The following is a 68,872-nucleotide window of genomic DNA, read 5'->3' on the forward strand; positions in this document are numbered from 1 at the left end:
GGCCCCTCTCCCCCAGCGGTCCCGGGTATCCCGGCATTCCTTGGAAACCCTGTACGATAAAGAGATGACTGGTGATGGAGGTCACAGACACTGATACCTAACAGTGTCATCTCATTTGATTAATAATAAAGACCTCTCACCGAGGCCATGATGTAAAAATTCATGTCTTTTTATGACTTTCCATAATTAGGTCAAAACACATTAAAGTGAGTGAATCTACAGAAACTACATTTCTGCATCTTACTTCAGAAATCCAAACGTGGCGCTGTGGCCAGCAGGTGGTGCTAGAGGGACGTTCATGAAAGGGTTCATCCTCCATCAATTTAAAATGCATCATTCAATTAGATTCGGTTTTTAAAAAAATAAAAAATTTATAATTCTTCTTTTTTTCAGTAGGACTCAAATCAACAGCTAAAACTTTTATTTTCGGAGCGACTGTCTGATTTTAATTTTTTTTATTTTATTTCAATTTTTTATTTGGAACAGAATTTAAACACTATCTTTTAAAACCTTGAACGACGTTCCCATTTTAACAAGGGTGAAAAGGGAAAATAAAAAAGCAAAACAACGTGAAAGTGCACACTGTAAATAATACATATGACATTTTTTTTTCAAATAAATAGATGAGAAAATAGATACATAGATGATGGACAGATAGATATATACTTTATTAATCCCTCATAGGAAAATTTGTATGTTAAAAAGATGTTAAAATTTTTTAAAATGTTAAAAAAATTGAAATATGAACATTGAACAGAGGAGCAGCTAAAAGAACCATCAAGTCTTCAAACAAAAGTGAGTTTCTCCATCACAAAAATATCGTTCATCACAATGAGGGAATTTCTGTCTCATCCCTTTTTTTTTTATTCTGTGTCTGGGACCAAACTGCTGTTTGAGGGTAACTTCTGACCCAAAGAAGGCACCAATGTAAAACATGTTTCCAGACGGATAAAGAGGAGGTTCAGTCTTACTCTGGGTCCGGTGAGGCCCGGTGGACCGATGTTCCCCTCGAGGCCCCTGATGCCCTGTGAAGCACATCACAGAGAGATGAGGACAGATCCAGAACCTCAGCCGGATGAAGAGCTGTTAACGTTCACTGTCGTGGGTCGAACAGCTCACCTTGGGTCCTGGGATCCCCTCCCCCCCCTTCGGACCTGGAGGTCCCGGTGAACCCTGCAGGTGAACAGAAGAAGATGATTGGACGGAGCAGTTAGAGGCAGATGGATCAGTGTGTGACTCCACTTTTTCACTTTAAGCGGACCTGAACTCCGGGTCGTCCGGGCTCTCCCTTTTCTCCTCTCGCTCCTGGAGGACCCTAACGGGTAAAATATCAAAAAAGAGAACAATTAGATTCCTAAATTATAGACATCGGTCCAGTTGCTGCCCGACAGGTACGAGTTAAAGGCGACGAAGGTCACCCACCACTTTGCCCTGCATCGTGATGCCTCGGGGTCCCGCGCTGCCCACAGAGCCGAGGCCTCCCTCAAATCCAGCCTTTCCTGGAGGACCCACCTCCCCCTGAAAACATCCACAGAAGGGTATCAGCTCCTTCAAAATAAAACACGCACTGTGACGTGTAAATTAAAAAGACCTGGTGGATGATGATCCTGCACAACTTTAAAAAACTGCATTCTGCTCATTTCAGAGCAGCAGATTTCAACACCTACACTTCTATAAGAAAAAAAAAGATGAGGTCAACATAAAATAATCTCTTGTCTCGCACATTTCAGGAACTTCCCAACACATCCTAATTCTTCTGATATCAAACATGACATAAAACCCCGACAGACAGACAACAAGATCGAAATCCTTTTCACCTTGTGACCTTGCTCTCCCTTCTCTCCTTTCTCACCACGAGGACCCGGCTTCCCCTGAGAAAGAAGAAAGAGAAATGAATCTTCATGTGTTATCAACCAACCGAATCACATAAAACATGACTCGTCAAGTTCTCCGGGCCCGTGTGAAGTGACGTACGTTCGGTCCGGGGGAACCGGGAGCCCCGGGGATGTCGGAGGAACAGGTGCAGGTGTAGGCGGGGGCGGGGCAGCTTTCCTCGTCTCTCTGAGGACGACACACACGTTAACAATAAAGACAGGAAGTCAGCCTTTAAAAAATTAAACTTCTTTTAAGAAAATTTGTAAAAAACTAACGGCAGCAATATGACTTTGTGAAATGCAAGAAATGTAATGTAATGTTTCAGATATTAGTCATTCTCACATCGTTTGACCATACCATAATAACCTGTCGTTCCAGGATTTCAATGAGGTTTTTTGTGATTGTTTTGATCAAAACTGTTTGATTTTGCAGCAGATTTTCAAAAAAAATTGCAAAGAAATTTGTGGATTTTTAAGTGAGTTTTTTGTGTAAAGTTGCGGCAATCAGAAAAAAAATTGCAAGTTGAGAATCTTTTTTTTTTTTTTTTTAGCAAGACCTGATAAACAATGATATGTCATCACTTCCTTTGATAATCATCATGCTGCACATCAAATAAATATTTAATTTCTAATCTTTTTTTATTTATGTATTGAACCCCTAAAAGTTCCTAAAAGCTTCTAAAATATCCTAAAAGGTCCTAGAAGCTGCGTATGTTTCCAGAACAGAGCGTCTGTGACTGGAATATAGAAACAAGGACGACATCAGCTGTCAAAATAAGAGCTTTAGATGCTGTTTAATTCATGTTCATTCAACACATAGACCTGCTGGATGAAACAAACAAAGAGACGTCTCTGACAACTGGACGTGTGGAGAAAACTCATTTAACATCCAGTAATATGGAATCACTTCCTCTGATCACAAACATTTAATCACATCATTTTAATGTGAAGAACACATTTCCCACAAACCCTGTCACTTCCTGTTCTTTCTGACTGTGAATGAGGAGTTACTTGTGTTAATAAAGTGAGTTTTGTTTGAAAAGATGAACTTTATGTCGTTAATACTTTCAGCACAGATTCTGATGATGACTTTGTTTGGCGGTAAAATTGCAGGAATAAAAAAAATAAATTGCAAGCTCCCGGAAATGTCGCGTAAATCACTTGAATTTGCATTAATTATTGCGATCCCGACTTCCTGGACGAACTGAATAATGAAGGTCGAATAAAGGTTAACTGACCACTCCAGGCAGGTCACAGCAGGTGTCCTCTGAAGCCCACGTGGTGTTACAGACGATCTCAAAGGACTGCAGCTGGAACTGGAAACAGTGAAGAACATATAAACGGGTTCAGGAAGTGACCCACAGTTTTTTTAATTTTCTTTTTCTGGTAATGAAATCCAAGAAGAACAAAAAGTACCGGGGCCGATCCACTGTTGGGTCCACGGGTCTTCACCAGCTTCCCCAGCATCTCGAACCCATCGGTCGGCAGGTTGCCTAGGGGACGGGCCGGCCTCTCGCCCACACGCTGGCAGTCCACAGACAGGGACACGCCCACCTGGCTGACAGACAGGTGAACCTGCCAATAGGAGACAAGAGGATAGAAGAATGACATGAAATCCCAGTTTATCATATTTTATTCTATTAAATTAATCCAAGAATAATCAGACGGAGGCTTTCAAAGTCAGACAGTTTGAGCCTCAGTGGGTTCTTTTTTTCTGTGATTTCTTTGCAGATTTATTCATGATGCACGTCGGGAATAATGATATCCTCAGAAAAAGGAAACTATGATGATCATGGCTGTAACTCATCGAAGAAGAAGTCGGAATTGATGCAGATGACATCTCAGCAGTAAGAGTCTTTAAAAGTTTTCATCAGGTTTTCATCTCATATCCATAAAAAAAAACAAAGGCAGTATGATTGTCAGTGTTTGTGACCTTTAACTGACAGAATGTTTGTCAAAGGCTTTCATCTTCTCCCATCTTTTAAATGTGTATTAAGAAAGAGGAGTTCGTATTTCATCATTTTTAAAAACAAGCAGAATCAGCGTCGTGTTTTTTTCTATACTTCATAATTTTTACACTGATTCATCCAACAAAATGCTCAGCCTGTCTGTGAGCTGTAAGGGTTGTATCCATAGACTGTATATAAAAGTGGACGTAGAAAAATGAGGCCGATCCAGAAGTGTCTTAAGCTGCAATACCAGCGAGTGCCACTAGAGGTCGGCTCCAAAAAGCTTCCGGCTCCATAGACTCCCATTCAACTTCTCTCATCAAATAGACAGGCCTGCGGTGCAGTCAGGTTACAGCTATCGGTGGGCGGGACGTAGTATCGTCAGGTTTCCGATCAGATCGGTCAGATCCACCTCTGGCTCCTCCCCCAGCTCGTCCAAATATGGTCACTTCCTGCTCCGAACTACCAAGATGGTGACGGACAGAATCTGAACTGGAGGATTCATAACGTTCACAAACCAACGATGACATCACTGCTGGTTGCTGATTGGTTACAACGTGTGAACGAGGTTGTGGATACCACAAGAGGGCAGCGTTCATATGGACGTGCTGAATACAACCAGCCTGGTGTTGCATCCTACTGGGCATAAAACCTCGGGTTCATTTTGAAGCTATTGGAGCAGCTGTGACACCATATAATGTATGTTGTGTGCCGAAATTCGACCACCGCCGCTCCGAACTAGCAAAGATGGTGACGGACAGAATCTGAACTGGAGGCTTCATAATGTTCACAAACCAACGATGACATCACTGATGGTTGATGACATCACTGATAGACGTTGACGTCAACGTGATACAAACAAGCGGCAACCCTCGTAACACTCGTGTTACTGTGTCATGATCAGAATCTGCATTTATCCTCAGCGACACCGACTGCTTCACTCCCTCATTAATACGTCTCATAGAACATAAAAAACAGCACATGGAGATGTTAACATGGTTAAAAACCTGATTTTCATTGAAAGCGTGTTTTGGTCTCACCTTGTGAAAGCTGCCGTAGAAGAGCCGGCGGACCTCCGGCTGGTCGAAGGTGAGCTCCTGCACCTCTCCTCTGTAGTCCAGACTGAAGTAAAGCAGGTGTTTGGTGGCGGCTGCGGAAAAAAACAAACCCACAAAAAACAAGATCAGATGAGATAAAAAATGAGTGACGATGAAGTTGCTGAAAGAGATGCAGAAATCCTGCTCACGGTCAATCACCACTCCCATCTTGGGCTGGAAGTCGTTGTCGGTGAGCTGCCACAGAGCGAAGGGCTCCTTCGGCGAGTCCTGCAGCAGGCGGAAGGCCACGCTGATGGTGTGCTCTGGAGAGAAACCTGCAGGGTGGATAAACCTGCAAAAGGACAAGAGTCTGTTGTCAGAGTGTTTATTCAAATATGTACAAAAATGTATTTACGTATAGATACAAGTGGTGAAGAGGAGGCTCATTAAACATCAGTAAAAGTCTCACTTGGTGCTCTGTGTCAGCTGGACGTCCCGGTACAGCGTGTAGGTGGGGACGGTGTTGAAGACGAACGGCTCGGCCGCTACGCCCTCCACCGAGGAGTGAGCTCTCCGGGTCAGACCGAACGCCTCCATCATGTCAAAGCCTGAGACAGCACACGCATGACGGATGAACACAGCACACGCATGACGGATGAACACAGCACACGCATGACGGATGAACACAGCACACGCATGACGGATGAACACAGCACACGCATGACGGAAGAAGACGGCACGAGGGGCAGCTTCTTTTATGAACTCCTAAAGTAAAGTGTTGCTCGTCTCACCTTTAACGATGCTGTTTCTGATGGTGACTTCAGGACAGACTGCAACACAAGAGGGCAGCGGTGACTCGTTAAAGTCACGGCAGACAAACCAGGAGTTAAAGGCATTTTTCTTTTATTTAGACAAAATAATATCACAAGTGTCTCTATGGGCTCCAGAAACATTAACACAAATCTGAACAATTGGCAAAGTATGATTCACAAAACTGTAGCCTGGGCAAAAGGACACAAAAACACATTATTACTTATTTTTCCCCTTTCATTGGGATTTTACTGCAAAACTAAGAGAGTATTCTGATTGCCTGATTCACATTCATGTGGGTTGAATCTATAAAACAAGCAGCTTCCATTTAGAGGAAAAAGAAATATCAAAATTGATCTGTTGGGAGTTGTTTTCTTTAAAACAAACAAACAAAAGAAGACAAAAAAATAAAAAGAGGGAAACTACAGATCAGGGAGAGGAGTTGTGTGTATGCGTGTATAGTCCATCTTTTACGAAATATCTCTTTTTGGAGTCTTAGTCGGATAAATTTCTCTTGACATTCAATACAATGTGGTTTATGAATCCACAGGACTGTTTAGCAGCTGATGATATTTCAGAGTCGTGGTCGGGGCCACAGATTGTAACCTGCACAAACCTCAGTCAGGTAAAGAGTCAAGCATCCTCCCTCATGCCCATCAAACTGCCTACCGTATTTAACATTTCTGCTCAACCTGTGATAAAACGACATCATAAGAAAAATTATAGTAATTTCTGTCTACACGTGTGCCAAATGAAAAGTCACCTTCGTTGTGGATGGGGTAGAGCCGGGGATGGATGGGAATCCTGGCTGGAGCTGTGGCTGTAGAAGAAACAATCAGGACAAACTAACCGCCAGAAAAAAAATATTTTAAAGTTTTATTGTTCAAACATAATGAACTGTCTGCATTTTTCTTCAGAAACTATTACTGCTACAGTTATTGAAAGATTTGAAGACATTTATTTCCCTGACTAAATGTGTGAATTATTTATTTAATGAGGAAATTAATAAAAATCAGGTCAAAATCAGCTTCTGTTGTCTAACATACAGTGTGTGTTACTGAGATGACATCACACCTGTAGGATGGAGGATAGACACGGCGGCGCCCTCTGCTGACCCCAGGAGGGAGTGCACGCTGATGCGATACAGAGTCTCTGCTTCCAGGTGGAGGAAACAATGACTGCTGCTGGACTCATCCACAACTTCCTGCTGGGTTTGCTTGTCTGTGCACAAACACACAGGACGCACATACGTGCAGAGATGACGGGTACATCAGCGCGGCTTCTGATTCAACTGAAAACTGTCGGTTTGTACACACGTGACCACAGATTACCTTCAACGGACTGGACGATGATACGATACCCGTCGACGGCGGACACGGGTCTCCACGACACGCAGATGCTGGAGTGGTCGGACCGGACCACGCTCACGCTGCTCACCCTCAGACTGGCTGGAGAGGCGACACACAGGTCAAACACAGGGCCAGGAAAGGCAAAGAGGCACATCTAAATGGAGGTGAACAGAAAACGCCAGGTAAGCACGTTTACATCAAAGCAAATGCAGAGAAGTACTCACTGGTTTTGCCCTGAGCTGATCCGCTGCCTCCTTCTCTGTTGCGGTACTCGGCGGTGACCAGGATGCTGTAACGTGTATCTGGCTGTAACGACTCGAGCTCCACCTGCCTCTCACCACCGGGCACCAACACCTGGAGACGACAAACGGACCGTTCAGAGTCACGTCCACCTGGATGGAGGGGAAGCTGACGAGGTGATGACTGCGGCCCACTCACGGTGCTGTCCTGGGTCTCAGCTCCGGTCAGTGCGGTGTAGGACACGCGGTACTGGAGGACGTGAGCGTTAGGAGGAACCCAGCTGACCACCAGGCCGACCGCGGTCTCTTCAGAAACCGTCACACTGGACGGGCCTCCACCTGCCACTGAAACAGCACAACACAAAACATACAGGGAATATTTCCTTTATGTTAAATCTTTATTGTCCCACAAGAGGTAATCATGTTTCCAGCAAGGACGAATAAAAAACATGAACACAATAAAAACACAATTATACAAAACGAGACATAATGCAACAAAAGGAATATGGATACAACACGAAGGAGGATCAATAAGTACCGCGACTGCTCCTGCTGCGGTCAAACTATGTGCAGCACCGTAACGTGCACGGAGCAGAAAGGAGGTAAAACCCTAAAGAGGAAGTGGTACAAATTTCATCGCTTGATGCAAATCAGCACCTGAGTTATGCACGTTTCTGTGAGCGCTGGTTTCTCAACGACCAGAGGACGACCATCAAATTCTGGGTCAAACTCTGCATATCGGCAACGGAGAAACTTAAAAGTGCTTCAGAAAGTCTACGGCGATGAAGCGACGAGCCGGGCGAGGTGTTTGGAGTGACGTCACGTTTCAAGAGGGGGCGGAGCTTCACTGTCAGAGACCGAAGAAGGATCGCCAGGTCAGGAGACACCAGCTGGGTTTCCTTTGTGTCACCGTGAATTCGTCCCCCAGAGTCAGACTGTCAACACGAGTTCCACCGGGACCTTCGAAGGTAAACATTCACTGCAAATGACCTAAACTGTGGCGCCATGACAACAGGGTTCTCCACCACTCACAGCGCATCTAAAATCACAAGTTTCTCACCCACAATAAAACAATCGTCTCTCCACACCAGTTGTACTCACCAGATTTGTCTCCCTGCTGCTTCTTTCTGTTAATTTGTCACAAACTTTTTTTTTCTCTGCTCAAGTTTCAGATGCGTAATAAAATGGCGGCTGCTCCCGGACCGGCTGCTGATTTTGATCTTTCATGGTTAAACCTTCCTGCGGTTCTGTGCACGTCACGCTGCTGCACACAGCTCGCGACCAACAGGAGCCGTGTTGGAAATGACTGTGCAGGGAACCCCAGGGAATATGTTTATGGTACATTAAATACGGCATCATTTAAAACCATGAGACCTCTAAAGAATGTGAGATTTTGTGCGTCTTTCTTCTGCATTGCCATCAAAGCTGCTTTCCAGTTTCCACTTCTTCCTCTTAAATACTGATCTGTGACGTCTGTAAATTTAGGAACGTCCCAATCCTTGTTCTGACTCCTGGTTATTGTAGAAAATGACAAGTGCCGGGAGTAAATGTGGACAGTTGCAATGAGCAGCACACTGCAGTGTCCCGGACAGGACCGGGACAGAAATGACTCCAATGGTGCCGAGAGCATTTTATTTCTAAGTGTGTGTGTGACTCACAGGTGCTGTATCGTATGGCCACAGCTTCACTCTGAGCTCCATCTCCATAAAGAGCAGACAGAGAGATCTGGTACTCCTTATCGTCCTGCACCCCCTCCAGGATCGCCCCTTCGCTGTCACCGCTCACCCTCAGCTGAAACACAAGGATCAATCAAACTCAATTCATTGTTACACATCATGCACTCAAACTATCCAACAAATCCTTCCCCACCTGACTCAGGTCTCCTCCGCTCAGAGAGATCCACTTGATGAGGTAAGAGACGACATCATCCGCCGCAGCCTCCCAGCGCACGGTGATGTCACTGCCCGAGAAGTTGGTCACCCTCAGGTCCGACGGAGACGGCACCTTCACTGGGAAACAAGGTACGCGTGTGAGGACAGAAATAAAGACACTTATACACTCTTTTTACGTTTATTGATGAGGTCTAATTGAACGGCTTCCACTGATGCATCAAAGGCAGGTAAAGAAGTCTTAGCGTGTGCGTGTGTCTTACGTGTGGTGATGTTACTGGTGAGTGCTGCAGAAAGGCCTTGTGGGTAATGGGACTGGACTGAAACCAGGTATCTGGATAGAGAGGACAGGTTCTGCACCAGCACCGAGTTCAGCCCGGTTACCTCCACCTGCAACGATTTTTAAGATGAATGACTGTCAAACTGTCAAAGACAATCAGCGTTTCCATGAGGTTTCATTAGTGACATTATTCTAAAAGTACAAACGTCAGTTTAAAAACATGGACGAGCACTTTTGTCTCTACAAAATCAATATGATCATCAGAAAGTAGTTCGCCTCAGATAACTGCAGAGGAGAGAAGCTTTCAGTTTATAGGCTCATTTTGATGCGTCACAATGGAAAAAGCAAAGGTTGAAATAATAAAATCAATAATCGCAAATTCCATTTAGCTGCTTTAGTTTCATGGTCTGGATGTTTTCCCTGCTGGCTAATAGCTATTCACTACTTACAGCAACGATATTGTTTCAATTATATTTTCATCTCTTTATACAGCTTTTAAGAGTCATACTCCATTTGACTATTCATAATAAACATTTTAAAGAATAAAAAGTTCAATCTGAAACTGGACACGCTTCATAAGAAGGTATGTCACATCCATTTGAAATGTTCAGTGGATCTTTGTACAGCTTTATTTCGAAGTAAGGCTTTTATTTTGTGATTAAAAAAACTCTTTTCTTGGTTGAAATTGTCTGAAATATTTCAACCCAAAGCATTTTGTGAAAATGCTTTGAAAAAGGATAAAACATAACTGTAAGAGTCAGTGAAATAAATGATAAATTATTATTGAGGCCGGTGTGTTCGGGACGTCACCTGCTTGACGTCGCTGCCGTGGTTGGTGCTGTAAGTGATCCTGTGGCCGGTGACGTCCACGGCGCCGGGCACCCAGCTCACCCTCAGCACACTGTGGGTGACCATCGGGAACTGAACGCTCACCGGTGGTGGGAGATCGACTGTAGGGAGGCACGGTGAAATAAGATGAAGGACAAGTCAAGAGAAATGATGATGAGTCCAAATTTGAAGGAAATATCAAGGAGTTGTGAGAAGGTTTGAGGAAGATCTTACATGTGGTGGCCACAGCAGTGACAGGGTCGCTGGGATCTTCATCATAGAGGGCGTACAGAGTGACGGAGTAGTCCGTGGCCGGCAGTAAACCGGCCAGCTCCACCACCGTCTGCTCCGCACCGAACTTCTCCTGCACAGACGCACAAACAAACGGCAAACGTGGAGTTGGAGGCTCGTTGACGTGATCATGGAAATAAACAGCCTTCCAAAATGTTATTGATGACAGTTATAAAGTTCAGAAATGTACTATTTGTTTACAGTGCATCCGGAAAGTATTCACAGCGCTTCATTTTTTACACATTTTGTTATGTTACAGCCTTATTCCAAAATGGATTAAATTCATTTTTTCCACTCAAAATTCTACACACAATACCCCATAATCACAATGTGAAATAAAAAAAATTGAAATTTTTGCAAATCTATTAAAAATAAAAAATGAAAAAAAAAAAAAAAAAATCACATGTACGTAAGTATTCACAGCCTTTGCCATTACACTCAACATTGAGCTCAGGTGCATCCTGTTTCCACTGATCATCCTTGAGATGTTTCTACAACTTGATTGGAGTCCACCTGGTAAATTCAGTTGATTGGACATGATTTGGAAAGACACACACCGTCTATATAAGGTCCCACAGTTGACAGTGCATGTCAGAGCACAAACCAAGTCATGAAGTCCAAAGAATTGTCTGTAGACCTCTGAGACAGGATTTTATCGAGGCACAGATCTGGGGAAGGGTACAGAAACATTTCTGCAGCATTGAAGGTCCCAATGAGCACAGTGGCCTCCATCATCCGTAAAGGGAAGAAGTTTGAACCACCAGGACTCTTCCTAGAGTCGGCCGCCCGGCCAAACTGAGCGATCGGGGGAGAAGGGCCTTAGTCAGGGAGGTGACCAAGAACCCGATGGTCACTCTGACAGAGCTTCAATGTTGCTCTGTGAAGAGAGGAGAACCTTCCAGAAGGACAACCATCTCTGCAGCACTCCACCAAGCAGGCCTGTATGGTAGAGTGACCAGACGGAAGACACTCCTCAGTAAAAGGCTCATGACAGCCCACCTGGAGTTTACCAAAAGGCACCTGAAGGACTGTCAGACCATGAGAAACTAAATTCTCTGGTCTGATGAAACAAAGATTGAACTCTTTGGCCTGAATGCCAAGCGTCATGTCTGGAGGAAACCAGGCACCGCTCATCACCTGGCCAACACCATCTCTACAGTGAAGCACGGTGGTGGCAGCATCATGCTGTGGGGATGTTTTTCAGCAGCAGGAACTGGGAGACTCGTCAGGATGGAGGGAAAGATGAATGCAGCAATGTACAGAGACATCCTTGATGAAAACCTTCTCCAGAGCGCTCTGGACCTCAGACTGGGGCGAAGGTTCATCTTCCAACAGGACAACGACCCGAAGCACACAGCCAAGATAACAAAGGAGTGTCTTCGGGACAACTCTGTGAATGTCTTTGAGAGGCCCAGGCAGAGCCCAGACTTGAACCCGATTGAACATCTCTGGAGAGATCTGAAGATGTCTGTGCACCGACGCTCCCCATCCAACCTGATGGAGCTTGAGAGGTCCTGAAAAGAAGAATGGGAGAAACTGCCCAAGAATAGGAGCCAAGCTTATAGCATCATACTCAAAAAGACTTGAGGCTGTAATTTCTGCCAAAGGAGCTTCAACAAAGTATTGAGCAAAGGCTGTGAATACTTATGTACGCGTTATATTTTCGTTCTTTATTTTTAATAGATTTGCAAAAATTTTAAACAAACTATTTTCACTTTGTTATTATGGGATATTGTGTGTAGAATTTTGAGGGAAAAAATGAATTTAATCCATTTTGGTATAAAGCTGTAACAAAATAAAATGTGTAAAAAGTGAAGTGCTGTGAATACTTTCCGGATGCACTGTATGTATTTATTAAAAATAGACACACACACACACACACACACAAAGGTTGATTGAAAAGTTCAGAGGCTGCTTGAGTGTGCAGCACCGTGACGTGCTGAAAACACAAGGAGGCTATAACTTCCATAAATAAGCATGAGTAGGTTTCATTGCATTACAGGTGTGAGCCACTCATCCCAAGTATTTCATCATTTGATTTGATAATCCTTACAGATGTTTTTATATTAGCCTCTATATCAAGGGGAAAAAAAGTTTCATCATTTGAAATCTTTATGTTTTAACTGTTTGTTAAATATGCGATACGTTGTGAAGCGATCACGACTTTGGGAATTATTCAATCGAGAGAATCGGGTGTTGAGATGGACGCAGAGCTTCATAACGACGGTTAAATTCGATGTAAATTTAAAGTTGATTTTCTCCACAGCGCTTTGTCACACAGACGAGGCCCTGACATTGTTGGAAAGCTCAAATTGTGCCGTCTCATTCATCTCTGTGTGATGAATACTTGCTTCACAGTTAGATAAAGAAGAAGGGGGTGGACAGATGGACCCAGCTCTCACCTCCTTGGCGTCGTCAGGCTCCCCGTGGCTGAGTGCCGAGTACAGGATCATGTACTGTGTTGCACCGGTCGCTGCATCCCAACTCACTCGCAGCGAGCTGTAAGAGGAAGGAGTCACCTCCAGGTCTGCAGGCATGGCCAGGGGCACTGAGGGAGGAAGGAAAGGAGATGACAGAATCAGGATGGAAAAGAAACACAAGGAGTGGTTTCAAGTATAGAAAACATGGTTTTACAAACAAGCCTGTAAAGTGGGGACAGTTAATGTTGATGTATGTTACACTCCTTGTGTCCTCTGTTTGCTGCAGTGATAAGAACAGTGACTGCAGCCCACTATTTTTTGACAACTTATACAATCATATTCACAAATTTTCCAGACGTTTTCTTTTTTTTTCTCTATTTTTTACAGCCGTATCTAAAGGGTTTATATACAGTTGTATAATTTAACAAAATGAAAAGAAAAGAAAATTTAAAAAAAACTCCCTCCACCTTAAAATATTAATACTTGGAATAAAACAAAGGTAAAACTTCGTAAAAGTTGAAAAATAAAAATCCAAAAGTGAAAAAGCTTGGGAAAGAAAGGGTCAGGGCAAAAAAAAAAAAAAAAATCTCATACAACTACAAATTTGGTCAAAAGTTTTGTGAAAAGCTGCTGCAAAATTCAGTATTTTTGATCGCAAAAATCTCCTGCAGAGACTGATTTACTATCGGCCCTTTTATTTGAGAGGCTGAATTCACAATGTAAAACGGACGCTCAGGTCAACACCCTCAAAAGGAGAATGAAAGAAGTTAGAGAATGTAGCAAGTAGACTTATGTGAAACAGCTTCTCACTAATTTACATATTTTACCCACAAGCCCTTCTTTGTGATACACTTTTTACCCAACAGGACGATTGTATTGTTTATCATATCAGTGGATATTTTGATCAACATGTGCCGATATGAAAACTTTTTCTGAAAGAGTAAAATGCAAAAAAGATGCTTTTTCATAATTATTTATAATCATCCAAATCCCAGTGAAGTTTATTGTTTTAGTGCACTAATGTTAGTGTGGACAATAAGCTGGAAAATATCCTGCCTCCATAACATGTTTATCACAAGGGTCATAAGTGTTTGATAAGCACATTTGAGGAATCACTGCAAAAAAAACATCTGTTAAAATACTCTACATGCAGTAAATATACAAGACTGAATATCAGCAGACTTTTTTTTTTTTTTTTTTTTTAAAGCAGCATATCATCCAAACGGGTAAAAAGTGCTGAGATGCATCATTTCAAGTTTAATTACAGTATTGACTGAGTTACAAGTGACACATTGACAAACAAACACAGTTGACACACGTAACGTGTGTGTTTTTAATATGTAATCAAATATAATATGTCGGATGTTTGGCATGACAATAAAACCTTGAACTAAAATGAGCACTCGCAGGTGACGGCATGTTGACTACGCAGCGGTGATGTCGCTCTTACGTGTGGTGACGGTTCCTCTGAGTGCGAGGCCGACGGAGTGTTCATACACGGGGAAGATGGACACGTGGTACAGCGTCTGAGAGGACAGGCCGTCCAGCAGCACTGTGGACTCTGAGCCGGGCAGCACCGCCTGCAGACCGAGCATCGCACAGACAGACAAGAACGGCAGCACATGTACAATATGTTCAAACTCTAATATCCTGCAAACACGTAATTACTCCTAATATATTCTCCCGTTTGATAATTACAAAGAAAGGATCAAGTTTTTGCATAAAAAGCCGGGTCTCTGACTGATGGAAACTGATGGAAAAGTGGAAAAACATCAGCAGCTAATTAAATTAAATTATTGGTGCCAACAATTAATATTTAAACTCAACACGTGTTTGTAAAACTCTGGTCTGAGAGTTGTGAAGCTGTCGGGTGAATTCAAGACGGACGTTGCTTGGCATGTTGTTTTCAGAAAAATACCCCAAATAGATTATATCAGTGCCGAAGTTCAAAGTCACTGTGACTCAATTCGACACAAGCACATCAACATGATATCACAGGAACACCTGGATGGAGTTTTTTTAATAAATGTGTCACAATCGTTTACTTTGACCTCTAGGATGACACTAATGAGAGTTTGAAGGTCAAAGGTCAAAGTTCAAAGTGACTATGACCTCACGCTCTCCTCATCTGTCCGTCCCGTTTTCTAATTCTAATGGCTAAAGGTCAAACGTCAAGGTCACTGTCACCTCACATTAACCCATGTCTGTGAACGCAATTTTTCAGGAATTTCTTCAAATTTCTCGCAAATGTTCACTACGGATCAGCAATGAACTGTTTCGATTTTGGAGGTCAGAGGTCAACGCCACTGTGAGTTCAATATCGATATGGATTAGGACAGATATACCTGTAAACCACAACTTGAGTGGTTAGCGGAGGCGTACGACCTCTGGGTATCAATTCTCGTTGAATTCGGGCTCATGTCTCATCCCGGTGTTGTAATAAACTACGAGAACACGTGTCGAGAACCTGAAACAAATGCTAAAAGAGGCCGTGTGTCTGACCTCCTGTGGACTCTGACCCTCTGCGCTGTGGTAAACCACTCTGTACTGTTGGACCGGCACGGCAGGATTGGTCCAGTGAAGCTTCACCTCTCTGGAACCGAGTTCAGAAAACCGGAGATCAGTCGGACTGGGGTAGGACAGGGCCGGGTCAGCTGTGGGCCCGGGCTCCATCCCTGGGGACGCAGCAACACAGACAATTAGACCTTAACAACACAGCCATGATTTGAAACTGGCAAGAAAAGAAGGACCAATAGACAGCGAGAAAGACAAGACGGGTCACGTTTTGTGATGCCCCGGTCCTTGATCCTCCCACACAGGATGTGGACCAGTCGGGCCACCAGCTTGCTGAGCAGAGGGAAGTCATTGACATTGTACACGTTCAGATCCACCGGCTCCGACGCCACTTGTCTCAACTCGGCTTCGTCGGCATTCTTCACACCTGAACGACACAAAGTCGGTCAAAAGTAGTAAAACATTCAACCTGCTTGACAGTTAAACTATTAATGACAAAATGCTTCTGAGCACACAATGAAGAGAGCTTCACAGGAAGTGGTTTGCATACCAACAATAAGATCTGACTCCAACCTTGAACCTCTAGTTCCTCAGTCTCACCTACGGCGATGATTTCCACGCCTGCACTCTTCAGCCGGTTTGCAGCGGCGATGGCGTCATCCTGAGATTTTCCATCAGTCAACAAGACCAGGAAAAATGGTGTGTCTGACCTGGAACCCGCCTCCGGCCTCATGTTCTCCTCCATGACGTGGAGCAGTGCCTGACCTGGGAGAGGGATGCGTGGTTACATACAGCATCATACAGCATCTGAAGCTGCACACTGGATGCGTGTTTACCTGTGAATGTGTTTCCTCCCTTGTATCTGAAGTTCCTCACTGCCTCCAACAGCTGGTCTTTGGTGGTGAAGTTGTTGAGCTGCCACTCTGTGCGGGGGTCTCCACTGTACTGGGTCAGACCTGGACAAAAACACTTCACCTCATCAGAGTTTATTATGTGGGACGGGCCATTAGGAAAAATCATTATTGAAAATAGACTAAAGACAACATATAAAATACTAAAACTGAGAAATTGTGTCGTTTAAAAAAAAAAGAAGATCTGCTCATTTTGAATTTGATGGCAGCAACTTGGCTGATGATAATATCATTAAAAGATTCAGAGAATCTGGAGAAATCTCTGAACACAAGGGACAAGGCTGGAAACCAATATTGGTTATTTGTTATATCAGGCAGCACTGCATTTTAAACACACTATTCTGGAGTGGAAATCACTGCATGGGCTCAGGAACTCATGCAATGCAGTATGACTGATGACGTGAAAATCCACTGTGTGGCTACATGAATACCAGTTACAGAAGGTAATACAGGAGGTTTCTCCGCCGCACTCCTCGTGTACTCGGATCCTCACCGATCTGAATGTAATCCGGCCCGATGTTGAAGGGCGTCATCAGGCCCTCCAAGAAGTCTCTGACCCGTCTGAAGTTGGTGCGTCCGATGCTCCACGAGCCGTCCACCAACAACATGATGTCTGCCGCTGCATCGCTGTCACACTCAAATGGTTTCCTTGGAGACATACCTTAAAAACAAAGACACAAAGAGTAAACAGCGTCAAACTGGTCAGAGTTCAAAGAGCATTGAAGCAGCTCTTTATGTTCCACTTTACAATGTTTTTTCATGTCATCAGTGTGTACGAGTGAATGCGCGGTCTTAAATCAGATGTCTCTGTGACGCCAGGCAGTCAAAAAGAGGTGTAAATGTTAAAATGTCGGTGTGTAACTACTATGTGGTGCACACATGAACACGAGTGAATCTCTATGCATGTGAATGTGTGTGTGTGTGTGTGTGTGTGTGTGTGTGTGTGTGTGTGCGCCTGCAGCCGAACAGGAAGGCCTGTCATTACGCTCTACCTGTCCCTCCCTTGTGTAAACACTGTCATCACAATTCAAACCAACACTTACCGCTGCTAAGCCTCATGTTCCTGAGCTCACAAGACCAGTCCGAGATGAGGGAGGACAGACGTCCCTGAAGCTAAACCGTTGTGCTTTGGTTCATTAAAGCAGCAGATGTTCATAAAAGCAGTAGTTTGGATGGGAGATCGTGTCCTGTTTGTGGCACACTGCAGAGCAGAGGTTACCTGTAACGGGCTGAGTGGTGAAAGCCGTCTTCCGGGGTTTCTCCTCGGCCGGTTTTCCCTGTGAGGTCCCCTGCTCCTCCTTGTTCTCCACCTTTGAACGATCCCGCTCTTTTTCCTTCTTCCTCTTCCTCTTCTCTTTGCCGCTTTTCTCCGGGGTCTCGTCTGGGAGTTGAGAGGGGGTTTCTGCAGCCGGGGGCTCTGGAGGGGAGGTGCATGGGTGGGGTTACAGTGAGATAAGTGACAGGAAATCTTCTTGTTGACGTCAGATCGCTCTGACCGCCTCAGAATCAAAGGCCAAAGTGAGAGAAAAACATATTTTCCTGTTAAACATATAAACACTTTCATTTTAAGATAAACAGGAGATGTGGTTTGACTTTGCTTGACAGATAAAGCATCACCAATTTCTAAGAAGCCTTCACCCCAACCTGCCTTGCCCAGCACGTCCCTGCTTCAATTTCCCTCTTGCTGGACAGTATACTGTGAAGTGTGTGTCCGTTTTTAGGTGTGTGTTTTCTGTATCACACACTGTTGTAGCATCATAACGACAAAGAAAGGCCACGAAAGATCAGAGCAGAGATGAAAATGAGCACCAGGGAGTTCTGTTGTAGATTTTTAACAGGATTAGTCAAAGCTGCAGAGGGCTGCTGAACACAAAGTGTGGTTGCACGTGAATCTGTTGTATGGGTGGAGAGAAAATCGGACCACTTCGGTTCTCTGGTCGCGGTTCAGGTCACGTCTGTATCGTTCGGTTCATTTTAAAAGAGCTATGAGGGAAGCGCAGAGAAACACTAAAAAAATAGCTGTTAGGGGGGAAAAAAAGCCTCGTGCCAATGATCCAGTGAAGCATCCACCAGCGTCGTTTTGTCCACTTTATGGGAGCATTTCAGGTTTACCTGCATCTTCCACTGAACACGAGTCCCTATTTTCTTCAGTCCTCTGCACGGCTTCATCTCCACCGGCAGCATGTCTGAAGCGTGCTGTTGTTTTATCTTCCCTCCTCATTTGATCATGTTTCCTTGATGTCTGTTCTTCTATCGCGGGTGAACGTTGTCAAACAGTTTCTTTTTTGTCCGTTTTGTGTTTATTGTTGTTATTTCCTACTTTGTGCTGCAGCCTGCAGACACAGTTAATACAGCTGCTGTGTTTTAGTCATTAAAACATGAATCCTCCTGTTTATTGTGTAATTAAATCACTGTGGTACTAGGGCGTGGTTTGGCTCAGCTGCAGGAGGGACTGATTGGGGGAGTGGTTCAGGGAACGGTCCCTGGAAGGGGCTTAATTCACCCCAGCTGAATCACATCCCTGATTGTCCCTCTCTTCTCCTTAAAAAACAAGTAGCAGGACACAAGAGGGTTCGCACTCCTGGAGAGACTGAGCAGCAGGCTGGCTGCAGCCGGACGTGTGACGCGTGACGCGTGCTCAGATGGTCGGCAGAAGAGCACACGGTGATTGATATTGTTTGTGTTTGGAATAAACACGTTGAGCAGTACTTTGGCTGGTTGTTGTTCGTTCACCCTGAAAGAACCCACGGTGACGGCAAGATGTTCGTCACAATCACATACTGTGTCTGTAGCAGAAGGAGAAGGCATTTATTTTCCAGATTGAAAGACCGCAGGAGTCGACGGTGATGTAGTGATGTGCTTTTGCAATTTTATCTTATTTTCTTGACCGACTTCCTGCTCTGTTCATCATTCCGCAGTCTCCGAACGGCTTCTGTCAGAAATAGACTCGACGCTGGTGAGACGGACTTCAATGACGGCGATTCACTCCGGCAGCCAGTGACACTGTCATGACGATGACAGAAAAAAAAAGGGGGTTGATGGCGACTGTGCAACATGTTGCTTCGACTAGCAGCAATACTTCCAATATCTTGAAGACATTTAAGCAGACATCAACCCAGATTTGGGTGGAAGAGCAGCTCCTTCCCCCCCGCAGCATTTAAACAGCATCTCCATTCAGATTCCGGGCAAAAAGTAAAGCATTGCGGATATTTATAGCTAAAAATGTGCAGCTCTGTGCAGTCGTGGAGAATATATCAGAATATAATTAAAGTGCTTGAGCCGCGCTATAATAACCTCCAGCAGTGCAGTAATTCTCTTCAACAGTCACAGCGAGGACGTGTTAAAGAGTCAGACCGACGGACCTCCACGGCGACTGAAGGTTACAGTGACTGCATCACTTCAGACGTGGCAGATAAAAAGCATTACTTCTCCACGCTCGGTGGAAATGATCTGATTTAAAGGTTCATAACAAGCAAACATTTTGCAGCGAATATATAAAAGTTCATTTTAAAATCTTTCTTAAGACATTTATGGGGTTTGGGTGTGAATTGCTTCTTGAGTTGCTTCAACCTAAGTCAGGGGTGTCAAACTCATTTTAGTTAAGGGGCCACATACTGCCCACTTTGATCTCAAGTGGGCCAGACCAGTAAAATCATAGCATAATAACGCATACATAACAACAATATTTCTCTTTGTTTAAATCATTGGTGAAGGTTTTTGGATGATAAACCCTATTTTAAGATCTTTCTACAATAAACTAGAAACATAAAGACCAAAAACTCAGACATCAGCCCACTGTTTATCTGCCCCGGCTCTCCTCTGCAGATTCCCTCGCTTTGTGACGCGTTTCACGTCAAACGTGTCACAAAGCGAGCAGCGAGCGCGGCTGCCTGTGGCACCGAGCGCTTCTTCCTCCGGAGCAGACGTCGCATTTACGCTGTTTTTGAAGCAATTACTGGATCGATTAAAAAAAAAAAAATAACAAAACGTTTGTACTCATAAACCTCCATATTCTCAGAAATGGAATTTATGTCTTTCTGTAATTTTCACACTTAGCAAAGTCATCCGGCGGGCCGAGCTGGACCCCCTGGCGGGCCGTGTGTTTGACACCCCTGACCTAAGTCATCACACTGTACTGTAATAACACCAACATGTGTGTGTGTGTTGTTGTTGTTGTTGTTGTTGTTATTATTGATATCCTATAGCCGGGCCTACCTGCGGTCGTTGTAGCAGCGGTGGTGGTCGTGGGCTGTGGATACAGAACCGTTGGCAGACCCTGCAGAGCCTCTGTTACATCGTCCAGGTCTCCCGACCCCGACCCGCCGGGCAACATCTTCTTCCTCTGCTCCCGGCTGCCGCTGCGGATCATCTCCTCCTCCCGCAGACCCTCCACTGGAGGAGAGAAAGTGCATCGCAATAATCTATACTCGTATTAAAATCAATAAAATTGTAATTACTCTCGAAATATTATTTTTTTAAAGCACTGCCTGATAAAGGAATAAACAATAAATCACTTCCTGTGATAATAATCCTGCTGCACATCACAGAAATATTTTAGCTCTAAACTTTTTTATTTTATTTATTGAACTTAGAACCATGAAGCTTAAAGTTCCTAAAAGGTCCTAGAAGCTGCGTATGTTTCCAGAACAGAGCGTCTGTGACTGGAATATAGAAACAAGGACTACATCAGCTGTCAAAATAAGAGCTTTAGATGCTGTTTAATTCATGTTCATTCAACACATAGACCTGCTGGATGAAACCAACAAAGAGACGTCTCTGACAACTGGACGTGTGGAGAAAACTCATTTAACATCCAGTAATATGGAATCACTTCCTCTGATCACAAACATTTAATCACATCATTTTAATGTGAAGAACACATTTCCCACAAACCCCGTCACTTCCTGTTTTTCTGCTAGTTTTATTAGGTTTTATTTGGTGATGAAACAGGAGAAAAACCTTTCTGATTTCAGAGTTATTTTTGTTAATAAAGTGAGTTTTGTTTGAAAAGACCTCCTTTATGTCGTCAATACTTTCAGCACAGATTCAGTTGATGACTTTTTGTTTTGCAGAAAGGTCGCGCAAATAAAAAAAATTGCATGCTCCAACAATTTGCAAGAGTTTGCTGGAATTGTTGTTAATTATTACGATCACAAGATCGCGATTTCCTGGAGGGACTGTGTAATATTGTCAGTAATAGTAATCACTAGACCAAGACTGCCCTCCGTACAGCCAACGGTTAATCAAGAACTACAACTCTAAGTGACCATCACCTGAATAAAAGCTATATTTATAAACAGCAGGATTAAAAAGTAGCACTCAGGGGCATCTGGTTCGGCTCCTGCTGTGATAATGCATCAGTAAGTGATTCATTCTTGCCGTCAGTTTCGTGACATTGTATTGAATTAATAGCTTTCAAAAGGCCGATGATGATGATGATGATGATGAAGTAAAAGCTGCACAGTAACTTAGCTAATCGTGTTTTTTTTTGTTTTTTTTATGTAAAAAAGTTGAATTTCCTCTGCTTTTGATCAAAAAGTAAAGCTTTACAGGACTCTTCATTCTCGGGATGACGTGTCTATTTATTTACTGGATTTCAGTACTCTGAAGGTTTGAGGTTAGAGACAGAACATTAAACATGTTAGAGTTAAAGCTAGATTGCGTTTGGTACGCTGTAACTTCTCTGGCTCAACTGCTTCACCAGCTGTTGCGAGCAAATCCTTGTCTGGAGTCAAGAGACGAGGTCAACAACGGCAAATTGAGGGTGACATTTCCGAGGAAGTAAGAATTGCCTCGACATGGTAACCTACAATCACCGCCACGGCTCGAAACAAGCACGCAGCCTCGAGGTGGTTAAATCCGATGGGAAAAGACAAAGACGCATCAGGAAGGAATTCCCAGACTGCCATCATTCCTGAGTGACAGCCGGTGTTACGAATTTCCAAATGGAGGTGTTTTTTTTCTTTCCTAGCCTGCCCGGGCACGCTCGGCTCGGCACGGTAACCTACTATCACTGAGCCAGCAAGCAACCACAGGCAACATCCACATGTTATACGATCCCATATGAGCCCCGGGAGGGAATCAATCACAGACTAACAATAAAGTGGCAAAAGTGACAGGCACTCACAAATCAGTGAGGGGAGGGGGTTTATAGACCGAGAGCTGTGAGGAGGTGAGGAGTAGTGTGAGAATAGTGTTTCCTCATCTTCCAAAAACAGCTGACGCCTCATTCTTCTCTACAAATGAGCAGTAAACTTGAGTGTTTTCCTCTCTGGAAGCTGCTCATCCTGAAACACAGACATGCTGTGGGTACAGAGCCACCACGGACGCTGGTAAAGGTGGACTTTGTGGGCCACAGATGAACAAGCGTTAGAGGGCAGATTTACAACACTTCCCTCGCGTAAGTAAACACGGTAAGTTCAAACACAGCCTGTAATCAGGCGGTGGCAGTGTGTACTGTATACCCACCCACAGTGTGTGTGTGTGTCCAGCCACTGCACTCACAAAGGTAAGAATGTCCTACAATATGACTCTTGTCTTTGCAATGGTATCTCACAGTACCAACTGAGTCAACAGCAGAAGGACCGTGTTTCTTTTAGTCTCTGATCAGTGTCGTACATCACATCATGTTTTTTTCAGCTGCAGTTAGTTGGGATTGAAATGAGTAGATTGCAAATTGGAAAAAAAAAATCCCTTTACTATTTAAGATGGCTCGTATAGATATGCAGTTTTACTCACGCATACATATCTACGTTTTTTTTTTTTACGTTATCCATTGGTTTGTGAACGTTATGAATCCTCCAGTTCAGATTCTGTCCGTCACCATCTTTGTTAGTTCAGAGCGGTTTGGAGCAGGAAGTGACCATATTTGGACGAGCTGGGGGAGGAGCCAGAGGTGGATCTGACCGATCTGATCGGAAACCTGACGATACTACGTCCCGCCCACCGATAGCTGTAACCTGACTGCACCACAGGCCTGTCAATCAAACAGACACGCCCCCAAAAACAGGTCTTCTTGAATCTTCTTTTCTAATGAATGAGGGATTATTTTCAGATGGACCTCCAGAAAACTAATAAGAAGGAGTGACTTTAGCTAACAACACCGAGATAACTGATGGACACATTTTATTCACTTTGGATTTGATGACAGAAGTTGAATGGGAGTCTATGGAGCCGGAGGCTTTTTGGAGCCGACCTCTGGTGGCACTCGCTGGTATTGCAGCTGAAGACACTTCTGGATCGGAACCTTTTTTGAGACCTGAAGCTACGGACTCTTTTATATCCAGTCTGTGGTCCACACTCTTTTATCTATTTCTTTACGATACTATGTTCATCCTGTTCACTGCAAACACAATCTTTCTACTTACTTTTATCTCTAAGAATTCTGTAGACAACAAAAGATAAAGCCCATATATAGACCTTATCAAAATATAATATTCGTATAATTTGACAGAGCTGCAAGAGTTATCTGAAATTTGCTCATTTTAGGAACTATAAATCAGACAGGTGGGTTTCTTACTGGTGAATCGTCTCTTTGCGAGAAGTTTCTCTGTGGTTCCATTGAGGACGAGGACTTGGAGGGAATATTCCTGACTGGAGTCCAGTCCTGCCACCGTTGCCCGGCCCCGGGTGGTGGTCAGCATCAGCTCCGGCTGCGGCACCTCTGGAAAAGACAAGCGTTTGGGGTGAGAGCCGGGACTCCTGCGGTGTCGGGGGCTGAGATCTTTATTGCCCCAAAATTTTAAGAAATCAGAACAAGAACGCCTGTTTTCAGTTCTGTTCTTATATTTATGCATCAATGTGTACTGTAGAGCCGACCTCTAGTGGCACTTAGTGGTATTGCACCTTCAGGAACTTCTGCATCGGAACCATTTTTCAGACCTGAAGCTACGAACACTTTTATATCCAGTCTGTGGTTTTGTGAAGTACCAGTAACCTTTGACCTGTGACCAATGTATTCCTGTCATGTTGCACACACAAGAATGAGTTCACAGTGGTCTTTGACCAACAAAATCGAATCGGGTCATTCTTGAAACCGAGTGAACATTTGTGCCAAATTTGAAGAAATTCCCTCCAGATGTTTTTGGGACTTCTCAGCGACATGCTGTGTGATCACTCTTTCTTCTCCATCTTGTCTTCACCATCTTTTCTTGTCTATATAAATGATGCACTGCCTCCTCTTCCGTTTCCCCTGTGGCAGATGTATGTTGCAACCTTCTGCAATTCTTTTTAATGCACTTTCCAGAATTGGACTTCCTTCTCCCTTTAATCTCGTCAACACCACCTTTTCATGCTCCTAACTGCTGCCCCCTCCCAGATCCTCCACCTCCAGGCACCACGAGTCTTGTGTCAGACCGAATTCAGCGAGGAATGGCAGATAAGAAGGAAAACAATCATAAGAAAGATGTTTGAGGGGCAGGATGAAGCACAGATGTGAAGAAAGAGGGGAGGAGAGGGAGCTGACACATTCATGGCAGTCTGGATGAAAGATACTGTCACACCACATTTATATGCAGTTAATACTAGAGGAGGGAAACCAAGGCTTCAACTTCAGACAAATGCGTTTGATCAGATTGAGTTTGGATTTTGGTCAATCAATTTCATGATGGAAGAAATAAATTTACAAACAAATGGAAAAAAATGATAGTACTTAAAAATACAGAACATATTCTTTTAATGGAGTTACTATGTGATTCTAAATAAATAAAGATTTTTTTTTTTCTGCTCATACAAGGCTGCTCACTTTGTGGATGAGTGCAATCAAGTTATTTCATTTTTTGTTAAAATTTCACAAAGGACTGCTTTCATCACTTGGAAAGTCTCACCTGAGATCGGTCTCACTCGGACCTTGTAGCCCTGAACGGGTCCGTCAGCCTCCTTCCATTTCATCTGCAGTCTGTCTTCAGACAGGACTGTCAGCTTCAGACGACCTTGACAGAGATAAGGGGGAGAAAACCCCAAAAAACCCTGTTCTGGTCATTTCGTCAAAGATTTGGGTCAAAAGAAAGTGACAGTTGCAGTATTTTCAAAGATGAAAAACACTTGACTCCTCCCGCCCTCCACGGCGGTCTGACCCCTCTCGCTTCCTTCCCCACAAATCAAATCCATCTCTTGTTCAGACTTCATCTCCATAATTTCCAGCAGGGGTTTTTCCAACAAGCCATGTCTTTCATGTTCCCGTGCTCCCGTCCTCCACCCGTCCATCCCTCCAGCTGCCCCTCCATCCATCAAAGCGTGCCCTGTCCTCTCTTCTGGTGGAGGAACAGGAACAGGGCGCCGGTTTGGGGACTGGAGGGTCAAAGGTCATGTCAGAGAGAGTGTCACAGAGTTACACTGTGACAGGGTTTTTGTATGTAGTATGTAGTGGGGTAATAAATGGAGAGAAAGATGGGGGTGGGGGTGGAGGGTAAACGGAAGCAACGAAGACCGAACTGCATGAATCACAGAACTCTGTCTTCATCACGTCTGTGGACGTATGACCCTCAGCACTCAACGGATCTTTTTCTGACTTCCATGCATGTGTGTGTGTGTGTGTGTGTGTGTGTGTGTGTGTGTGTGTGTGTGTGTGTGTGTGTGTGTGTGTGTGTGTGTGTGTGTGTGTGTGTGTGTGTGTGTGTGTGGACCAGGGGCCTCTGGAGGGTCTTCATCCTGTTGGTCGCCTGGCAGAGGATCAGATGGGGTCCGACGGGGATTTAGAGAGACGGGGTCAAGGTCTGACAGACCCACTAACAACAACAACACACAAACACAGAGTCCGTATTGTACTCCGTGATTTGTGGGCAAAGAGCAGCTGTTCATCATTTTTAGTTTAAGCCCTTTTCAGTTTTTCCTGATTGTTTCTTTTATGAACTGTAGCATAAAGTAAACAGGAAATATAAATAAGGAAAAACTGGGAAATTCTCAAACGCAATAAATATTATTGAGTTGCACCGATGCATGAAAAAATATTACAAATTAGTATTCTGAGAAAATTAACCAAATATTCTTTGTTCACATTTAATACACTTTTTTGTGTGGGTTGGGTATTGATATGTTAGAAATACTAATAATTGTAATTATTATTATAACAATTTACCTTTTAAATTACCCAGAAAAAAAAAGACAACCCCAAATAAATAGTTAATAACAAAACCAAAACTACTGACTGCGTGACACTGAAAATGATCTCCATGTATGATGATCATTTATCTAAATACAGCAACTTATGATACGATAACATGTGTTTTCATTGTTAGTCGGTTCCCTGCTGTCATATTTTGGTCATTACTTTAATGATTAAAGAGGGAACACGTCTGCACGCACAATAATGACAATACTGCAAATATCATGCTGCGAGATTGTAAAATGTAAAAATGTAATAAATTTAATGAATGCAATGTGCATTAATGCATCTGGCTTTGGAGACGCTCATATGGATTCTGCTGCTCTCCAGTATTGGTGCTGAAATGGGAGAAAAGCCTGTTGTGCAGAAAAAAAGTTGCGTTATCATATATAATCATAAAAGAAGGACTTTGAGGCTTCCTCTTATTTTGGTGTGAGATTTGTTTTGGCAGTGTGAGACAGAAGATGTCAGCACCCTGTTTTATGTCAGTGTTATCATTTTATCAATAGTTTAATTAAAGCAACGTCATCATATCCGGCCCCCTCAGCTGTAACACACTCCTCTATTTGTGCTAATTAAGGGGTGATAAGGAGAGGCAGACTACCTTGGCCGTGGACCCCCGGGGACAGCAGCAGGAGGACACCGAGCAGGAAACACAGCATGAGCCAGAAAGACGATGATGATGATGATGATGATGAAGGAAGGAGGTGAGGCGACATGAGTGGAGCCTAAAAACATGAAAAAAACAATGCTGTGACCATTTTATATGAACTTCATTTTCATTTATCTTTTAGATTAAAGAGATGTGGCTGACTGGTGCGTGAAAACCTCGTATATCATGTCAATTGATGTCAATTAAAGATCAACAATTTGTTTTGATAATCAAGTATTCTTAAATATTATAAAAGTTGCTCAAATGTAAAGATTTGCTGCTTTTCTTTCTTTTCCATGACAGCAAAATCAACTTCTATCTGAGTTTTCTTTTAAGCAAATTCAATTTATCGTCTAAACAATTAATCCAGTTGTGTTTCGAAGTTTCCTTTTTTCAACTATTATTTTGTTTAATACCAGCTGGGTGTCAGAAAACAAAAACAGGTGGTGACAAACACGTCCCTTCAGCTTTTCCCATGGGAACTCTTTTATGGCCGAGTCGGACTGCAGATGTGTCGGTGCTTGTCCCCGTTACGGACCCTCAAACTTCACAGCTAATGACACACAGAGCTGTAACATCAACAAACAAGCAGCGCTTGAAGAGGCCATGAAACCAACACGCCTCCGTCTGAGCAGGTCAACGTTCACCACTACAATGTGCACCAAATGCCTTCGACTAGTTCTGGTTCCCCGACTGAACGTTTTTCATTAATATAAAAGGCGTTTTCGGACCACACAGTTCTGGGGACTTTCTACGCCCCCGCTGATTCACCCCACAACCAAAAGGGTTATGAGGCCTTTTGCTGTTTGCATTCGGAGCGCCGACGGGACCTGAGAAAAGACTCTCTGCTGCCGGAGCGACGCTCCGCCATGCAGCTTTCAGTTTACTTGATCCGGTTGAAATTCATCTTCACAGTTACAGTAAAAGGAAGTTACATGCAGAATGTAAACTGATGAGTTAATTTTTTTTTTTTTGATTTGGATAAAATAAAATAAAATAAAAAAAAAACAAGGTGAATGACTAACACATCTTATTAATTTAGAGAAGAAAATTGGATGTGAATCCTTCTGTTTGAAGATCCAAAGCGTGTTTCATTCAAGAGGGCCAATAAAAACAAAAGGAACATTCACAGTACTCATAATTACATTTAATATTTATTAACTGATTCACTTGAAGCCTCCTTATGATACGCTACCATTTGCATTTCCTATATTTTTCAAACTAAAAGCCCTGTAGCCTTTCATAAGGAAGAAATCACCCTATAAAAAGACTTTTATTGTGAAACATTTGCATTTCCTCTGATGTGTATCGGCTTAATAAAGCCAGCACATTTCTCAGTATTGTGTGCCTCCAGTTGAAACTTTATTCTGTAGTTCACCTGTTTACTGTGTGTTTTAAACCTGCCGGTTGTCTGTGCTCCTGTGTCACCACAGTTCCTATGGCAACGGGGGAGGAGCTAAAAAAAAGTCCCCACAAAACGTAGTTATGGGAACGAAAAGGTTCTACGTTCTCCCGATGAGGACACACTGAAAGGGGGAAACCCTCCCATCGTTCTCTCAAAGTTATCTTGAGGAAATGCAGAAAGTTTCCACTCTGCTGCAACACATCACAAACTTCATGAGAACATGTGACTTGAATGTGAAGGCGTGAATCAAACACATTTCAAAGGACTGTAGTTTGTCATTTTGAAATACAGTGAAACAGCTGTAGGAGAGTGATTTGTGTAGGCAGGTGATCTCTGGAAAACAACGGGGGAAAAGTGCGCCATTTGCTCTTTGTGAATAAGAACATTGTTTCAGGCTGAACAAAAGCTGCATTTAACCATCTGGTGGCACAGCTGGAGTTCACAGACCTGCGACCGCACAGGAAGTACGTGATCAAAACAAAGGATCGGGGCTGATCGGTGAAGAACGGATCCTGAATGGTTTTATTCTGCATTGAGTTTTATTTCCGTGACTTCCTGTCTGAGCTTCTCAGATGTGCCTCGGGACAAGACGGGCCACCACAGACGAGAGAAAGTTTGCAGCGAGCCCGAAGGCTCTCCAGACCCGCCGACGTACAACCGTCATGTGCAGTTTGTAACCGTGTTGCAGCTTTCCGTATGTTTTCACGTGTACCTGCTTGTCTGAATGTTCTCAGGTCTGCGGTTACTCTTCGAGTCGTACCTCGTGCATACCTGCCCGCACGTCCGACGGACGGAGAGGACAGGATGGGTGTTGTTATGCAACCCTAGAGTTTCCTCTTTGTCTGAGACCATTTTGACATTTTTGACAGGATGCATTGAAGTTACACAAACAAGAAAAATGAGCACAAAGCCAGTTTAAAGACGACTGATCCTTTGAGTCATCAGAATGAGCCAACGCAGTTTACTCTGCTGACATTTAGTGCACATTTCACTTTGACTGAACACCACAGCAATAATCAAAATAATAATAATAATAATAATATTAATTATAATAATGGGCCCTCATATTGTTTTGTTGTTGTTGTTGGTGGTGGTCTTTTTACAAATTAGAGCCTTTTGGAGAGAAAAAACATGGATCTGTGTATGAATTTTTAATATGTGAAAGATTTTCCATTCAATGTTAATGTTGTTTGATGTCTGATTTCTCATTCTGTGCACTGGGTCGGTCCCAAGTCAGCATCATCATTTACTGATTACTTGATGCCTTTATTGCCCTTGGAGTGACCTCACCTGGAAAAAATGACACCACATCCCAGAAGCTTGAGCTCCAGTGAACCTGTTCAGTGCCCAGGCGGCCTGCTGATCAACAGGACAGCTACAAAATATGCAACATTCAACTGCACATATCTGATTTGATTTTTGAGCCAAAAGGCTGACAGCTATTTTCCTCAGCAGGTTTTTGACTGAGGTTTGAAGTGTCACGTAAACACAATGTTTACATATACTGATTTACAATTCATTTAATTACATAAAAACGACCATAAACTGCACACACAAGCTGAGTAGTATTAAAAGTACGTTACATACAGTATCTGCTAAGTGCTCGTGCTGTTTGAGGCTCGAGGCAGTTTGATGATTGACGCACCGAACGCAGCGCGAGGCGAAATAACTGCGTCAGTTAACTGAAATTCGTAAAATGCATTAAATATTAATTTCTGTTTATTTAAATGAATAAAACTCAAATTATGGCAGTTGGTTTTAATGTTTATATACTTCGTGAAGAAGTACAACTACTGAACTGTTGCAAAGCGACACACAAGTTAGTCGTATGGGTGGTTAAGTTTGGGTGGTTAAGTTTGGTTAACGTCATCGTTGCTCATGTTCATGTGTTCAGTGGTCAGTTTCAAACAATGGACTCCAACTAACTCCTTCAAGTGAAGCTTACTGAGGTCGTGCACCTGAAACTTCAGCACCTGAAGAGAACCAACCAACAACATAAAAAAAACCTGCGCTCGACCCCGACAGAAGAACTTCGCTGTGTGGGAGCGGCCAGGTGAGGCGGCCAGGTGAGGTCTTACCTGGCGGGTCGTGAGTCCAGGTTATTCCCTCACAAGCATTCCAGTGGTGGGGATGTCAGCACGCGCAGGTTCGGCCGAGCTGTGGTGGAAGGCGGCTCCTACATCAGCTCCTACATCAGCTCCTACATCAGCTCCTACATCAGCTCCCACATCAGCTCCGGTCTGAGCACCTCGGGCTGAAACCCGAGAAGGTAGCTCCTCCCCTGCTCCAGAAGTGGGCGGGGCCCTCTCAAGAATGCTATAAAAACACCTCCGCAGCGCAAACGAGGCCAAAAAACATGCACTTTAAAATGATAAAACAAGGCCTGAATCCAAAGGAACCTTGACCTCTCCCTGTCATTTCTATAGGGTTTACAATGTTAGAACCACTGACAGGTGAAGCATAAAGTTTAAAACTACAGCCCAGAAATAAATAATAGATATATATCGATTATTGTTATTTAGTCAGATTGAGACTTGGTATTTGCAGTCAAACTGTAAACTGTTATCCTGAAAGGTGTACCTGATATGTTGTCCCTCCCATTTAAATGACTTAGGATGTCAGTATAACCCAGTGCAGTTCAACAGCACCACAAATCACAGCCTTCTACATCATTTGCAATGCTTATTTTGGTGCTTTCTTTTTGTGTGTGTGGAGATTTCGTTTTTTTAATTCTCTGGTTTATGTTTAGTTTTATTGTTTCAGTTTCTGAAAATTCTTTTGCATTTATTTTGTTAAAAAAAATAATTCTTGAATAGATTTAGTTTATTTTAGTTTTTTGCCTTTATGTAAATAGTTTCCTGTGCACGTTTGCATTTATTTTGATAATTTTGCCTATTTTTGATAACAACATTAAAACAAAATACATTAGCCTACCGTTTAGATGAATCAACACTTCCAATCAGACTGAAAAACAACTGAACATTATAATCACCTATGAAGACTGGACTTATGGATGTATTATCTTTAATGTTTCACCTATCAGTTTCATGTAACTCAGGCACAGAACTTCTGCTGTCGTACAAGTGTGATATGTGACTCTTTCAATACTTCTAAAGGCATTTTTTAATTTAATAGCTGCAGCGCAGTTGATCAATGGATAAAAGCACGTGGCTTGCAGAGAACACCCTCTAAATGTTGTTCTATGAAGCAGTAGTTGATGAAGTATTCAGATTCTATGCTTAAGTAAAAGTACCAATACAGCAAAGTAAAAATACCTAAAGTCCTGCACGAAAAATTCCACTTCAGTAAAAGTATTAGCAGCAAAATGTTTTTAAAGTATTAAAGTAAAAGTACTGGTTTGGTCCCTCTGACTGATTCATGACTTCATTAGATGTTTAATAGTGAATAATCGATGTGTCATCAGCATGTTGCCGCTGCTGCTGCTGCAGGTCTGGAGCTGTAGTTTCTACTAATAGACAGCAGATACATGTGCAGAGTCATCAGATGATTACCGGGAGAAGAATGAAGAAGAGAAAATAAGTTTTAGATTTTTGGTGAGATGTAAGATTATTTGAACATTTCTTGAATTGAAAGCTGGTGAGAAGTTCAGAGGAGAAATGCAGCTTTTAACAACTGACTAACATCTGAAATGTGACCTCGACCACGAACTGCTTTGGCAACGTGTTGCATTTTAAGAGCTTATAATGTTTTCCATTAAGTCAAATCTTCCTCCTAAAAGTAACAAAACTTGTTTCATAAATAGAGAGGAGGAAAAGGTCAAATATTTTATATTGTATATAAAATACGCAGAATACTTTAGTGGAAAACAACACTTGCCTGCACTTTGCACACAAATGCATATTGCTTTCTTCTATATTTTACCCATATTCTATTTTATTAATGTTTTGTGTTTCATTTAAAGCATTTCTATCTGTTCTTATGCGTTTTATTTCTGTTCTACTCTTTTAAATGTTCCTTTGTATCTGTTTTTATGTGAAACATTACGTGTCATTTTCTTGCTGTAAAGCACTTTGAAAGTTCTGCATGAAAGTTGCTATCCAAAAATTAAGTTTATTATCATTATTAACAATAAATAGCTTTCGCAGAATACAGGTTAGTCTGGATTCTTCTATGAGAGCTGCATTACTGCGTGTGTGGAACTCATTTCCAAACAGCTGTGCTTGTTCGGCAGGTCGACCAGGTGCACTTGAAGGAACAGACGCAGATTTACATTTACAAATGCACACTGTGTAATAATGCATGAGTATTTCAAATGTGAGGATTTTTTGCAGGGGAAGTCAAGATTATCCATTTTTCAGTGGGGAACATTAAATAAAACTTATTTATGACTCCGGCTGGATATTTGGGTCCAATCAGACGTCTCCATGACGACGTTGTTAATGGAGAGGAATCGAATCATTCAAATGAATTATTCTAAAATGAAAACAGTGACATTTGTTTTCCTCCTTTTTCCCACTTTATTTCTTAATGTATTGCAGCGACAGTGCATTTTACAGAAGATCATGACAAAAGCGTTCAAAAGTTTTTATAAATGGCTTAAAACTCAAATAATTCAGCTACACAACCACTCAAACTCGGTCTCCATGGAGTCTGAAAATAGCTCTTTAAAGCAGTCTTCTTGCTGACCGCTGTTAATAAGGCACATTAAGATCACCTCACATCCCTTTAAATTATGACTCAAAGACCATCGATGATGGAATCAGTCATCTGCAGCGCCGCATCTCATTACATGCAATCAAGGAATGTTATTTTCAGTTAGCACAGCTCGCCTTGAAAGTTCATTTGATTTAAATCTCCACGTTGTTACACGTCTCAGTATTCAGACACACATTATAAGCTGACATTCATGAAGACTTAATATCACCGACCCCGACATCAGTCTGAACGGTGGGATGTTTGCAGAGAGCATCAAAAGGTCTCTTTCACTTTTAGGATTTACTGTCTAACAAACAGTCGACAGATTAGAAGTCAATCAACCAAATAAATAAAGGATTGATGCTCGAGGATTCATGAAGCTAGGAGGACCATTTCCTTTTTCTTCTTCAGATCAAACAATTAATGGATAAATTAGAGAACAACCTGTGTATTTATTGATAATAATAATAATAATAATACTAATGTGTTGCAGCTCCACAGACATCAGTTAGAGCAAAGACAGCTGCAAGAATTAGCATTTTTCAGGTATTCTTGTTTTTACACAAAACAACTTCTCTTGGGAATCGGAATAAATTATGAAGAGAAAGAAATGATGTCATCTGAAGTCAAGTTACCACTTTTCTATTCACAGCTCTATCTGGTTGTTCTCCACACATCTTCCAAGATATCCTTCAGTTTCCGATCATAAAACAAAGTAAGAGGATGTTTCCAGGGTGGTGAGTTGAAGAAAAATGACGACTGTACTTCAAGGTGTCAAATTATCCCTTTAAAGCTGTCTCACGCTCCGTCTCCATATATCATGTATCTGCTGTGTCGAACCTCCCCGCAGGCAAAACATCATAACGTGTGTCATGTTTAAAGTCCACAGATAATGTACAGCTGACAAGGAGGTCTGGCCCGAGGACGAGAACACAGCGGAAGATTTCCTCTTTTTGTGGCAGTGTCACTCCCAAAAAAAAAACCTTTTTGGGAGTTTTTAAAGCACTTCTTTGACATCCCTGTTCATTCAGATCACCTGAAGATGAGATCTGTGTCCTGTACTGTCAGTGGAGAGTGATTTCTTGTTCCTCCTCTTCGTCGTTGTATTCATCAGCAGCAGATTCCTCCCCGTGATCTCCGTTCTGCCGAAGCAACGGCAGCTGCAGCTCGGGGCTCTTACTGTTGAGCTGCCGTATTAAAGGGCCCTTATCTGATGGGAATATAACAAGATCAACAGTAACAACATTATCAGCACCTCTGAAAGCAGAAGTCTTCAACCTTTTATCCTCCGAGAGCTCCTCATGTTTATTAACATTTATTCACATAGCTGAGCTCCACCCAAACCAGCTGACTCAGCTTCTTTTATGTGAACGACAACAAATTGATGCTTTATACACACAGTTTGTAGCTTAAATTCAACAACATGTGCAAGATTTTTTTAAATATTTTTTTTTATCAATTGAAGCATGTTCAGCAGCAGATTCAGGTTGGGTACATAAAAAAATGATATATATTTTGGCAAGATTTTCTCAAGTTTAGTGGTCGATGTAAGTCTGTTAATAAATAAATTTGAGGCTTTTGTTGCACTTGAATTAAACTTAGGGTAATGCAACTATTTGAGGCTGAACCGCACTGTTCATGAAACACACAGAGAGCAAAGATAGAAACACCGTCAATGAAACTGACGCGGAGCTGAAATAAAACAGGCGCCGGGCTCCAAAAACTACAGGCGACATTAAATGATGCGAGTTGGACAGAAGTCTGATCGGCATGCACTGCACGCCGATCGCTGGTGATCAGTCCCGCCGCGCCGGCCCGGCTCATTTCAAACGAGCCATTAACATGCGTCACCACGTGATCAGATCGCCCAGAACCAAGTTAATGACAGACGCAAAGTGTGATGTGGAAACCTGAAGCCTGACAGCGGGCGACATTATGTCGTTTTATATTTTCATATATTCATATTAATAGATTCTGGATTTTTCAATGAGGGAGAAAGAATACATGTAATTTTTCAAAAATGTAATTTTCTCTTGTGGAAAAAATAAAACCTTGTATTTTTTTCTTGTGATATTGTACCAATACAATTTTAGACAGTATCACAAACAATCATAAATAATAATAAAAAAAATGAACACTTACTTTTGGAATAATATGTCTTTAGTCCAACATGCAGTGAAATGCCACACACACACACAGCGAATCCCAGCCAGTTCAGCAGACTCATCCTGTCTCCCATTAGAGATGCAGCCAGCAGCAGAGTGCACACCTCCTACGACAACACAAGACGAGAACAGAAATAAAGAAAAGTCGTTGAGAAAGACCACAATGCAGCGCGACACAAATGTTGTTGACAAGATGAAAACTAGAGATTTTGATGTGCTCAGATCCTCAGCGTTCACAGCTTCAGTTAGATTACAGCTAATCCAAAAATGTTTACATTTTCAGACATAAAATACTAATATCGTTTTAATATGCGTGTATAGGTTTAGGAGCCCAAAAGCACCAAAAGCACTCTCACTCTCCAGTGACCACTTGTGACCGGATCTCATTTCTCTCCTCATCCATATGCAAATGAACACATATATTATGTAAATAAAGAAGTAAATAAACACGTGAGCATGTAAAACAAAATTGAAGTACTTATTTTACATCTATATATTTCACTGAACGAGTTTATAATAATAAACACTAAAGTTATTAATTTACAACCTGAACCGTCAGGCTCGACCAGATTGCGTCGGTTCAGGCTTGGATTATTTAGGAGGGTCGGGCTCTGCACTGCGGTGGATAAATGAACTGTGTGAGGGGGCGGGGCTCTTCTGCAGCTAAACCCAGAGGAGTCTTTGGTGAAAGAAGTGTCAAGTAGACACTGGTTCAGTTTGCAGGTAAATCTATTTCCTGTCAGTTCAGCTGCACCCAGCAGAATCAAGCAGGAATATTTCTTCTATTGGATATTTGTATTCCTTCATCACACGATGTCAGTTGAGTAGACGGTTCTTCATCGAGGCCCAGCATGCATTTGGGGCTCACGCTGCTAAAATAATGTGTCGGTATGTGTCCCGGACCACCAACCCAGAGGTTAGTCTGAGCACATCGGAGCTCAGTGTGTTCCCAAAGCATCCAGAGTGGCTTCACACCTGTACTTTGAGCTGTCCACATGTTAATGCCAGGTTTAAACAGCATCTTCATCTGTCTGAAAAAAAGGAAGCTCAACACACACACACACACACACACACACACACACACACACACACACACACACACACACACACACACACACACACACACACACAGACACACAGACACACACACACACAGACACACAGACACACAGACACACACACACACAGTTTGAAAGTACCTTGAAGATCCCTGATATTGATAAAGTGAGGCTGGAGGTCCGGGAGACGAGCAGGAACTCTGAGAAGCCCAAACCGAAGGCCAGCAAGCCTCCGATACTCAGAGTGAAGAGTGAATAGAGGAGAGGAGAGACCTCCGTCACCCGGAACAACTTCTCCGAGGTACTGAGGCTCAGCCCTGGAAGAACAAACAGAATCAGGACATGTGGGTCACGAAAAGCAGAGAGGAGAGTCCCAGAGAGATTAAAGAGTCTGGAGAGTCAACAACCAGAGTTTTAATGAAACTATCCTCACTTTATCAACAGTTGTGTTAACACAGTCTGGGGAGACTGTTTACATGGGCTCTGTCTCAAACTCAGAATCAGTCCCTCCAGGACTTTCTTGTGATTGTTGTGATAAAAAATGTTTAATTTTGCAGCATACAACATTGCAAACATTGTTTTAAGTGAATTCTTTTGCATAAAATTGCGTAAATCTTTAAATCAGGCCAGAAAAAAAATAGTTGTTTTTTTTAAGCACTACCTGACAAAAGATGATATGTAATCACTTCCTTTGATAATAATCCTGCTGCACATCACAGAAATATTTAAGTTTTAATGTTTTATTTAATTTTATAAAACTTGGAGAACCATGAGGCTCAAAACTCCTAAAAGGTCCTAAAAGGTCCTAAAAGTGCCTAAAAGGTCCTAAAAGTTGCGTATGTTTCCAGAACAGACCGTCTGTGACTGGAATATAGAAACAAGGACTACATCAGCTATCAAAATAAGAGCTTTAGATGCTGTTTAATTCATGTTCATTCAACACATAGACCTGCTGGATGAAACAAACAAAGACGTCTCTGACAACTGGACGTGTGGAGAAAACTCATTTAACATCCAGTAATATGGAATCACTTCCTCTGATCACAAACATTTAATCACATCATTTTTTTTGATGATGAGAAAACAGGATGAGAACCTTTCTGATTGTAAATGAGAAGTTATTTTTGTTAATAAAGTGAGTTTGATTTAATAGACTTACTTTATGTCATTAATACTTTCAGCACAGATTCTGCTGACGACATTTTTTTGCATAAATATAACTGCAAATATCGCAGTTTGCTTGAATTTGTGTTAATTATTGACATCACAAGATCGCTGTTTCCTGGAGGGACTGGATAGCTGCCACAACTCCACTGTCTCATTGGAGTTAAAATATAATGTAGCAAATGAAAAAATATTGTGTCTGTATCTACTTGTTTTATTGCAGATTCAACATGAAAAGCACAAGCAAAGACATAAAAACAATATGAGACACTGTAAAAGTAAAACTTAAGAACACAGAGTTTAAGGTTTAGCCGTGTCTCACCTCTGAAAGATGCCGACATCACAGCCACATGTGAAGTATGATTTCCTTGTGTTTCATCACAGCGGTGTACCTATTGGTCCTGAGGTTGGTTTAATGACTCTCCACATGCTGCAGTCTCAACTGGCACTTCAGAGCTTTTAGCAATGACCGGAAATCCAACACTCAAGGAGGCTGATGACTATTTGCAGGTAAAGTTCAGCGGTGCTTTTAAAGTTTTTTTATAGAAGTGTTTACATTTCAATACCATAATTAGGGCTACAGAGTTGAATAGAGCCTCAAGACGAGCAGATTAACTGATTTGTTGATAACAGAAAATTAACTGACAACTATTTTAGTGATGTATTCTTTGTTTTGAGTAATTTTTTAGGGTAAAAGAAATCAAACTCTCTGATTTTAGGATCTTAAATGTGAACATGTTCTGCTTCCTTTAGTCCTTCATGATAATAAACTGAATACGTTTTGGTTGTGGACTGTTGGTCGGGACAAAACAAGATATTTTAGGATGCACTGGCAGATCTTTTCAACCATTTTAACTGATATTTCAAAGATCAGACAACTAATCAAGAAAATAATGGTTAGTTGCAGCATTAGAGTTGAATTTGTAAGAAGAGATCAGAGACAACAGACCTGAAAATGACAAAACACAGACTCCACCCACCTTCATTGTAGAGGAAGAGGGGAAAGAGGCCAAGGAACATGAGAGGCTGCAGGTGGTACATGGCGTCTATCGGGTTCTGAAGGCCTGAAAAAAGTGGAAATCGAAAAAGGTGTAGAGAAGGAGATAAAACTGGAAACTTCGTACAAGTTTCTGAAATCAATTTCTCACTGCTGGCAAATCATTAAAACAAACATTTGCAATTTCACCATGGACCTGAAACTTTAAGAAGAAAGCACATTAAATAATGCGTCACATTTTTGCGGAGCAGGAGGAAGTAGCAGGGGAGCAAATACAGTGAGTCGGCAGAGTGAGGAGCTACAACTGTATTGTTCAGGCATGTTGTCATATTGGAGAAGCCTGTTGCCATGGTGCCACAGCTCAGGTGGTTTGAAGTGAACGTTTTCCCCTCAGATGCCTCAGAAGGTCCCAGTGGAACTCGGTGTTGACAGTCTGACTCTGGGGAACAAATTCACGGTGACACAAAGAAAACCCAGCTGGTGTCTCCTGACCTGACGCGCCTTCTTCTTCTTTGGTCTCGGACAGTGAAGCTCCGCCCCCTCTTGAAACGTGAACGTCACACAGAACACCTCGTCCGGTTCTTTCCACATTTCCGTAGACTTTCTGAAGCATTTCGAAGTAACTCTGTTGCTGATTTCCAGAGTTTGAGATGAATTTATTGCGGGCTGACGACATCCATGGTGAAATCGCAAATAAACACGTACCAGTGGTCAACAAAAACATGTGGACCTGATGTTGATTAAGTGACATAACTTGGGATGCATGCACCTCGTATTCATCAATTTCAACGGTGACTTCAATATTTACCCAGCTCTGCTTTCTGCATGAGGACCTGAGTGAGGGTCCAGCGGATCCCCCCTAAGAAGGATGCCAGCAGCACCATGATGAAGCCCTCCAAGTTGAACTGGGTCGACTCGAATGTAAACATAAAGAGACCGCAGGAGATCAGCAGGACCACCAAGATCAGGAATGGGTTCTGGTTGAGGAAAGGAGAAAGAAAGTGTGTGATGGGGTCAGAAAAACTAAAAGAAAAGCAGACATGGAGATAGAGAAGAGGAGCAGGAGTTAATACATGGAGAAGAACATTTAAAAAAAAAATATAAAAGAAGATGCTGACTAATTCTGTAAGATCATTCCCTCCATTAAACACATTATCATTCAGGAAATAAAAACGACCTTTCTCATTCATGACCAACAGACACAGTATAATAGTGGTTTTATTTTGAAAGTGGGCTTTTCAGTAACTTCCTGATGACTTCATCAGTATATATTTGGACTTTTTCAACTGGTTATAGCTTTTCAACTTGCCTTTGTATTTTAGCATTAATGCAACAGCTATAGTACGAATAAGTAATCAGTATCTGATTGGTCCCTCCAGGAAAACGTGATCCTGCAATTTCTTTTTAATTCCTGCAATTCTTACGGAAAAAAATGTCGTCACCAAAATCTGTGCTGAAAGTATTAACAGCATAAAGTAAGTCTTTTCAAACAAAACTCACTTTAATAACACAAATAACTCCTCATTTACAATCACAAAGGCGCTGCTCCTGCGTGTTTAGTGCATACAACCCTGTGATATGTACCAATAACTTGTCACGCCTCAAATACGCTATTATTGTTGTTTTTTTTCATACACAGTGGGATGTACTTTTGGAGAATATACAGAAGTCAGCTGCAATTTAAAGACCGGATGAGTTGAAAACGCTTCGTCATCCAGAGAAACGACAGGTATCATCAGAAAGGGAAGTTCTGCTCTTTATTTTGATATACAGCCGATGTGAAGCAATCAGGACTTTGGGAATTATTCAATGAATTTTCTCTGCAATGCTTCGTCACACAGAGGAGGTGCCGGCATTTCTGGGAAGCTCTCGTCGTGCAGTTTCACGAGATATCTCATTCATCTCTCTGTGATGAATACTCGCTGCGCTATTCAACCGAGAAGAAGAGATTAAGGGTCTCGAGACAGCTGATGGCTCGTGCTATTAAACCGTAACAGAAGAAAGGGAAGCGAAGAGATGACGTCATTAAAAGAGCACCAGTAAAACCTCAAATGATGAAGGAAATCTGACATTTCTGAGTTTCATCCAACGCTTTTTATACAAACAGACAGAAACGATTCCAATAATTCTGTAAAATAACCGTGAGGGGCCAACTCACCGGCTCCTCCAGCTTAAAGACCAGGGAGAAAAAGAGGATGAACAGCACTGCGGAGGACTTGGTCATGGTGTACCTGGAACGACACACAAAAAAGTTCCACACAACAAAAATGGAAGAATCCAGTTATTGGTAAAATACAATAATCACAGCCTTCAGTTTCTCTGCTTCTACTGAAATAGTGTTTTGACAAACTTACAAGCTGATGGTGATGAAGAGGAAGCTCCAGTTGGAAAGACCGATATCCAGTGCTGTTGCAAAGGCTGTGGGGAAGATGAACAGAATTTAGAAGTGTTATACTGCAAGAAATAATGACCTGAACACCAGTGAAAACTCCTGGTTTTACTACACTGTCGCCTCACAGTAAGAAGGTTCAGGGTTTGAGCCTCGGTTCGAACCTTAGACTGTACATGAAAGTTCTCGGAGCTTCTGGGTCTGAAAAATGGTTCTGATCCAGAAGTGTCTTCAGCTGCAATACCAGCGAGTGCCACTAGAGGTCGGCTCCAAAAAGCCTCCGGCTCCATAGACTCCCATTCAACTTCTCTCATCAAATCCAAAGTGAATAAAATGTGTCCATCAGTTATCTCGGTGTTGTTAGCTAAAGTCACTCCTTCTTCTTAGTTTTCTGGAGGTCCATCTGAAAATAATCCCTCATTCATTAGAAAAGAAGATTCAAGAAGACCTGTTTTTGGGGGCGTGTCTGTTTGATTGACAGGCCCCTTTCTGGAGGAAAACAATACTGCATTGACAGCAACAGAGAATCAGAGGAAGTTGAGACTTTTTCTCCAAACTTCTGCTTTAAATTAGCTGCTTTAAATAATAACGCCGTGCCAAAGAGTTGCTGTCTAGTTGTGTAGTTGAAAAACTGTGTTGCACCAACAATGATGTGGAAAAAAACTCTTATCTCCCATTTTTTTCCCCTTGTCATGTCCTAAATAAGATATAAAAGATATATAAATAGAAGAGCTTCATGGCGACACTCTATACAAGGGCTGCTGTGGGTTATGATGTGGCTCAGTCACAGTGCTGATGTGAGCTGACATATTATTTGTAGAGAAGGACTGAAAAGTAAAATATATAACTGATAACTTGCTCACCTGGAGGCTCAGCGAGGTGAAGTAGAAGTCCGCGGAGGAGACCTCTTTCTAATCTATGCAACATGTTCTATCGCAGGCAGAGTGGACATATATTTACTGGACTGAGTGTTTTTAGAAACTAATTTAACACATTTTTCTAATATTTTGGCAGTGTATCGCTATTTTATATTAAAGTCTGGCTTCTGTCCGTTACTGTCTATAAACAATGCAGAAAATAATAATAATAAATAATAAACTTTATTTGTATGGCACTTTTCTAAACTTGTTTCAAAGTGCTTCACATAAAATAAGCCATTAAATACAAAACAACAAGTGAATTCTAACGAGCCTTTAACAAACACAATGATCACATAAAGCAATCATAAAAACTATTAAAACAGGAGTATAAAAGAAATAAGAATTGATCACTAAAATCATCAAAGGTTCGCCGATAAAAGTCTGTTTCAAGAAGAGATTTACTTTATTTCCTCAGGCAGCTCGTTCCATAACTTTTGGGGGCTCTGACTGAAAATGCTTTGTCACCTTTAGTTTTAAAACATGTCTCCAGAACAGATACACGTTTTTAGTCTGAGGATCTCGGACTAACAGGCTTGTATTGAACATTCAGGTCAGACTTAAAAGTCAACAGTAAAATCTTAAATCAATTCTAAAACATACTGGGAGTTGTAACGGGCGTGATGCGGTCCCTTTTCCTGTTTTAGTTCTGAGTTGCACCTCAGAGGCAGCCTGTGGTGCTTTGTGTGCAACTTGCTGTCAATCAGTCTTCTTTATTTATGGTGGTTAACTGGTGTAAGACTATAAAAACTAACCCCTTTAAGTGTGATATGAGTTTTATGTCACTGTGGACTTTAGTCAAAAGCATTCTTCACTGGCAGCTTCGTCGATCAGTCAACTCACCTGTTGGAGACACTTTCCGGAGGTAATCCTTCCAGCTCAGAAGAATGCGAGGTTTCCCAGTCCAGCACTGCATGGCCCGCCGGGTCAGAGCTGACAGGCAGAAGTTGATGGTGAGATGGACTAACGTCATGAAGAGGGGATAACGGAAGCCCTGAGAGAGAGACGGAGAGACAGACGGGGTCACCTCAGATGGCCTAGTTCCCCTCTTTGTCTCAGGGTCTGGGGACACTCGGGGGGTCCTGGACCCTGAGACACTGGGTCACGGCCTACTGACCTCCAAGAGAGAAAGACCAGTTAGTTCACGTACCTGCATCAACCATTTGTTGTAGAATGTGATGCCGATGGAGAAGACATAGTACAGGAGAACTAGTCCCACGGTGCGAAGCCCCCGGCACAGGAACTGGACCGGGCACGCCATGCAGGGGTCAGCTGTCCAGTACTAGTGTCCAGGGTCCATCACCAAAACGGAGTCCTCACCGCCTCCTGTCACGAACAGGGGACACTGCGGGGGGTAGAGGAGGAGAAACAGGGCTGGAGCATCTGTGTACACAGTGACGTCAGTTACAGCTGAGCAGGCACATGCTTATCAGAGCTGCAGCTGCACTGTGAGCTGGACGCAGCAGTGTTATCAGCACCGGGGACCCGGGTCGGCTCCGGGGCACCGGGGCACCGGGTCGGCACCGGGGCTCCGGGGCACCGGGTCCCCTCTCACGGACCGGACTCCCTTCAACCGCTCCGTTCACGGTGGCAGCGTTTGTTTTGAAGCCTACAAGTCACGTGCATCGCGATTTAAAGGCTTTCCGCGAGTTGTTACGACGTGTTCCTCTTTCACCAGGAATAAGTGTGATTTGAAATCAAATGTTAGTTTTACTTCAAACTGCTCGCTCGGTGGATTGTTTCACCGGAAGGACACGAACAAAGCGCAAAAACAACCCGGTGAAAACATGGATGACGAACACACCGGTGATCAGTCTGTCCGGTGTGTTTAATGAAGTCTGTCCGGTGTCAGGTCGCCATGTGCCGGTTCCTCTCAGACGGTTAAACGGTGTGTTTAATGAAGTCTGTCCGGTGTCAGGTCGCCATGTGCCGGTTCCTCTCAGACGGTTAAACGGTGTTTTTAATGAAGTCTGTCCGGTGTCTCCGAGCACGACAGCGCGCGACCAGGTCAACAAAACGGAGAGTACCGTAAAAAGAAAACGTACCGTCAGCCGTGTTGACCGTGTGACCGAATAATAAACACGTGAAGCTCGGAGCTGTCCGCTGTCCGTCTGGCCGCAGAGAGACGGCCGCTAGGGGCAGTGTTGACAATCATCAGAGCTTTTCTGTCCGAATCACTACTTCCTCAGTCAAACGGAGCAGAACCGGAAGTGCACACCAGCCACTTCCTGTTATTGTGATCTGCGCTCTGGGGAAGGTAAGGACTGCTGGTCGGCGTGTCCCGGGTCGTGGCAACAAACGCGTGAAGTGCTGCGTTAAACCAAGTGTTGTTTTCTCAGCAGAATGGCGGATGAGGAAGACGAGACCGGCTTCGATGAAGAGCTGGACGACGGCTCCGCCGGAGTCGACGTCGGCCACGGAAAGAGGAAGCGGCTCTTCTCCAAGGAGCTGCGGTGCATGATGTACGGGTTCGGAGACGACCAGAACCCGTACACGGAGTCCGTGGACATCCTGGAGGACCTGGTAATCGAGTTCATCACGGAAATGACGCACAAGGCGATGTCCATCGGACGGCAGGGCCGCGTGCAGGTGGAGGACATCGTCTTCCTCATCCGGAAAGACCCCCGGAAGTTCGCGAGAGTCAAAGACCTGCTGACGATGAACGAGGAGCTGAAGAGAGCCCGCAAGGCTTTCGATGAAGCCAACTACGGCTCTTAAACTCACACGTTTAGTTTTCTACAGAAACCGAATTTGGAGGTTCATTTCTTTTAATGGACTTAAAGCTGACTGTTTATTTCTCTTCTTGTTCTTCATCGATGTCCAAACTGTTTGTGGTCTGTGATGTCATGAAACACAGAGTTCAGGTGCTGAATGTCCTGCTCTCTGGGACTGTTTCAATAAAGTACGTCACGTTTTTGTTTTGAAGTGAGGAGTCTGTGCAGTTCATCTGAGGAGCAGAATACCCAGAAGACACTGCTCCTCAGACCTCCACCGGTCACACTGCTCCCCAGACCTCCACCGGTCACACTGCTCCCCAGACCTCCACCGGTCACACTGCTCCCCAGACCTCCACCGGTCACACTGCTCCCCAGACCTCCACCGGTCACACTGCTCCTCAGACCTCCACCGGTCACACTGCTCCCCAGACCTCCACCGGTCACACTGCTCCCCAGACCTCCACCGGTCACACTGCTCCCCAGACCTCCACCGGTCACACTGCTCCCCAGACCTCCACCGGTCACACTGCTCCTCAGACCTCCACCGGTCACACTGCTCCTCAGACCTCCACCGGTCACACTGCTCCTCAGACCTCCACCGGTCACACTGCTCCCCAGACCTCCACCGGTCACACTGCTCCTCAGACCTCCACCGGTCACACTGCTCCTCAGACCTCCACCGGTCACACTGCTCCTCAGACCTCCACCGGTCACACTGCTCCTCAGACCTCCACCGGTCACACTGATCAAACCACAGCTCTCCAGAACGCACATCATCCGACAAAGTGTGCAGCTTCAGTGTCACAATGAACACGACAAGTATATTGATCCTCAAACATGGATATCAAACACTTGGCAGGATGTTTTCTAGTTTCTTCACACTGAAACAGTAAACTTCACTGGGAGTTTAGAATCATAAATAACTACAAAAAACACAAATAAAACAATATATTTGACCCCAGGCATCTTTTCTAATTCATGTTTTGTCCAAATAAGTTTTAATATATCAATATTTCTCTGGCCCATTGTATATTTTCAGGCAAAAAAAAGTTCCCTTTAAATTTGGTTGGTTATTAAATAAGAGCAGAATTTATGATAACACTGAGGGTTAAACTTGCTGAAGGTGCTACAGTCCATGTTCAGACTCAACCGGGCCTGTGTGAGGTTCTGCTGGCCCGGCGCCATCAGGCCGTCGCTTATGTCAAACTTCGTCTTTGGTTCAGTCTTCTCCAGCTTTAATATTTGATGGTTTCCTTTTGTCTTTAGTATTTCCGGACTTTTAAGTGTTCGTTGCACAACTTTCACTCTGAAACTGACATTTGTTTTTAAATTTTTTTAGAGATTAAACTTAAAAAAATTGCAGAGAAAAGAGTTATTTTTGAAAGCAAGTGTTTCATTGAGTATCTCACAGGCTTGAAACCTTTAATAAAACCACGTGATCACAGCCAGGAATTCTGGACATAATAAATGTCTCATCTGTGCCCTCAAACTCAATACATCTTTTTTTTTTTGTGGGTCCCCTTCAAACTTCTGACCCCAGTCAAAACCTTCTGATTGGTCTGAATGTGATAGCGAAGGCAACGCTGGCTCGGCCTAAAACAAAATGGACAAAAAGAAGAAACAAACAGATTTTATTGATATTCCTCAAAACAAAATTTTGTACACAGACCATAAATATAACGGACCAGTGAGCATGTGTTAGTTCATTTATTCTGTTCAAGCGAATTACTTCTTCTTTGTACAGTAAAGTGGTTGAATGAATTGGTCTACGCAGCAGGTAACAGGCTGCCCAATCTATCTAGACTACATCTAGATTATAGAGCTTTACCAGCAGAGAGAGGGGAGGGGGGGGAGGGGGGGGGGTCGCCGATGACATGTTACGCCATGCATACTGCAAGAGGTGTGTGCGCTGCAGCCGTGCCATCCTGTTACAGGCTACAGTGTCAGCGTCTGCATTCGAAGCGCGCCGGGGGAAGAGTGTGGAGCCCAGCCAGCGACCCGCCAGGTGCCCTAGCTGTCTGTTGAGGATGAGTTAAAGGATGGAGAAGAGAAGGCAGTGAACCAGGTGGACAGGAAGAGGGGGTGGGGGGTAGGGAGGATGGGGTGGGAGGGGGTCAGATGAGTTTCGGATTGGGGTTCACAGGAGGGTGGAGGAATGTCCATGAGTCTTTCATGTTTTACTGCACATTCTCCATCATCTTGAGGAATTCTGGAAAAGAAAAGAGAGATCGGATTACAGAAATAAAAAAAATAAAAATTCACCTGTGATCATCATCATCAGCAAATTTAAAGATTTTCTTTCCAAGTTGTGTGATTTGATTGTAAGATGAGAATTAGAGGCTTGAAACTGTAAATTTACAAAAATATATTTACAACACAGTCAAGTAGCCAAAATGAAGGTCACAAAAACCTCCCCATACTAACGCTGGATATTCAATCAACACTTTGAATTCTTGAGGGTGCCACACACCCTCTCACTGTCTCTCACTGGGACTTAATACATAAAATAACATATTTTTGGTGTTTTGACTTAAAATCCTGATCCTCTATGACAAATTTTTCACTCATAAATGTCGAATGTCATCAAATCTCCCTCAAACTTCACTGGATTTTTGGGTGAATTTAAAGAATATGTTGAGACTCTCAAACGTATTAGTAATAGGAAGAGTACAAAAAAAACAACAACCTGTCCAACTGTATGCTGAACTTCTTAAAGAGTAATAATTTGCTATTTTTCTTTTTGTCTCTTTTTTCCTATGATAATTTTACATCAGTAGAATTCATGTCCAAGTCCATTTATCTTTATTCAAGTTTGATTTATTATTTTACTGACTTATTTAATTCTACATTTCTGTTTTTCTGTACGATATAATGAGTACTTGTCTACATCTTTTGTAAATGCATATCTTGTTTAATAAAGTAAAAAAAAAACACCTGACTTAACACGTTGATCATCATCATCATTAATATACACGTACCGTCAAAGTCCAGCATGCCGTCGGCGTTCTTGTCTCCATCCTTCAACAGCTCGTCGATCTCGTCCTCTGAGATGGGCTCGCCGGTGCTGCGGATGATGAGGGCGAACTCTTCTCTGTCGATGTAGCCGTCGCCGTTCCTGCGGGGGAAACACAGAAGAAAATGTGGTACCGTGAGGATAAAGTAATACTTGAAATACTACAAGACTACGATGTGAACCGAGCTACGCGACAGCGACCGCGTGGACGTACTTGTCGAACACACGGAAGCACTCTGCCAACTCTTCCTCGCTCTTGCCGGCCTGGTCCTCCTTTAGCAGCCTCACCATCATGACCAAGAACTCCTCGAAGTCAATGGTGCCGCTACCTGGAGGTTTACAAGAGGCCACATAATTCAGGATCAATAGTCGGCCCAATGTCCTGCTCATCTTGGCACGTAGTTAGTTACCCATGGAAACACAGGGAGCACAAATAAGACATGAACTGTTTAATTTCCTGATAATTCAAAGCAGAACTAATAAAAATGATCTGTCTGAAGTTAATGCTGATGGGGCCTTCAGGATCAACCTTTCTCTTTCTTTATTTGCTATGATTTAACAGCTATAGGACACACGTAAAATGCCGGAGTCGTGTTACTCGTGCGCAAAAACACTCATGGCGCACGGCAGGTGTGCTGTGTTGCTTCCATACTACATTTCCCGTTGCTCACCGTCCTCATCGACCTCCTCGATGATCTCATCCAACTCCTCTCTTGTCGGGTTCTGGCCCAGCATTCTCATCACGGTACCCAACTCCTTGGTGCTGATGTCACCGCCACCGTCGGTGTCAAACATGTCGAAGGCGGCCTTGAACTCTGGAGAAAGAGGAGGTTGCATTTATGCTGAGAATAAAGGCCTCAGGCTTTCTTTATAGATTGAAAAACTGATTCACGGGAAAAAAAAGCGAGATCTATCGCCATGTGTCACCATGGTAACTAATAACCTCTGCGTTTCATTAAAATCCATGAAATACTGGGCCAGATTTCACGCATATTAAATAAATTGCCTTTCCTTTTTTTGCAGGAGCAGCATGTTTAACTGCAGGATATATTTTAATGATGTTTTTTCAAGGTGTTCAAATTGAAAAAAAAAACAACTATGCCGCATTTGAAAAGCAACCTGGGACATACATGGTCAAAGTAATCACGTTACACAAGTAACGCGTTACCGCATACTCACCGGCCAGCATTTCCTCGCTCAGGTAGGAGCGGGCCTCTTGTTGCGCGTCAGTCTGCAAGAGAAGAGGGGCCACTGTGACGTCATCGTTCATTTAGGCTACATACGGGCTTCAATCATAAACTCAACAAATTTTTTGATTTGATTTTTTGATTTTATTCACTTTATTAATCCCCGAGGGGAAATTTCTTCACTACAGCAGGGGGGCTCTCAGGGGGGAGCTGCTGCAACAGGCTGCCACTAGCGCGGCGCCAGGTAACCTGACCTGAGGTGCATGTTTTTGGATTAATTAATTAATCCTGAAGGCCAAACCGTCATTGTCACAATGGCGAAAGAAAGAATTCCCTTCACATAATGGCTGGATTCATTTTAAAAACAATATTACAAATAATAATAATAATAATAATAATAATAATAATAACAATAATAATAATATTTACACTGTAAATGTTGAAAATATTAGAAAAATCTTTAAAACTACTTTTACACACAGAACCAGCGATGCATTTTTGGAGCATTAAAGAAATATTCTACAGATACTATTTCATTTTTACGTCACGGTGGGAATAATTGTCTGTAACAACAACATATTAACATGGTTTCATGAGTCATGTGTTGCAGGATGTAGTCGCTGCGTCTCCAAAGGATTGTGGAGCTTGGTGAAAATTAGTGCAGCTATTTCAGGCTCAACACCTTGAGGCTCGCTGTATATGGCCTGCAGACATCCAATCCCAGGAATCTGTTGCCTAAGCACAACCCGCACCTCTCCGGTTGACACCCATCTTTCTCCCTAACAGCAGCAGTGTTTAAACCCTCTACAAGGATTCAGAGTATTTGCATAAAAAAAAAAAAAAGAAAAAAGAATTAATTTATGTAAATTTAGGAGGAATTCCATTAAAATCCAACAAAATATAAAAATCTGTATTTAAATGCTGAATTTAGAAAAAAATATAATTTAGATATTACAAGGTGAAGCCAAGAGATGAACATCTGAGCTTCACCAGCAGCAGGAAACACACTTCAGTGCAGCTCAGCAGAATAATTTTTGCACTTTCACATGCCTTTATTACTCAATCATTAATATGGTTTAACAACTAATGACTGGTTGTCTGATCAACTTGGAGCAGTCCACTTGCACAATCGATTGGATTCTTACCATGTCTGTGGATTAGCTTTTTCCCCCCAAATATCCAAGGAAAAAAAGAAAAGCCCAAAGGAGTGGTCAATCCGTGTGCACCCCAACAGAGAGACTAGACCTCAAGTGAAGGTTCAGAGACACTTTAAACGGCACAGCCAGGTCCCGCCCCCTGCCTCTCACAGGCCTCCAGATTTAGTATCCTGAACTTTTAGGGTTCTGGGGCCAGGGCAAGCCAATCACACTTTGGACAGGAACGCTCTAGTATTCTTGAAGTTGCAGAGTTGAGAATGTAAAAGAAGTAAAGCAGAAGTTTTTAGGACACTTTTCAGATCTGGGTCACGGTCGGAAAATAGAAACGTGAGGAATAATGGAGGAGAATTAAAAAAAAATGCAGTGGATATTTCATTATGTTTGTTGTCAGAGGATGTGAGAAGGAACTGTGACATCCTGTGAAAGAATTCACTCAGAACTCAAATAGCAAATAGCACACTAACTAAAAAATGTTCTCGCTTTCAGTTTTGATCTTCTACACTAATTAATAAAATTTAAAAACTAAACAGAACTCCAGATATTGCAGCTCAGATCACAGTTGAATTCTATGGAGGCCTTGTAAACACAGTGAACCGCGGGGGAGCACAAGATTTCTAAGTTGGTCATCGGTTTTGTGACGATGGAGTTTTAATCTGGGATCTGAAACCCAAAACCGGGAGAAAAAATGCAGCGGGGCCGGACCCCATCTCACCATCCCTAACGCCCCCCCCCTCCCTTTCTCCCCCCGCCACCGTGCCTCGAATAGCAGGCAGAGGGGGACGTGAGGCGAGCAAGCCTTCTATCCCGGTGCCACGTCGCCCGATAAACACGACCTGATGCTCCTTATATGGTGTGCGGTTCCTGGAGGGAGGGGCCCAAGGTGAGAGGGGAGGATGGGATCTGTAGCCTCTGACAGGTGGTGGAGGGCTTGCAGGCTATATACCCAGAGGGAGACCTGCACTTTGCAAACGGAGAATGAACTCATCCGCTCTCTGACGCCGGCCGGCTGCTGGGCTTCACCTCTTTTCTGTTTCTGATTTCTGTTTCTGGGAGACTGCTCGGTGAAGATCAATAACATTTATGACAGATTTAAGTGGAGAACGAAATGGAAGAGATCAGTTTGAACCTGAAGATCTCCTCAGATGTGACAGGTTTCCAAAGAGCAACCTGTAGGACTTTTTGAATTTGGGACTGAAATGTGCAGTCGTATTGTTTGTGTAAAGAGCGGAAGCAGAAGGTGCACGCTCGTATGTCATGTGTCAGATCACTTTGAACTGTTATCATGCATCAGACAGGCTAACAGCGGTGATCTGAAAGTCCCAGAAAGGAGAACGAAAGAGACAACAATCTGATAACATAAGACAACGTCAGGCGGCAGAATAATGATCAGAGATGAAGAAACGAGGGAGGAAAAGGAAGTCAGGTTTATTTAGAAAGATCAGGGTGGAGGAGACAGGAGGGGCTGGGGGAGGGGGGGGGGGGGGTTGAAGTTATAGGTGGTGTAGGATTTCTGTAGAAACAGCAGCTGCCGGTGGGGAAGAGGGGGGACAGCTGGGTGGCCAGGGGGGGACAGCGCCTTCGTCTTAAAAGGTTTGAGCGGGTATTTATAGATATACTCAACAAGCCGCTGGGTTTCATGTGAGGAGGGGGAGTGGGGGTGGGGGTGGGGGTGGGGTGGGGTGGGGGCGGACGCTTCGACGTCTCAGGAACGACATCATCAGATTCATATTTGTGGAGAGTTTAATTTCAGATTTCCGTCACACACGGGCTTCGTTTTCTCTCTGAGGGAAGGATCACCGAGGAATGTATTGCCGCTCTCCTTACTGGACGTTCTCCATCATCTTCAGGAACTCTGCAGGGAGACAGAGCGGAGGACAGATCAGCAGCCGGCGGCCAATCCACCGGAGGGATTACTGAATCAGTCAGTCAAATCCTGGAGATATTTTCTACTGTCCAATTTTTTAATTAACAGCTAATATTTCTGCCATTCATGCCTACAAACAGTTTCCATCTATTTGTTTAAATGTCTCATTTGATACATATAGAATAGTTTTGAACTATATTTTATTTGTTGGGATTTATCTCAAGGTGATCTTTGGTATTTTGGGAAATATTCTTATTTACAATCTCGTCTGAAGATGAGAGATATAAAGATATATGTTACTGCAGGCATAAGAGAAAAATATCACTCTTCTACGGACGTCATGAAGCGAGCAGAATCTGGAGTTGATGATGTCATGTGTGATGTCACCCACTCTAACTTTTGCCCCCTGAGATATTGTGAAAACAGTTGTGTTGAACCTGTATTTTGCCTGCACTTTTTCACTCTACATATTTAATTGATCCATCAAACTGTTGGGACTTGTGTTATCTTTCACCCAGCGCTACTCTCATTGCGATAGGATTCAGTTTTGGCCAAAATCCCCTTTGAGCGCCGAGTGCTACCCGCACCGTCCAATAGACTCCCATTATAACCGAGCTCTGAAAGTTCGGGTCTAAATCAGAAACAGTGGGTTTCTCTAACCTGCGACTGAGTCTATATAATATGAAGTAGGAACATTTAACACAGCTGTCACTGACAAGTTTCTGCCACTCCCGGTGAAATCATTTTTGCGATAGGATTGGTAGTTTTTGTCTGGTGAGGACTTTTCGAAGGCTCTCCTCCTCGTCAGCGTCCTGATTTCCTCCTCTCCTTCTCCTGTCAGGGTGTGGGCATGAGAGAGCCCCTCCCATCTCTGTTCCCTCAAGATCACCATAGCAACCAGTCACACAAAAAAATTCTGCAAGACTTTCCTAGTTATATGTTTGTGGGTAGTTTGATTGACAGGCCTGGTCTGCAGTGATTGCCAGGCCTGTCATACAACTGTAGCTAACAACAGAGCTGTACTGAACTTCTCAACTAGCTCCTCATAACAAATCAAATCCAATGGATTTCGTTTTACTCATAAACATAAACCTGCTTTATTCTTCTGCTCAACCTACAGCTGCTTACTCCCTCATATGAAACTAAAACAGTAAAAATGTTGCTAGTGGGAGTTCGGTTTCTTTTCTTCATCCTCTACTAATATAACAAACATTATGAAAGATGCTCTGTAGTCCACAGGTGTGAAGAAAGGCTTTCTTCTTCAATCTTACCATCAAAATCAAGCTTTCCATCTTTGTTAGAGTCCGCTTCCCCAAACATCTCATCGATATCTTCCTCTACAACTGGTTCTCCAGTAAGATGGAGGATTTCTCCAAATTCCTCCCGGTCAACGAAACCGTCTCCGTTCCTGTGGACAAAAGACAAGATGAAGTGTCAGGCCAAATGTGAAATATAGTTCAAGTCTCCTCTTCTGTTCCTGAGTTCTGGTGTTGAGTTCTGGCTAAAAAAGTGACGTCACAGTGAAGTGATGTAAAATATCCTCTTTTCACCCCTCAATGCAATCAGACATTTGTGTGAAATTCTATAATAATTAGCAAATTAATTATTGAGTTTTGGCCAAGAATGTGTTTTGTGAGGTCATAGTGACCTTTGACCTTTTACCACCAAAATCAGTTCATCCTTCAGTCCAAGAAAAACATTTTTGCCAAATTTGAAGAAATCCCCTCAAACTGTTCCTGAGAGATTATCTTCACAAGAACAGGAAGGATTGGTTGGATAGACACAAGGTCATGGTGCCCGTGACCTTTGACCCCTGACATCTAATCAGTTCATTCGTGAGTCAAAGTGAATGTTTGAAATTTTAAAGTGAAATTTTTATAAATTCCCTCCAAGCTTTCCTGAGCAATCACGTTCACCAGAATTCTTCGACTTGAAGTAAAAGCAAAAGTAATCTTGACGTTTGGCCTTTGACCCCCAAAATCAAATCATTTCATCTTTGGAATCAAATAAATGTTTGTAACAAATTTGAAAAAATTCCCTCAAGGTGTTCTTGAGATATCGTGCTCACGAGAACGGGTCAGACGACCTGAAAACGTAACGCCAGGCTGTTGTCACCAAGATATGTACTAAGCAGTATTGTTGTTATCTGCCAACATACACGTTGAAGCAGTGTATTAGTGATAAATTTATATCTGCCATTTTTTATTGGTAGTGAACTCCTCCATCAACATGAAACAATCAGTTCAGAAAGTCTCCTTTCAACTCGGTAGCCCAAAGCTTGACTATCTCACGTTTTGCGGTCGTGGCAGGGCGTGACTATTTCACGCTGTGCTGTGATACCGAGTTGCTTATTTACACATCCAGCAGATACGAAGAAACATAGAATGGATTTATCGGTTTTACACCACAGCCTGGAACGAAGCGATGAGAGTGGGCTAGAAAACCAAAACAATAAGCTGAGAGATGCTAAAGTGCTGAGGAGAATAGTAGAGGTGGCCAAAATGATCTCTGGTTTCCTTACGACAACCTGTTTTACTTTACTTTTAGTAATTTGATCCATTGTTAACACGAATTTGTGCTTGTTGGTTTGTTTGCTTGCACAAAATTAAAAAGATACAAAAAGTGAGATAAAACATTCATACAGTAGAAAAACAAAACAAAATAAAAAAAACAAAACAATTTCCTAACATTAATACAGTCAGAATCGAAAGTGCTCATCTGTGCAAAGCAGGATATACAATATTATTCAAAATAAAAAGGTAATCAAAGTTAATGATGATAAATTGAAAACATCTAGGAACAAATTAAACTATGAAACTAGGACCAGAAATATGCAGAAATCATCAATCCAGACAGTCGGCAGAGTGTTATTTAAATATTGTGTTATCAACTTTGTTTTTATCAGCATTGAATGAAGCCCCAGAGACTCATCTGCTTCATGGAGCTCGACGGTTTCAGCTGATTGTCGAGCTGTCTGTCCACAGTTTTACTGTTTGTTCACAGCAGTGAAAAAGCTCCAATAACTACTGTTCACTCACTGCCTGGCAGACGGAAACAGGCCGTGACCAGCTGGTGAACAGACTGTAGGCAAACGTGACCAGCTGCAGAGCCAGATGTTTCCCTCATAAACCAACTAACAAGCTAAAAGAGACACACAAAGTGATCTGAAACATTAAGACACCACATTAATGACAATGTCGCTCAGTGATTGACGGACATTTGAACATGCATCTGTTTCCAGATCATTTTACAGGGTGATGGGTGAGTGTTCCTGTTTCCGTTGCTTTTGCAGGTTCTTTCACCTAAATTTGTAATTGTAAAATACCGAGGAATGTTTCAACCCAGTATTAAAGGAAAGGGTGAAAAAGACTACACGTCACACGTTTTCCTGTCGTGGACGAAAATGACATGCGACTTACAGGAAAATGAAACTTATAGCTACAACATGTGGTTGGGGTTAAGAAAAAAACAATTAAACCAAAGTTCGAAGTTCGAACCGAACCGCTGTAGTGGACCGGCGTGTCTATTTCACGCTTTGCCGTGATACCGAGTTAAATGGTGAGAATGAACCACTACACCACGTTAATGTGCCTCGTGCCCAAAATATTCAGTTTGAAGCTTTGTATATTATATCAACTGCATTCTGTTTTCCTCACTTTATGAAGAATATCACATATATAATACAGAATGTGGTGTTCGTATGTGGCTTTATGTTCCTCATGGAGTATCATACTTGTCAAAAATACGGAAGCACTCTGAAAGCTCCTCTTCGCTCTTGCCGGCCTGGTCCTCCTTTAGCTGCTGCACCATCATGACCAAGAACTCCTCGAAGTCGATGGTGCCGCTGCCTGAGAAGAGATCCGGTGAGGAAGTGAGGATGGAGTTCACATGTTGTCAACACTGCCGTCGAGTCGCAGCCTGCTGGGGACTCAGATTCACAGATTAGGCACCAAAAACCACCTGGTCAGGTTTACATAAAGATCATGATGATAATGATCATTTTGACCCCATTAGCATTACACATGTCACGTAGTTTACTTTATATGTTGTGCAAGTGAAAGAGATTTTATTAGGCTGCACAGGTAACTTACTTATGTCACTTAAAATAAATTCATGTTGACTTTGGTTTGGTGTAAATTCTGTGTTTGTTCCATCCGATGACCCCTGACCTCTACCCTTCACACACTGACACTTTTTCTATTTTGTCACATGACCAGCTATCTGCACTTTGTCTCAATATGATTTAATTACTACCCTTTTTTCTGTTTATTTTTTTGTTTTGTTTTTCCTTACAAACCCTGGGTTTTCTCCGGCCTCCCTTGTCTATATGTTTCTCCATATTGACGTGCGTTTGTGAAAAAAATAAATATTGTATTGTATATTGGAGGTGTGACCTGAAGGCAGATGATGCTCGACTGACATGTACAGAAACAAGATTGTCATAGTTGTTTTATGTTCGAAATAAAGTTGATAAAAAAATAAATAAAAGTTGGTCACATGACCTCCGTCTTTGACTCGAATGATCACAGTACAGATGATAAAAGGTCACAAACTCAAACTCATAAAACTCCCATAAAACTTTAATTTGAACTACAAGTACATTGTCAATATTTTTAACTACTGCATTCTGGGAAGTAGTTTGAGATTATGTGCAATATAACATTTCTTCACACTTTCCTGTCTTTTCTATTTATCCTGTGATCGTTTTTCTCCAAAAGGCCTTCGAAAACTCTTAAAGGGACACTCCGCTGGTTTCACACAAAGGTCCGCCCACTCATCACCAGGAATCCAACTAAAGCCTGTGAAAACAGCTGCGTGATGTCATCTGCAGCTTCGGTGGGAGCGTTTTGAAGTCTTGAAGTTGACTTGAGGCTTCATGCATTTGACAGAAATGTGATCTATGGCGGCATGAAGTTTGGAAGACGTAAAACGATCTCACCGTCCTCATCGACCTCCTCAATGATGGCATCCAGCTCCTCCCTCGACGGGTTCTGGCCCAACATCCTCATCACGGTACCGAGCTCCTTGGTGCTGATGTCACCGCCTCCGTCTGTGTCGAACATGTCGAAGGCAGCTTTGAACTCTGGAGAAAGAGAAGAGACATAATTCACATGCAGACAGGTTAAAACTAGCAAAGCAGAATCAGGGCTTATGTTTTTTGTTTTTTTTTGGGGTGGAGGGGGGATGAGCTAATTTACTAAGAACATCAAAGGACAAAGGGAACAAAAATCACTCGACTGCTCAACTGACTTCATGCTTGTTATTCGACTACATTTAATACAAAAGGAATGAAGTTCTTTTGAAAATCAGTGTAAAAAGCCTCATTAAGTTTAATTTCAAGAGAAAAACAGACCTGCAATCATCTCCTCAGTCAGGAAGGACCGGGCGTCGCTTTGGGCGTCAGTGGGCTTAAGAAAGGAGAATAAAAGGAAAAAAGTGGGAGGAGCAGTGGAGGAAAAATGACAGGAAGAACAGTCAGACATAATCGATAATTATCAGAACAGCTTTTAAAGAGAAATTACGGCGAGAGGATAATAAGCTTTTTCATAAAGTCAGAAAAGCACAGGTGGAAATAACCGCATTAATGATTAAGTTTGATTATCAGTCAGGCAATACCATTGAAGCAAACCTGCATGCACGGAGTTAGGACCTGGCTAGGTTGAAAGAAATAATGTAATTATTACATTTAACCTGTAAAAAATGTGATTTTATTCTGTAGCTGCCCCAAGCGGTCTCCTCAGCCAGTCTCAGCATGGTTTCCAGGAAAAGCACATTTGTACTGCATGATAGTTCCCATTTCCTACAATTCATATTCTACAGATTACTGGAGAACCATCATTCAAGGCCTCCGTTTCACAGGCAGCCACTTTCTATTCACCACATGAAGATCAAGTTATAAAGTCTTCATTACTCTTTGATGTAATGCATCAGGGTTAAGGCCATATGTGTTGAAGCTTTTTATTCTAAAACATATAATGGTATGTGATCCCTCCTTCTCCTCAGAGAAATAGAAAGAGCAGCTGAAAGCCAAAGACAGAAGTATCAGTGATGAAGTGACAGCCTAGATATAGCCAGAAAGAAGTCCTGTTTAATCCTCCGCTGGCTGGCTGAGCTTGTGAGTGTTGGTTCTTAAAGGGCAACGCCACGCAGTAAAGTAAAACACTTCCCACGAATTAAGTAGCGTCGAGTCAATATTCCTGACGAGGAATGCAATAATTAGATTTTCATATAGTTTGGTTTTATATAGTAACTGGTTTTAATACAGTCCAGCACTTACGCTTAAAGCTGCTGCCTCAGTTTGCACTTATGCCAACGCAGTATCACGGCAAAGCGTGAAATAGACACGCTGGTCCACTACAGCAAAAACATGAAATAGCCACGCTTTGAAGGCCCAAAGCCAGAGTGTGAAAATTACACGTTTTCATGTAGTGGGCGGAAATGGAAACGACTGCATGTTCAGAGCCATGTGATTTACAGGAAAATGAAACTTTTAGCAAAAACACGTGATTGGGGTTTAGAAACAGAAAAACGACTCAAGAAAAACGATGTCACCTCCTGAATTAAAACGTTGTCGTCCTGCATGGCAGCCTGTGACTAGTGACACCGAGACACCCCTCCTAATACCGTCAAAACATCACATCACCCCGCGTCACATGACATTTACGTGCGTGTAAGTTTCACGCTTACAAATCGTGTAACTTTCACACTTAGACAGCCCGAAGCGTGGCTCTCTCATGTTTTTGCTGTTGTGGACCGGCGTTTCTACAACTTTTGGCAGCACTGGCTATTTTTTCCATTTTTTGTTGACAATTCTCATTTCAAAAAGTCAAGAAACATCATCCGTTGTTCTCCCAAGCACTGATTGAGATTCGTAGCAGGAATGTTTTTGAGAAGAGCAAAGAAGAAAATAAACAAACCGATACTTAAATGGATTAAAATTGATTCCCGGTTTAGTTGTTTTATAGACTCCTGACAGTAGGTTATTTCCGCTCTCTCCCAGTTTGCTTGACACATATCATAACTTATGGAAGGTCACGCAAACCCGTCAACTTTAAAGCTATTTTTAAAGTGAGATTTTGGGAGAGGATTTGAGAGGGATTTTTTTCAAGGTGAATGTCGTAAATTGGGACATTCAGAAAAGTCTTCTCACTTTCCTCAGCTGTGTGCTTTCTATCTTTAGTATCACTCCCTCTCATCTAAACATCTATCACAGTGACTTTAGTTACTAAGGAACACAAAAGCAGCGTGTGAGCCTGTAAGCAAACAGCAGAGATGAGTGACAGAAGTGTCCGCAGACGTTTCCAGCAGCAAAGAAGCTGCTTTGTCTGTCAGAAGAAAATTAAATTCCCCCAAATTAAACTCCCAGAGAATTTCAGGAATCCAGAAGAGATAAAACACCACTTGTCTATAAATCCAGTTGCAGATGAGGACTTGCTTCCCTTCAGATAATTATCTCCATCTTCTGCCAGCTGGCTTTCATTCTCATCAGTCGGAAATCAAAAACTCATTACGACTAAAACGTCCTTTTCCTTCGTCTTCTTTCAATTCCTGCTCAGTTTTCAGTTTCTTACCATGGCGGCCGGCTTTGCTGAACAACAGACAACAGAACAAACGACAGATGACTGAGGAAGACGGTCTTCCCTGCACACAGGTCGGGTTCAGTGGCTTCGCTCCCCTCCATAAGTACCCTCTCATCCAGCTACCCTTTGATCAGGATTGGGCCGGAGACCCCGTCCCAGGATCAGAGCCGGCCAATCAAATCCAACTTTAGTTCGTGCTGTGGTAGAATCTCCTGATGGACATCCCCTTGTGTTACCTCCAATCTCCCATATTTAGAGAACAGACAAGCTCCCTGACATTTATCAGACAAAAAAAAAGAAAACACTGCACAGGCATGAGGTGGCAGGAGGTTATTTTGGCAGCGGATCAACTGGGATGGACACTTGCTTTCACATACTGCGCATGACCCCGTCGCACACGCACACGCACACGCAGATTAACACCTCCCATTCTCTGGCCCTTCAGCAGCGTCTGTCCATCCATCTATCCGCCCGTCCGGCTGTCCTCGCTGCTGTTGACTTGCCCTTGTGTCTATGATACCTGTAACACAAGAGGTGTGCAAAGACGCGTGCGATCTCGTCTTTGTCCATTTCAGCTATCTGTTCTTCACTCCGTCAACAAGTAAACAAACAGAAACATCTCAGCATCAAGCAGGAAATCTGTAATCAGTGTAACAGAGAGCCAGAGTGAAACTGGATCGAAACGGTTCTGTTCCAGAGGTCAGAAAACCTCAATCATAATCCTACAGACATTTATAACTACACTAATAAGTAAAAGTCCATCTCTGTGTGTACCTTTGGATTGTGTTTCCTGTGTCCATATGCACAGATTGTATATAAAAGTGTTCGTAGCTTCCAGGTCTGAAAAATGAGGCCGATGCAGAAGTGTCTTAAGCTCCCCCAGCTCGTCCAAATATGGTCACTTCCTGCTCCAAACCACTCTGAACTAGCAAAGATGGTGACGGACAGAATCTGAACTGGAGGATTCATAACGTTCACAAATCAACGATGACATCACAGATGGTTGATGACATCACTGTTGGCTGCCGCTTGGTCATATATCAAAATAAAGGTGATGATCTATAATCATTGCTAATTAAATATTGTTTTATCAGCCTTAAAGAACCTTCATGAGAACACATCACATCCCAACACAATGTTTTTTTGTCATATCAGTTTCTTCTCTTCCATTTTAGTCTGTTCTCGTTGTTTAGTTTTATCTCTCTGTCCTTAAAAGGCTTTCATATTCACTTCCTCTTTTATTTTGATAACTCACCTTCTTGTCTCACCTCTGTTGTCTTAACTTCCGGTCCTCGTGTCTTCCCCACCATGATTGTTTCCAGCCACGTGTAATTATCTCCTGACGTCATGCGTGTCCAGACGACGTGCTCCCGATCTCCTTCTTCGTCACGTGAGGTCGGCGACTTCCGGCTCGTCTTCCCAGAGTCCTTCCGCAGTATTTTCGGAGTTTTTGTGTACCGTCTTTACCCTTGGACCTTCCTTGGACTGTACTTCTGCCTGGAACTTATGGACGAGTGAGTCCAACATTATCTGTTAGACCAACTAAATAATCTTGATCCGTTTATCTGCTCGGAGTGGGCGGGGTTTAATCCGAAGGTGGCCTTGGTTAGACCGGAAGTGGGTGTGAACTAACCAAAGTTGATCAGAAATTTTTAAATATAATTATTAACAATAATAATTATAGCGAGGCTATATTTTTGACATTTTTTTCACTGTCGCTGAAAAAAATGTCAAGCTAGTCATATAAGAAATTAAATATGTACTTTATTTTGATCAGCAAATAGTGTGCGTGTGTGAATTGTTTGCCTGTTACTATTTGTTTTATTAAATAAACTGAAGCTGGGTGATTTGTGCAGACACGGTCCACATTGAAATATGCATTCAGCCTCACTATATTCTCCCTGAAAGCACTCAGCTGAGTGAAGACATGTAAACGAGGTTTAGGAAACAACTGGTAGTAGCAGAGTCTGTTAAGAGCAAAGCTCGCGGGTAACTCGGCTGAAGATATTTTACACAAACCTGATTTGAAACGAGCCGACGCCAGAAGTTAGCAAGAAGAGTCGGGAGTTGTTGTGAATCTCTGCATAGCTGACCTCTTTGTAGGGTAGCTGGGTAGGTAGTTACTTTATTGATCCCCAAGGGGAGATTTTTTTTCGCTACAGCAGCATTTATAGATACAGGAAAGAAATAAAATAACAGTAAAATATATTAAATATAAAAATGCACAGTATATACAATAAAATAATTAAATTAAAACTAACTAAACAATAGTGCAAAGTGTTTTATATTCCACTATACCATATATATATATATATATATTTAAACAAACAAGAAAAACAGACAACAGTGTTATTGTTGTGTGATGGATTTTGCCAGAGGTGAGTTATTGTACAGTCTTATTGCAGTGGACAGGAATGATCTCCTGTATCAGGAATGATCTCCTGTATCTGTCCTTGTGACAGCGGAGCTGGAGGAGTCTTTTGGAGAACGTCCTCCTCTGTCCCTGCAGCAGGTGGTGGAGAGGGTGGTCAGGATTATCCAATATGGATAATAGTTTGTTCAGCGTCCTCCTCTCCACCACCTTTTCCAGACTGTCCAGTTTGCAGCCAATGATGGAGCCGACCTTCTTCACCAGTTTGTTAAGTCTGTTGGTGTCACCGGCTCCAATGCTGCCCCCCCCTCCTCCCCCCCAGCAGACTACTAGAAGTACAGTTCACTGGCCACAACAGATGGTAGAACATCTCCAACATCTCGCTGCACACATTGAAGGATCGGAGTTTCCTCAAGAAAAAGAGTCGACTCATCACCTTCTTGTAGACAGCGTTGATGTTGGTCTTCCAGTTCAGTCTGTTGTCATGGAGACACCCAGGTACTTGTACTCCTCCACCATGTCCACCTCCTCTCCCAGAACTCTCAGCGGTTGTGGAGCCCTCGTCTTCCTCCTGAAGTCGACCACCATCTCTCTGGTCTTGGCCACGTTCAGGAGGAGGTGATTTCTTCCCCCCCACTCCACAAAGTCCTCCACTACTGCCCTGTACTCCTCCTCCCGTCCATCCCTTATACACCGACCACTGCAGAGTCATCAGAGAACTTCTGCAGATGTCTTGACTCTGAGTTGTACTGGAAGTCAGTGGTGTAGAAGGTGAACAGGAAGGAGACAGAACAGTTCCCTGAGGAGCTCCAATACCACTGACCACCGTATCAGACAGCACACTGCCCAGACGGACAAACTGTGGTCTGCCTGTCAGGTAGTCATTGATCCAGGAGACGGTGGACGCGTCCACCCCCACCACCCGCAGCTTCTCACTCAGCAGCAGTGGTTGGATGGTGTTGAATGCACTGGAGAAATCAAAGAAAGTGATTCTCACAGAGTCACCGGTTCCATCCAGGTGAGACTGAGCTCGTTGCAGCAGGTAGATGATGGCATCGTCCACTCCCACATGAGGCTGGTACACAAATTGTAGAGGGTCCAGAGAAGATTTCACCAGCGGCCTGAGGTGGGCCAAGACCAGCCTCTCCAGCACCTTCATCACATGAGATGTGAGGGCAACCGGTCGGTAGTCATTGAGGCCAGATGGAGTCGTCTTCTTGGGGACTGGAACCAGGCAGGACGTCTTCCACAGCACCGGGACCTCCTCCTGCTTCAGGCTCAGGTTGAAGAGGTGTTGTAGGACCTCAGCCAGCTGGACGGCGCAGGTCTTCAGGACCCCGGGGCCGATGCCTTCAGGTCTTCAGGACCCCTGGGCCGATGCCTTCAGGTCTTCAGGACCCCTGGGCCGATGCCTTCAGGTCCTGCAGCCTTGCGCTGGTGGAGTCTCCAGCTGTCTCCTAACCTGGCCAGTCGTCACAAAGGAGGGGGGGTCATGGCGTCAATGGAGGAAGAGCCCTTTGGAGTTGAGGACTCTGTGTCCATGCAGCTCACCAGAGGGGGGAAGGCAGCAGAGGTGTGAGGTGTGGAGGAGACAGATGAGGGCGGTGAACTAAACCTGTTGAAGAAACAGTTCAGCTCATTGAACCAGGTTCCCCCTGGTTGTTCCTCTCCAGGTTCCCCCTGGTTGTCTCTCTCTCCCCTTGAACCCAGTAATCTCCTTCATACCGGTCATCACCTCCCTCACGTTGTTCTGCTGGAGTTTTGCCTCCAGCTTCCTCCTGTAGGAGTCCTTGCACTCCCTGAGCTTCTCCTTCAGGTGGCGCTGCACTCTCCTGAGCTCCTCCCTGTCCCCAGACCTGAAGGCTGCTTTCTTCTTATTAAGAAGCACCTTCAGGTCACTGGTGATCCACGGCTTGTTGTTGGGGAAGCATTTTACAGTCCGGGATGGTACGGTGGTGTGTTCACAGAATTTGATGTATTCTGTGATACAGTCCGTCCTGCTGTTGATGTCCTCCCCATGTGGTCCACACAGCACATCCCAGTCTGTGGACTCAAAGTAGTCCTGCAGGGCTTCTTTAGCCTCCTGTGTCCACCTCCTCACAGTCCTGGTGGTCACAGGCTGCCTCTGCACCAGGGGGACATACTTGGGAGTCAGCAGGACCAGTTTGTGGTCTGATCTACCAACGGGGGGAAGGGCAGTAGCACCGTATGCATCCATGGCATTAGCATACAGTAAGTCCAGGGTTTTATTGTTCCGGGTGGGGCAGTTCACATACTGGTGCAAAGTTGGCAGTACTTTATCCAGACTGGTTAAAGTCTCCAGTAACTGCCAAAAATGCACCGGGATGCTGAGTCTGAAGTTTAGCCACAGTGGAGTGGATGGTGTCCACTGCTGCCTCTACGTCAGCTGATGGAGGAACGTACACAGCGATAACAATGGCGGACGTGAACTCCCTCGGCAAATAATAAGGGCGCATCCCCACGGCTAGAAGTTCAATGTCCGGGCTACAGAAACGTTCCTTCACACACACGTGGTCGGGATTACACCACCTCTCGTTCACATAGACTGCAATCCCTCCACCTTTCTTCTTACCGCTGCGAACAACGTCTCCGTCCCCCCGAACGGTCCTGAAGCCGGGTACGGCCGCGCTGTGGTCCGGGAGATGTGAGTGCAGCCATGTCTCGGTGAAACACATGATGCTACACTCCCGGTACTCTCTCTGGGTCTTTACCAGCGCGCCGAGCTCGTCCATCTTGTTGGCCAACGACTTCACGTTCCCCATTAAGATCTCCGGTACAGCTGGTTTATATTTCCTCCTCTTCGCCTTCAGCTTAGCTCCAGCTCTGCAACCCCGACGTCTTCTCGGAAGTTCATCGGGGATCTCAGGCCTCGCTCCGGGCAGCAGCAGTAGAGGTCTACTCAGTGTGATCAGCTGATCACGAGAGTAAACAATGGCCCCGGTCCACTGTGCGTAGCTCTCCGTTACGAAGAGGGAAAAAAGTAGAAGAGCCACCAGAAAAGTGGAAAAGTTACGGTCCATTGTCTGACCGTCACTTAACACACGTGAAAGGGGGAAAAGAAAAAAGGAGGAGGCCAGAGAGGAGGTGAATGTTGTGACGGACAGGTCCAGAGTCTGTTGATGTGGTCAGGTTGTCAGTTTGAGAGAGTCAGAGATAAAGAAGTGGTCGGAGACATGAAGTGGAGTTACAGTGAGGTTAGATGTGGAGCAGTTTCTGGTGAAATATAGTCCAGGTGGTTCCAACCTTTGTGAGGAGGAGGGGAAGGACTGAGGGAGACAGCAAAGGAAGACAGGAAAAGGAAAAGGTCAGATGACTTCTCTGTCTGGATGTTAAAGTCACCCAGAAGGACAAGTGGAGGACCATTTTCTGGAAAGTTTGACAGGAGGACGTCTAATTCATCCAAGAAATCTCCCAAAGAACCTGGGGGACGGTAGAGGACAACAATGTTTAATTGGACCGGATGAGAAACTGTCACAGCATGAAACTCAAAAGACAGTGAGGTAGGAAGTGGAAGTAGGTAAAAAGAAAAACTCCATTTAGAGAGATGAGTACCCCCCTCCCGCCCTCCTCCCCCCACCAGGAGGTCTGGGGGTGTGGCTGAAGGAGAAGACAGAGGAGAGAGCAGCAGGGTGGATGTTGTCCGGTGTGATCCAGGTCTCTGTGAGACCAAGGAAGTCCAGCGATGAAGTCTGTCTTCAGCTGACTGTCAGTTCCAGAGTCCTCCTGTGACGAGGTGTTGGGTATGAGTGGAACGGGTGGGACAGATAACAGAGGAAAGGTTACGGTGTTGGTGTGAACGAGTGAGAGGCCTGTAGTATCTATGAGTAGATATACGCACAGGGACGGGAAGTACACATACTCAGATAGTAGTAGTTATACTCAGCGTCCACCGGAGACTCCAACGAAAGACTCCTTTGTCTTGATCCTCCGAGTCTTCATACGACGAATCTTGGCCGCTGAAGCTGACCCTTCAAACACTTCCTGGTTATACAACAGGGTTGACGATGGTTGGCTACAGCTGGTCAGACCACACCCCCCTGCTCATTACACCTACAGGCACCAGGTGGTTCAAATGGGCAGCAATAGAAACTCAGCTGATTTCTAAACAAAAGAAACTTTTCACAAAATCTCCAAATATTGCCACAAACTGGTTCTGGACAAAACCTATTTACCTCATAGGTAGAAAGTCAAATAGAACTAAGTTCTTGATAGAATTGGAATAAAAGTCCAGCAGTTTAACTCTCACTTGAATAAAAACAAAGGTTTCCGGCCGAGCGCTTCTTCTCCTTTGAGTTTTATTTATTTAGTTAGTTTTTTTAAAATCTTTTGTCGAAACAATCTCTCGAGAAGGAATGCTGTTCCACCATCTTGTTCAGTTTCACCGAAAAAGCACTTAAGATTGAAATCAAACTTGATTGAGTCGATGGGGAAATGAAAGCTGCGTGGTTCAACACTTTAAACATAAAGTCTTCGTTGAAAATATTTGATCCACCTCTTTTAATAACACACCGTTACCCAGAATCCTCCCTGTTTTCTTCTTCCCTCTCCTCTTTCTTTCTGCCCCTTTGAACAGCGCTCCTCTTTTTTTTTTTTTTTTATCTCCCTCTGAATGTTTTGCTTGTTTTGATCCCCTCTGTCTCCTCTTTCCTTTTTTAACCCCCCCCCCCTCCCGGTCCCAGAGGGCCGGTTCAGCTTCCACGCTGTCCAGCTTGTGTCACCTCCTTCATTAAGTGCCTGTTTGGTGTTTGACTGACAGCACCAGCTGCTCCTCTTCTGATTTCCCAGCAGTCGAACTGTGTTAAATAAAAACGCTTGAACAGGCAGATGACGTTAGTTTGTAGAAGAAAGATTAAGATGAAATAGTTTTCCTTCTTTTGAGTATTTTTTTCTTTGTCGTTCTTTCTTCTCTTCCACCTCCTTCTATTCCTGGACATTCCCAGCGGAGCAGCTGAGCCCTCCAGACAAACGCACCCTAAATAAGGCTGGAGGTATGCCATCACCGTCCCCCCCCCTCCATCCTGATCCCTCTGCTCCTCTTTCGTCTCTCTCTCTGCCCCTCCTCCCCCACCGTCCCTCTAAACTGTCCCCTGTCCTCTGGTTGTCTCTGCCACGCATTCATGTTCGGTCCAGTGTTGTACGAGTGTAACAGAAATAACACAAAATCACAATCCAGTACAGTTTTAATGAAGCTGCTCTTCCAGTGTGCCACAAATGTTGATGAAACCCTCTCTGGTCATTTTTGAGAGCAATTTCTGATGAAAAGTTGACTTGTGAGTTTATGAACAATTAATCCCATTTTAAGCTGCACTCAAAAGAGTAAACTAAAATTCACTCTGTTTTATCCTGACCTTCATGGTGTACACACAATGGTAAATGGTCTGTACTTGTACAGCGCTTTATCACCTTTTGGTCTCAAAGTACTTTCACATGTTTTCCCATTCACCCACTAATGAGACAGATCACCATGCAGGGTGCTGCCATCAGGAGCACACTCACACACTGATGGTTCACCATCAGGAGCAACTTCGGGTTCAGTGTCTTGCTCAAGGACACTTAGGCATGTGGACAGGAGAAGCTGGGGATTGAACCACCAACCTTCTGATTAGTGTTCAACCCACTCTACCGTCTGAGCCACAGCCTCCCTGATGAAGGGGATTGATGAAGTCTAATGAACTTGGTGATCCCTTTACTTCTATTTAATGTGACATGATTGGACCATGTACTTGCACTTTATTGGATGATTAACCTGTTAGCAGGCTGAAGATGGAGAACATGGCACACATTATACCTGCTAAACATCACAATAAGCACTGTGAGCATACATGCTGATGTCAGCATTTACCTTCGGCAGACTCGAGACTTAATTATAAAATTTATAATGAAATTAATTTGTTGATATGTATACAAAATGAATCAAAAAAATGTAAATAAATAGTTAACAAAAACTGACGCTCCGTCTGTCTCGATCTCTCCGAAGCTTTCTGTTTGTAGTATTTCTATCATTTTCAGCCTTTTCACTGACTGACGGGTGCTCGGTGTATTTTAGTTTTGTCTGTCAGTCTGTCTGTGTTCCCTCTCTCATGTCTGATCTCCCTCTCTGCTCGACTGCTCATCTCTGAGAATCACCACGTCTTCTGTTGCAAAGACGTGAAATAGACACGCTGGTCCTCTACGACAAAACGTGAAATAGACATGCATGACCACTACGGGAAAAACGTGAAATAGACACGCATGTACACTACGGCAAAACGTAAAATAGACACGCCGGTCTTCTATCTTCCCACCAGCTGACATGGATCTCTTTAACAAACCTCGACTCCCTGACTGAGTCTTTCATCATTTGAGGTCTGGATTTGGGTTAAGCTTTGATTTGTGACGGAAGCTTCTGTCTGTAAGTTTACACTCCGGTATCCATACTACCACGCTATTTAGTAAGATGTCGTATGTCCCAGTACGTAGTATGTTAAATGTAGGATGCCAAAAGTACCAGGATGTTCTGCTACATCCGGTCATATTTTACAGTCTGCAGGTCAGCATGCTGCTCTGCTCTGGATGTTCTGACCCACAATCCTCGGCAGGGTTTTTGTCCCTCAGAAGAAAGACGACGTCATGTCCCTCCGAGATGCTCAGACCTGCTGTCTCACCGTCCTCTGGGTTGGCCGAGGGCTGATGTTCTGTATATCCATAGAAATACGTTTTTTTTTTTTTTTTTAATGCTAACAGCATTAAAAAAAAAATAATTATTTCTTAAAATTGAGTGGTTTTTTTTTAAATATCTTGTCAAATCCAAATTGAGGATACATTTACACATTAAAAGAATTACTCTGAATCGTATGATAATATCTTACTGAAATCTCTTTAAACAGAACTTTAGGTTGGCAGGTGAAGAAGCCCTCATTTTTTTGTTTTTTTGTACTTCACACTGTTTCAGTGTTTTGCAGGTTGTTTTGGGCATTTTTGTAAATTTCCCTGAAAATGTTAGCAGCATTTTAAATCTGGAAAATATATATTTTTTTTGTAGTGTCTTGTCAGGCTACAGGACTCATTCATTCACCGTCTGCACCGC

The 68,872-nt window shown here is 43.2% G+C and overlaps 6 protein-coding genes across 9 annotated transcripts in view; 2 read left to right on the forward strand and 4 right to left on the reverse strand.

The window, feature by feature from the left end:
- LOC138210208 (collagen alpha-1(XX) chain) overlaps positions 1-30,760 on the reverse strand; it is a 34,495-nt gene extending 3,735 nt beyond the window's left edge. For 2 of the 3 annotated variants that reach the window (XM_069169225.1, XM_069169224.1), the window contains exons 1-36: positions 30,629-30,760; positions 27,098-27,221; positions 25,217-25,321; positions 23,911-24,054; positions 20,607-20,783; positions 17,611-17,808; positions 16,885-17,052; positions 16,317-16,436; positions 16,081-16,245; positions 15,749-15,907; positions 15,469-15,641; positions 14,417-14,546; positions 12,949-13,094; positions 10,490-10,619; positions 10,238-10,377; positions 9,411-9,537; positions 9,128-9,267; positions 8,917-9,049; positions 7,458-7,603; positions 7,244-7,373; positions 7,002-7,118; positions 6,745-6,891; positions 6,434-6,490; positions 5,652-5,690; positions 5,330-5,468; positions 5,070-5,212; positions 4,864-4,973; positions 3,291-3,449; positions 3,113-3,190; positions 1,975-2,061; positions 1,818-1,871; positions 1,423-1,518; positions 1,262-1,315; positions 1,120-1,173; positions 972-1,025; positions 1-49 (exon numbers count right to left, since the gene is read on the reverse strand). The exon at positions 1-49 is cut by the window's left edge and continues 23 nt beyond it. In XM_069169225.1, coding sequence (XP_069025326.1) covers positions 1-49; positions 972-1,025; positions 1,120-1,173; positions 1,262-1,315; positions 1,423-1,518; positions 1,818-1,871; positions 1,975-2,061; positions 3,113-3,190; positions 3,291-3,449; positions 4,864-4,973; positions 5,070-5,212; positions 5,330-5,468; positions 5,652-5,690; positions 6,434-6,490; positions 6,745-6,891; positions 7,002-7,118; positions 7,244-7,373; positions 7,458-7,603; positions 8,917-9,049; positions 9,128-9,267; positions 9,411-9,537; positions 10,238-10,377; positions 10,490-10,619; positions 12,949-13,094; positions 14,417-14,546; positions 15,469-15,641; positions 15,749-15,907; positions 16,081-16,245; positions 16,317-16,436; positions 16,885-17,052; positions 17,611-17,808; positions 20,607-20,783; positions 23,911-24,054; positions 25,217-25,321; positions 27,098-27,212 — 4,183 coding nt within the window. In that variant the 5' untranslated portion in view covers positions 27,213-27,221; positions 30,629-30,760. Of the gene's footprint in view, positions 50-971; positions 1,026-1,119; positions 1,174-1,261; positions 1,316-1,422; positions 1,519-1,817; positions 1,872-1,974; positions 2,062-3,112; positions 3,191-3,290; positions 3,450-4,863; positions 4,974-5,069; positions 5,213-5,329; positions 5,469-5,651; positions 5,691-6,433; positions 6,491-6,744; positions 6,892-7,001; positions 7,119-7,243; positions 7,374-7,457; positions 7,604-8,916; positions 9,050-9,127; positions 9,268-9,410; positions 9,538-10,237; positions 10,378-10,489; positions 10,620-12,948; positions 13,095-14,416; positions 14,547-15,468; positions 15,642-15,748; positions 15,908-16,080; positions 16,246-16,316; positions 16,437-16,884; positions 17,053-17,610; positions 17,809-18,503; positions 19,343-20,606; positions 20,784-23,910; positions 24,055-25,216; positions 25,322-27,097; positions 27,222-30,628 lie in introns of those variants that run through there. The other variant, XM_069169226.1, reaches the window with a different exon arrangement.
- Positions 30,761-33,014: 2,254 nt separating this feature from the next.
- slc35c2 (solute carrier family 35 member C2) lies at positions 33,015-44,012 on the reverse strand. Its single transcript, XM_069169228.1, has 10 exons — positions 43,942-44,012; positions 43,047-43,241; positions 42,740-42,890; positions 40,945-41,008; positions 40,749-40,821; positions 39,399-39,567; positions 38,574-38,657; positions 36,571-36,746; positions 35,349-35,478; positions 33,015-34,416 (listed from the first exon to the last, which is right to left on the reverse strand). Exons 2-10 carry the CDS (start codon positions 43,155-43,157, stop codon positions 34,271-34,273), a joined length of 1,104 nt encoding a protein of 367 aa, XP_069025329.1. The 5' UTR covers positions 43,158-43,241; positions 43,942-44,012; the 3' UTR covers positions 33,015-34,270.
- A 61-nt stretch (positions 44,013-44,073) lies between these two features.
- taf13 (TATA-box binding protein associated factor 13) lies at positions 44,074-44,821 on the forward strand. Of its 2 annotated transcripts, none has more exons than XM_069169231.1 (2): positions 44,074-44,153; positions 44,236-44,821. In XM_069169231.1, the coding sequence occupies exon 2, from the start codon at positions 44,240-44,242 to the stop codon at positions 44,612-44,614; it is 375 nt and encodes a 124-aa protein (XP_069025332.1). In that variant the 5' UTR covers positions 44,074-44,153; positions 44,236-44,239; the 3' UTR covers positions 44,615-44,821. The 2 variants fall into 2 exon arrangements, with proteins under 2 accessions (XP_069025332.1, XP_069025333.1); XM_069169232.1 differs by having other exon boundaries at positions 44,080-44,153; positions 44,239-44,821.
- A 1,406-nt stretch (positions 44,822-46,227) lies between these two features.
- Positions 46,228-50,069, reverse strand: tnnc2.2 (troponin C2, fast skeletal type, tandem duplicate 2). Its single transcript, XM_069169230.1, has 6 exons — positions 49,959-50,069; positions 48,806-48,857; positions 48,298-48,441; positions 47,841-47,955; positions 47,592-47,728; positions 46,228-46,822 (listed from the first exon to the last, which is right to left on the reverse strand). Exons 1-6 carry the CDS (start codon positions 49,959-49,961, stop codon positions 46,791-46,793), a joined length of 483 nt encoding a protein of 160 aa, XP_069025331.1. The 5' UTR covers positions 49,962-50,069; the 3' UTR covers positions 46,228-46,790.
- A 1,307-nt stretch (positions 50,070-51,376) lies between these two features.
- LOC138210210 (troponin C, skeletal muscle) lies at positions 51,377-59,503 on the reverse strand. Its single transcript, XM_069169229.1, has 6 exons — positions 59,406-59,503; positions 57,188-57,242; positions 56,774-56,917; positions 55,568-55,682; positions 53,106-53,242; positions 51,377-51,822 (listed from the first exon to the last, which is right to left on the reverse strand). Exons 1-6 carry the CDS (start codon positions 59,406-59,408, stop codon positions 51,791-51,793), a joined length of 486 nt encoding a protein of 161 aa, XP_069025330.1. The 5' UTR covers positions 59,409-59,503; the 3' UTR covers positions 51,377-51,790.
- Positions 59,504-68,242: 8,739 nt separating this feature from the next.
- LOC138210157 (olfactory receptor 13C4) overlaps positions 68,243-68,872 on the forward strand; it is a 3,326-nt gene continuing 2,696 nt past the window's right edge. The window contains exons 1-2 of the mRNA XM_069169122.1: positions 68,243-68,257; positions 68,401-68,460. Coding sequence (XP_069025223.1) covers positions 68,243-68,257; positions 68,401-68,460 — 75 coding nt within the window. The remainder of the gene's footprint in view (positions 68,258-68,400; positions 68,461-68,872) is intronic.

This window comes from Embiotoca jacksoni, unplaced genomic scaffold (assembly GCF_022577435.1).
Source record: "Embiotoca jacksoni isolate LCO1_2020_lvr unplaced genomic scaffold, fEmbJac1.0.p SCAF_43, whole genome shotgun sequence".
NCBI lineage: Eukaryota > Metazoa > Chordata > Actinopteri > Embiotocidae > Embiotoca > Embiotoca jacksoni.

Excerpts from the sequence above, each read along its gene's own strand:
- taf13 (XM_069169231.1), top strand. The coding sequence starts at position 44,240 with ATGGCGGATGAGGAAGACGAGACCGGCTTCGATGAAGAGCTGGACGAC.
- tnnc2.2 (XM_069169230.1), bottom strand. Across the intron at positions 48,442-48,805 it reads GAGCGAGGAAATGCTGGCCG|AGTTCAAGGCCGCCTTCGAC; the intron begins GTGAGTATGCGG and ends CTCTTTCTCCAG. Across the intron at positions 47,729-47,840 it reads TGCTTCCGTGTGTTCGACAA|GAACGGCGACGGCTACATCG; the intron begins GTACGTCCACGC and ends TTTCCCCCGCAG.
- LOC138210210 (XM_069169229.1), bottom strand. Across the intron at positions 55,683-56,773 it reads TGAGGAGGTCGATGAGGACG|GCAGCGGCACCATCGACTTC; the intron begins GTGAGATCGTTT and ends ATCTCTTCTCAG. Across the intron at positions 53,243-55,567 it reads TGCTTCCGTATTTTTGACAA|GAACGGAGACGGTTTCGTTG; the intron begins GTATGATACTCC and ends TTTTGTCCACAG.
- slc35c2 (XM_069169228.1), bottom strand. The coding sequence starts at position 43,157 with ATGGCGTGCCCGGTCCAGTTCCTGTGCCGGGGGCTTCGCACCGTGGGA. Across the intron at positions 39,568-40,748 it reads TCTTTAAGCTGGAGGAGCCG|AACCCATTCCTGATCTTGGT; the intron begins GTGAGTTGGCCC and ends TTCCTCAACCAG. Across the intron at positions 38,658-39,398 it reads CATGCAGAAAGCAGAGCTGG|GCCTTCAGAACCCGATAGAC; the intron begins GTAAATATTGAA and ends CACTTTTTTCAG.